General features: G+C 40.2%; 3 protein-coding genes across 3 annotated transcripts; 2 read left to right on the top strand and 1 right to left on the bottom strand.

The window, feature by feature from the left end:
* The first annotated feature begins 29,526 nt into the window (after positions 1–29,526).
* LOC126637339 (EOLA-like protein) lies at positions 29,527–33,287 on the top strand. The gene is made up of 3 exons (XM_050310517.1): positions 29,527–29,579; positions 29,791–30,076; positions 31,438–33,287. The coding sequence occupies exons 2-3, from the start codon at positions 29,824–29,826 to the stop codon at positions 31,653–31,655; spliced, it is 471 nt and encodes a 156-aa protein (XP_050166474.1). The 5' UTR covers positions 29,527–29,579; positions 29,791–29,823; the 3' UTR covers positions 31,656–33,287.
* A 406-nt stretch (positions 33,288–33,693) lies between these two features.
* On the bottom strand, positions 33,694–41,290 carry TMEM185A (transmembrane protein 185A). The gene is made up of 7 exons (XM_050310516.1): positions 41,134–41,290; positions 38,761–38,937; positions 38,332–38,539; positions 36,785–36,868; positions 35,787–35,963; positions 35,350–35,473; positions 33,694–34,792 (listed from the first exon to the last, which is right to left on the bottom strand). Exons 1-7 carry the CDS (start codon positions 41,169–41,171, stop codon positions 34,548–34,550), a joined length of 1,053 nt encoding a protein of 350 aa, XP_050166473.1. The 5' UTR covers positions 41,172–41,290; the 3' UTR covers positions 33,694–34,547.
* A 6,223-nt stretch (positions 41,291–47,513) lies between these two features.
* Positions 47,514–55,874, top strand: IDS (iduronate 2-sulfatase). The gene is made up of 9 exons (XM_050310764.1): positions 47,514–47,646; positions 48,383–48,519; positions 49,590–49,767; positions 50,672–50,760; positions 51,778–51,978; positions 52,586–52,756; positions 53,342–53,468; positions 54,734–54,907; positions 55,250–55,874. Exons 1-9 carry the CDS (start codon positions 47,556–47,558, stop codon positions 55,750–55,752), a joined length of 1,671 nt encoding a protein of 556 aa, XP_050166721.1. The 5' UTR covers positions 47,514–47,555; the 3' UTR covers positions 55,753–55,874.
* The last annotated feature ends 13,233 nt before the right edge of the window (positions 55,875–69,107 follow it).

A 69,107-nucleotide genomic window follows, 5' to 3' on the forward strand; every position in this document is an offset into this window, starting at 1 on the left:
AATGCAAGCTAAGAAACACAGAACTTTATATGATATATTGGCAACTTCTGTTTTTTGATTTGTTTGTAAGCAAGTTCGAGGTAAGGAAGAGGTCATCAAGACTCTTGGGCTGCCTTCCCATCTGCTGGTAACTTATTGTATCGTTCTAGGCAGATCACCAGCATGCCTGCATGAACATTGTTTTCATTAGAAATATGGAAACGCTGATATTAAAATTCCTTGTAAGGATGCCAACAATTTAGTAGTCCTTTAAGCATATGAAGAACTAAAAACATGCATAGCCATAAGAAAAAATTATTATTATAGAAATTTCCTGCGAAGAGGTGCAATGGCCAGTATTTATGCACAGAATAGCCACAACATAGGTAGAAACCTTCATTTGAATATTAAGAGGAGTTTACCACCACAACTGCCATTTAGTTATTAAAAAAAAAAAAAAAAAAAGAAGTAGTATTTAAAAGTCAAAGGCTCCATAACTTTAACATTCCATCAATTCCATTTGACAGTGTCAAAACATAGTTTAAATCTAAAAAAAAGGGTACTGAGCACAGGAAGAGGTTCCCTGGAGAGGCTTTGTAGTCCCTTGGAGATACTGAAAAGCCAACACGACTCAGCCCTGGACATCCTGCTGGAGCTGCCCTTGCTCTGAGCAGGGTTGGATTGGCTGCTCTCCAGAGGTGCCCACCTCAGCCATCCTGTGGGGCTGTGATTTCATCAGGTGTTTGTTGCTGCTTTTGAAATAAAACCCGAAACCTCAATGCAGAATTAAATTGTGTTGTCTCCAAATCTTGTGATTATCCTTTAAATCTTCTAGGATATAGGAAAGTTCCCTCTCCTATAAATATTTAGGATAATATCAGAGGCTAGACAGGGAGTGAACTACTGGAAAGGCTTAATACTGAATCTGGAACTAACTCAGTGGCTCCAGAGACAAACTAAACATGATGAAAATATTTCAAGTCACTGCAGTGGAATTTAGTCACAGCTGGAATAATCCATATTATACAGATTTTTTTAATCTGAGAAAATAGCCCTATGAATAAAACAGTAAAAATTTAGAGGCAGATCTATAACAGAATTCAACTGTTCTCACATACTGAAAATACATTTTTACAAGACTTATAAGAACAATTTTTGAAAAGAGTGGATAAAAGTACAAAATCTAGTGATACAGAAACAGACCCAATTAATGCACATACCCCAAACCTCCCATTTTTTTTATCCTTTTGAGAGACACATTGGAAAGATCTCCTCGCTACTGTTTCCTCCATACAGAATTTCACGTGTTCCACTTATGTACAACTAACCAGTCATTTTTATGACTCCTGCTGCCTTGGAGCCTGCTCCTATCACTAATGCAAAAGCATCTGCTGACTCAGTTATAATTTGGTTGTCCCCTTTCACAGTTACTGAGTGGAACTGTTGGGAAGTGCAGCTGATTCCAACTCACTCGAAGTAGCAGGATGTGTTTGGATACACAAACTTTGGCAAAGCCTAAAGCACCATGACAATGCATTTCTATGAGATCCCTCCGGTAAAACTGCATTCCAGGTACAATTTTGAGGTCTGTGCTTCAGGGATTCACCAACACATTTGTCTAGCTCATATCAAACCCAGATGGGAACAGGGAGCCACTGCTCCTCCTGTTCAATGCTTTGAACAGTTATGATGATCACAGTCCCTTGGACAGGAGTGTATACCACAACCTGCACAGACAGAGCAATCTAGCACAGGAGATAACCTGAAATATACTGCTATTAATTGCAAGAGCAGCTACATTATTCAAACATAAAACATTTTTAAAAACAAAACAAAACAAAAAATTATTTGGTATACCAGAAGTACCTATCCATGGGAAAACAAACAAACAAACATAAAATAATTAAATACTCAGTCACAGAATCATACATTGTGACTTTGCATTTATAGAATATATGTGGAGGTTCCAACTACAGATTCTTGCAATTGGAGTACGAAAGCCCTCTGGCAAAACTTAAATTTAAATGTAGACACAGTTCTTGTTTACAGGGATAGTTGTAAAAGCAAGAAACAGAAACAACAGCCTGAGGCAGTGACAACAAGTTCTTTCCAGCTGGAAACACCATGCACACAAGGTAAGCTGCTTTACAAGGTAAGCAGAGGGACATACTTACCACTGGTTGTACAAACATACAAAGAAAGATCACCATAGGATACATATGGGGAAATAAGTAATGAAAGTAAGTGCATAAATGTCTAAGTGTATTTTTTGTATAAAAGGAAATCAGAGCATTTGGCAATGCCTAGCATTGAAACTAGGGAAAAAGATTCACCATCTTTGTGCACAGAGAACAGAATTCAGATCCAGACCCAGTGGACTGCCTCTTGTCCAACAGAAATATTTGTGGAGTTGTAACCCTTATTCTAATTTTGAAATGTGAATTCAATGAAATTCTTCCTCTTCCTTTAATCCATCCCTCAAATGTGGTAGCAAAAAACCAGACCTTTCAACAAATAGCCCACTTTCATTTCTGTATAAATCAGGTTTAGTTGGCTGGACAGTCTTCATCCAGTGGTTGAATAACCTGGGTTTGTAAATATTCTCCACTCCACTCTTTCAGTTACAATCTCTGCTTTCCCCAGTTCTTTAAAATCATGTCACATCCTACTGAAGTGTTAAGTAGAGAGACAGAAAAATGCAAATTGCTGTTCACATTGAAAGGAAATGACAGTTTAGAGGGGTATTTGGAGTACATGATTCTGAGTACATCTTTGCTGCTCCCTCCTGACTCGCTAACTGGCTTTATGAAAAGCTGATTCAGCTGCTCAGTGTCCCAGTTCAGCAATCATGACAATGACCAAAACAGTATGTTCTTCACAAGCCTAGAGATACCGACACAACTGCAGACAAAATCCTTATTCTGAGACTACATGTGTGGAAGAAAACATTTTTATCGCTTACTTCAAAGCCAGCAGCTAAGTGAAAAGCTGTTTTGCATTACGTAACATCAACAATAATCTCCGTGGGCAGATATATAAGCACAAAAATTGTTTCTCTCACAAGGTAGCTAGACTTTGGTAGTATGAGAAAAACCATCAAGCCTTTTAATCACGCCTGGTTAGCACCCCTTGGTCAGAAAACAATCACTGACAATGGGTTTTTATGGAGCTCCTTGGAACTACAGGGATTCCCAGACTTAGTTTCCTCTGGTGCCACTGAGCCATGCTCTGGAACAATGCAGAGATCTGAAAACATTTTGTTCTTCCTCTCTTGTCAAAGACTTAAGCCAGTTGTTCTGGCGAGTCAGAAAGGAGGGATCTAATCAATCAATACCACGGCACCCTCAGGAGGTTCTGAGGACTGCACACGTCAGTACAGACAGAACAAAGGTCACAGGTTTGGTACTACCCAGCCCCAGTCCTTCCATCACAGTCAGTCCTCCCAAATGCCTGTACTCCTGGCTCAACAGCTTACCCTGAAACCAACACCTCTCTGGATCCATACAGCCTCCTGCATTTATCAGGTGCTCATGAACACGGATGAGCCAGGAGAGGGGTCCACAGCCACGCATCACGAAATGGTGACAAGCTCAGGTAACTGAGATTACAACAGTTCCTGCTTGACCATAGATTCTCAAAAGTAATGACAGCAGCAGTAGCAGCAACACTTCTGACTAGGCTCTGCAAAGCTGTCTGTGCAGTGCTTTGAAGGTCCTGGTACACTGTTACTGGTTTGTGTAGCACAGTTCAGAAACTCTACACTATTTTTCTGCTCACATGTATATCCTCTGCTCCAGGTAACTACAGTGCCACACAACCCCTCTCAGAAAAAACCTCAGTCATACTTTGTTACTTGAATTTTTTTTTTTTCTTAGCAGATTACTTCCACAAATTTCTTCCCGACATGTTCCTCTAATAGAGAATTTATTTCCCTTTCAATGTTTGGCCTTTTGTACTTTATACATACAAATGTTATATGATATTCTGTGGTTTTAAAATGTTTTGACCACTTCAACAGGGAAAAATGTTATTTTCTCCTTTGTATAAAAAGATGCTTTTCCAGTGAATGTCTGTGCAGATCACATAATCCTCCTAGAACAGAAGACACAGCAAGAACAACAGCTTCTCAGCAGCCACTGTCTGTTGTTTTGCATTACAGTAACCCTGCTGCTCACACTGTACACTTTCCCCAGAGTACTGTCTGTATTACCAGGACTGACTTCCCTTTTTCCTGCATGTGCTCTCTCCCCACAAAGCTCTCCAGATCACCACCTGCTCCCTGGTCTCATGAAAATGATGTTGTATAAGTAATTTTGTCCCTCTACATTCAGTATATTCTCCAGCTTACATTTGGCTGTGCTGTTTATCTCTATCATACAGACAGAACATCTTGTAATATAAAATGTAACTCAAAAGTACTTTATGTACGATTCTCTGTATTTTCTTGCTGTGATTATTTACCCTGAAACTGCTTGACTAAAGATCAGTTCAGACTGTGCATTCACTACTGACTGAAAACCTTTTCTCTGAATTTTCTTTCTAGGAAAGCAGGGATCAGAACAGCATTAAGGGTCTGACACTATACTTCAACAAACATGACTCTATCTGTTAGCATCAAACGTAGATGAATGGTTAGAAATTGATGCTGAACTGGAAGTATATATTATAGACCAGCTTTGAGTTATAAGAACCAGTCAACCATTTTCACTTACTAGTCTCTTTACAGCAGAACTGAGTTTTAGTTCAACTGCTTCAGATAGCCAGAGGCCCATACACATGCCAAACTCCAACCTTTTTGTTCCAGCTGGATGGCCTTGCAGGGGACTAAGCAGACATTGTCAGTGCCAGCACAGCTATGCTGCTCAGGAAACTTCATAGCACAAGCACTGCTTCTTCAGTCTTTGTATTTTGTCTCAGACTGGGCTAATTTAAGTGGATTTACCATGGGATAATACTACAATGAATACAACAAAGTTCAGTGGCCTATGAATAAAATATAAAATAAGGCACGAAGTGCATTCACTGCTTACCAATTTCAGGTTCTTAAGATTCATTTCTAGTGTCTGCTTTTCAGACAGTTGACATAATATTTAAGGAAGTGATTAGATGGAATTAAATAGTTTTAGAGTAGCTTTACGTTGTGTATCTAGAAGGAATATACAAAGTTTCATCTTAAAGTCTCATTAATGAAACAAAAACCTTGGGAGAAGGATTGTCATGTATTTGTAAATAAATCATCTGTTACTGATAGCTAATGCTTAAAAAGGCATTTCATAAGAGGGAAGAAAAAAGTACAAATTCCGAGAAGACCATACTTCTAGACCTTTTTTCAGTAGTGCCTCATGGCATACAAGGCACTTCTAACAAAACAGTGACTATATTTTAGTTTAATTTCCACAATTGTTAGCAGAATTCTAAATATGTGGAGACTCAGGGGAGGCCTCACTGCAGCTACAGTTTCCTCATGAGGGGCAGATCCTGATCTCTTCTCTGTGGTGACCAGTGACAGGACCTGAGGGGAGGTTTAGGTTGGATATTAGAAATAGGTTTTTCCCCTAGAGGGTGGTTGGGCACTGGAACAGACTCCCCAGGGCAGTGGTCCCAGCACCAAGGCTGACAGAGCTCAAGAAGCGTTTGGACAATATTCTCAGGCACATGGTGTGACTCTTGGGGTGTCCTGTGCAGGGCTAAGGGTTGGACTCGATGACCCTTACAGTTCCCTTCCAACTCAGCATATTCTGCGATAACCAGCACATGGGAGGGTAATCCATTTCTGTGAGCAGTCCAGAGCCTCCCTGAACAGGCAGCTCTCTCACCCTGCATTTTAACCACTTGGGAATGTATGAAGTAACCTGGATATATTACAATGGTGTCTGCTTAAGATGATTCCACACTTCACCTCTAAATTTCCCCACTAACTCTATTCTAGCATTATCAGCAAAGCTGAAGGGGGCAGATAAAGCAGGGGAGACAAGCATAAAGAAGGCCATACCATTAACTCAGTTATAATGAAAAGTCACTTATGGCACTTTAAACAGTTCTTAAAATTCATGAAAACTTTGGTTATGTGAAGTTCCACTCCTACACAGTCTTCTCTGAATTATACTTCAGTGGGATTTCTTCTGTGATCAGCAGCTCTAACAACCAGGCACCACAAAAAGGTTCCGCTCTACTTGTGCTGGGGTGGTCACGCAGACGCCTGACAGACTGTGTACAGATGAGAGGATATATGTAATACTGGAAAGGGGCAGGAGATTATTAATCTGTTTTCCATAACCTTTTTGTCCTCTTGGTCCCAATGGGACGATTTTGCAGTGGCATAACGCAGGGTTTGCACACCCCATTATACGAGTCTGGAAGGAGCTCATGGGTTGTTGGGTACCTAATCAGCTTCTCCCAGAGGCAAACAACAGACTTCAAAGGAGGAACAAAAAAGGAAGAGCCCTGCTTAATTAGTGCTCAGCTAAGAAGAGGAGCAGACTTGGGGGGAAGACACAAGGGTAACTGCTCCCTGTCAGGGTCCCCTGATAGAGAGGCAGGCCTGGCAAAAGCTGTTCCCTTCTTTGGCTGCCAAGGTGCAGCTTCAGCTTGCCTGAGTCATGGCAGCAAGGACACTTCTGTGTGATGCTTGTTCAGAGAGAGGAGCAAAGACTCTGCTGTGAATGCAACCCAGAAGCAAAACAAAAATGGAACTCTTCAGTGTGTTTAGGTCTAATTTTACATACACCAAAAGAAACAGGGGTTGCACACATCTTAAGCAGGGGGATACATCTGTTCAGTCTGTGGAGCAGGGGAATGATCAGGAGGGAACGCAGGCAGGGAGCAGGCTGCTGCCCACTGGGGCAGGGGAAGGAGGACACAGTCACAGGCACACTCACTCCCTGCCCAGCTTTAGGGAACAATGCAGGAGGCATTTTCATAAACTAAGTTGCACAGAGCTTTTAAACATTAACTTCATACAGCTTTTGTGCTTTTTACTATAAAAGGCATGAAAAGATTTGGTTTTGTCTTGACATGTTTTTAGGTTTTTTCCTTTCTTACTTTTTATCAAAGAAATGTCATAAACTAAATCTGATCTTCAGTGACTTTTGCCTGTGAGAGTGGTCAATAACTGAGAATACAACAATGTTCTAAGATAAATATATGTCCACAATGAGTTCATAAATAAATACTTAATAAAGGACAAACAAAGCCTGAATTTCTCTTACAGAATTCCTACTTCACGTAATTGTGAACCACAGATGGCTCTTTGCATGTTATCAATATATTATTCAAAACAATAAACTTAAAAAAATAATAATTTAGGAGTAATTAAAAAGATAGCCAAGATAAATTTTAATGGATTTTTATACCTGCGTCTTAGCTGTCTTTAGCAGAGATTACAAGAAAATATTGTTCAAAAAAAATGTTTTATAAACAATTTCACTATCACACTAGATAGATGTTTTCTGCTTAAATGTTTTATGTCTGCATGTGCATACATGAATATGTTTAAATAAAAAATCTTGTCCGTTTTTGGTTATGATTAATTTTAAATGTTGTTTCTCGATTTAATTTTTCCCTCTCCAACTGCATCTCGGATCAAAGTTGGGATAACTAGGTACATGGATATTAACTGAATACACCATTTGAGCATAGAGACCTCCAACATGAATATTTTCTCTTAGAAACCTTTTAATTTCTTGCTTGCATCTTGCTGTGTTGGCAACAAAGTAGATTGATTTCTCATAATACCCAGGAGAATACAAGGCATTGACAGCTGAGGAAAGGGACACAGAAGCTTTGGAGACATTAAAATAACAGAGACAAGAGCTTAAAAACAGCATCCATACAAACTGCTTCACATCCTGTATTATTAAACCTACTCACGTCTAGAGGATACCACTTTGTTTTCAAAGACCAAATGAAGTGCACAGTCAGATTTATTATATGCTTCCAAAAAAAAAAAAAAAAGAAAAAAAGAGAGAGATGGTCTCTGAATAAGGAATCCATGCTCTAATGCACAGCAAAACAAATGTACAATTTTCCTACTTCTCGTTCTTCATACTGAGTATCATAGAGGTGCACAAGCCTTTCCATGCAGGTTAATTCATGGATGGGAAAATAAAATTTGTGTTAATAACAGAAACCTGTAAAAGCTCAAGTCCTTGAAACAGAGGCTTTAAAACCAAGCAGAATTAAGAGTGGCTGTTCACCACAGGGTAACTGACTGAAAAAAATGTTAAGAATGGATAAACTGTGGTGACAGTGTCTGTTTGTTCTTTATCTTAAGACTAACCAAGTAGGGCATATCCAAAATATTATAAAGAAATAAAGAATGTGATAGTCAATTAATTCTTGAAGTGGAAAGATTAACTGCTAACTCACCTAATATTTACTATAAGCTCTTGACAATCGAGGACCTTCTGTAAAAATACCCAACTCCTGGGTTTTAAAACACAAATAAAAATTCTAATTTAGTAACACCCCATTTTTGTGTAAAAGAAACCCAAAGCTAACCAGAAAGTCAGTAGAAAAGCATCATAATCTAAAGAGGCTAAAGGAAGGACAGCATGAGGAAAGTATGTTAAAACTGAACAATTTACTATCTTTTCATTTAATGAAGATCTAAGTACAGTGTGGAGACTGCCACTAAAACATTGCCTAAAAGTAAGAGGGAAAGGCAGTCTATTATTCTACATTAACTTCAGCTGTTTCAAAGGATGGTGTATCTTTATCATGAAGATATTAACCAGTATCTATTTTCTATTATCTTTTCACCATAATCATTGTTTATATTACATATGTAGTAGAAAAAAATTAGTGATAATATAAAAAATAAAGATGTTAATATAACATCTCCTGAAACAGTCTTATGAATAAGCACATGCAATGCAAAGCTAAATTTAAATAAAGTATATTTAAATTAAATCAGAACATCCATTCAAAGGTTTGACATGCTAGATCTATAGTCTGCCTAACCATCATGAATAATTATTACAATGCAATAACAAATAAAACTCTTTATTGGTAAGGATTCTTATCATGCAGTTCATTTGATGCTATGGCCTGCTTATAAATAACAAAAGGTCCAGTCACTCTAATAGAACCCACCAGAAACACTGGCATTTCACAGCTTTCAACCCCAAATCCTGCCTTTGAAAATCTGGGACAATAAACATTGCAATATGCCTTTATAAAGAACAAATGCAGTCTCCAGTTCCAGAGCTCGGAATCTTCAGCCATGTCACAGCTCATACAAATCATTGCTGCCTAGGGAAATTAAATATTTCAGGTATTGAGTTCAAAATACTCAGAATATCTAATCCAAGGGCTCACCAGGTTACATTTCATTAGAACTTAGAGTTAACAAAGGGAACAAAAGGCATCCTTGGCCTCCTGTTGCTACATGAGTATAATCTTACATAACTAAATGCAACCCAGTAACAAACTGGCAGCCCCACAACTTTTTTTTTTCAAAGGAAATTATTATTCAGCTATTTCTTTTGGTTGCTTTCTCCATATAAGGAATATTTCTTCAGGCTTCTCTGGGTGGAAGTTCAATTAGCTCTCCTCTAAATCTCATTATCATTTATAGAACTGTTAATGTGTTAGTCAGGTTGGCTGTACTGAAGACACAGATATGAACAACAGTTTACTGGGGATATTTTGACACTTATCCTCTGATTTCTTTTGCTATTAATCTGTGGCTATGGATAGGGAGGGGCGTAAAAGTGGTTTTATGTTACTATCCAATTTGTAGATTTTGAGAATAGGTCTGTAACTGCTCAGTAGAATTCTGTGTGATTTCAGAGAGAAAAAGAAACAAACCACTCCAAAAAAATTTTCCTGACCCTTTCAAAGGAACAGCAGTGCCACTGGAGGTGACAGCACTAAGGCAGTACAAGGGGAATAACAAATGCCTGGTATCTACAGGAACAGACTCCTGTGCTATGGTTAGTACAGCACCTTCATCACCCATGAACTGATTGGGACGAAAAAAATACCAAGACTCCAGGCATTGCCATCTACTCACAAAATCATAATGTTACTCCCATGCTTGCCACTTCCCAGAGACAATAATCACGTAAATCCTCCATTACCAACCAGCAGGGGAAAGCCCTATGGGATTCATCAGCCCTGCAAAGCAGCACTGCAGGTGTCTGTCACAGATTGACAATATGGGATGGCTTCACAATTGGGTTTAGTGTGCAGGCTGGTATTGGGTTGAAGGTTGGACTTGATCCTGGAGGTCTTTTCCAACCTTAATGACTCTGTGCTTCCATAGAATTTATTTTTTTCACAGCAGCTGGTAAGGAACTGTGGTTTGGATCTGTGCTGAGAACAGTGCTGATAACTCAGGGCTGTTTTCATTATCACTGAGCAGCCCTTATCCAGAGCCAAGGCCTTCCCTGCTCCTCATCCCACCCCACCAGCAAGAGGTTGGGGGTGCAGCTGGAGAAGCTGGGAGGGGACACAGCCAGCACAGATGACCAAAGGGATATCCCAGACCATATGGCATCACTCTCAGCACACACAGGTGGGGAGAGGAGGAAGTGGGGATGTTTGGAGCGATGGTGTTTGCCTTCCCAAGTCACTGTTAGGTGGGATGGGGCCCTGCTGTCCCAGGGATGGCTGAACACCCACCTGCCCTTGGGAAGTGGGCAATGAATTCAGTGGTTTGCTTGTGCTTGTGTTTTTTGCTTTACCTATTACACTGCCTTTACCTCAACCCACAAGTTTTCTGACTTTTACCCTTCCAATTCTCTCCTCCAGTGAGCAGCTGCAGGGGCTGAGTTGCCAGCTGGGGTTAAACCACGACAACTCACAGACTTATCTGGCTTAGGGTCCTCAGAATTTAATGGTAAGTGATATTATTAGACAAGAGTAGTACAGACACTAGATGCATCACTCTGTGAAAGTTACAATTTACTTAAGAAGCACTCTATGGGACACATAGATCAATAAGCAAAGATGTGAAATATTATTATAATAATACTTCATTACATACCAGAAGACATCTCCCCTCCACATTCAAAATACCCCCTATTTCCCAAGGATAACTGTAATTCTTAATTATGAAATGATGACTTAGTGCAACTGCCTTTTAAGCATAAAATACCTCCTTTACAAAGTATGTGCCTCTTTTGTGATTTCAAAGAAACTGTAAATGTAGAAGAGTGTGAAGATCAACAGTCAGCAAACAGTCAAAAAGCTTTCTGATGATGAATAACCGCCTTTGAAGCACTCTACTTCAATATTGTTATTTCTGGAATTTCAAGCATGAGCTCTACAAGCAGCCAGACCACACATTTCTATTCAGTGGCAAGAAAAATCAGCTAATTTGGTACCAAGTACGACAGGATATTATTGTTTATGCATGGCCTTTATCTCATAGTTGAGGAGAAATCTGCCAAATTCCACAAGTTATTTCCTTATTAAAGGGAAGTTTAGAAATAGGGGGAGCCACAGTGTTAGTGTGCGGTTCTCTCATTTTTTTTTTTCCATTGACATGAAAATTTCATCCTTGGAAAATACACTTCAGTACTGAATGTATTTATTAGCCTTTTGTATTTGATCTTAATTTGATGACAAAGGCATTAAATGAATGTCATATTATAGTAAATGCAGTTTTGACAATGGGTTCACTCATCCATTGTAGTAAACAAGAAAAGGTCCTTGTATCAAAACGGCTTAAAATTTTCAAAGAATCATCTCAAGAGGTGATTAATGTACATATTAGCTTAAAAAAAAAGTCCTGTCATGTTAATTTTTTTCTTATTATTTTTTTCCTTACAAAGTAATCAAAACACATTTGCATGCTGCAACACCATTGGGTGGTCCCCCTGCAAAATCACAGTGCATAAATTACAAAGAAAGCTTTTTCACAGCAAACACAGAGTTGTGCACAAATTATAATAACATCCTCTTAATCCCTAAAGCAGAGGAGAGCTAAATGCATCTTTAATGTGTTCAAGAGCTGTTACTTTTTTTTTTTAACCATACTGCAGTGCTATGAGCTTCAGTTTCTCTCACTGCATTGCTCCAGGCAGTGATCTCTGAACATACGTGCTTTTATCCTGTGAATACAGGTGAGAGAATAAACCAATGCCTGTTTTCCAGTCTTCAACATAAAGGCATTTGTAGTTACACAAGAATTGTGAGATATCAAACAGGCTAATGAAACCTGACTGCTCTGAAAGGGACTGGCTGCGAGCTTGGCATTCGTTTGCTAAATAAACATCTGAAGTTGTTATCTACTGCAAATGCTTTCACTTGGGGTCCAACAGTAAGTTCCTTGTTGTAACACTAATATTTAAAGTAATGCCAGAATGCATTGTATGTTAGCTGAGTCATAGTATTTGTCTGTCATAACTTTATTAATAGTAATTTCAGAAACTTCTAGGCATGGAAAATAGAAGCTTCTATAAATCTGATAGAAAAATAGAGGTAAAATTCAATGCTTGAATAAAATTTCCTAATAGATGTTCCAATGTCCTACCATACACTCTAACTAGAAACTGAGAAATATCTTTCATCCCTTAATAAAATATCTTCCTGTGAAAATGGAGGTGGATTATAAAATGCTAAAATAATTTTTCAGCTGCATTTTTCTTAGGATATTGTCAGTGTCTAAGGAAAAAGTAAGGTAAAAACCTTGCTAGACAGAAGAGGGTTGTCTCCCATGGCACGGTTCAGAACACACAACTGAGGATGGACCAAGAGGCCTCTGTAACACTTTCTGTACAATTATTGGTTTCACTAATGCCAGGAAGGAAAGAAAGTTGAAATTTCATCTAAACTCCTGTCTCTCAAATATCCTTTCTCACTTTTGAGATACTAGAGGTTTCCAAGGTGGTATCCTCACTGTTACACCTCAGGCAACATAATAATGGAGAGCCACTTCTTTAGACATACTGGCACCTGACTAGGCTGGAAAAAGCCCCCAACACTCCTAACAGCATCAGCATGTGCATATAGCAAGAGTAAGGTCTCATGGTAGAATGGGATTTTGAAATTTTCTGGTTTGAACCCATACTTGAAAAGAACTAGAGAATGTGGAAGTCATCTGCACCTGGGCAACTAGACAGAATTTGAACAGCACACTTGTATGCACAGCCTGGGCAGAATTGCTGAGCATCAAGCAGATTCAAGTTTCTGCTTTGGGATTAAAGCCAAACAGCAAATACAAATAGCATGAGCACAGTCAAGAACAAGTGCTTTTTCCTGAATAATAGATTATAAATTTGTATTTATAAATCATATATTTATTTTTTCAGGTGTTTTCTGAGGCTCACATTGAGCCACATACCAACATGCATTCAAAGTTTAAAAAAACATCCTATTTTTACATATGATATGATATGCATAACAATTCCCAAGGAGAATGCCACAATGTAAGTGGAACACCCACATAACTTCTTTTTTTCCATGTATACAGAGACCTATGATTAAAGTCTGAGCTCCCATGGTTTTGATGCATACAAGTATGTGTGTTACACACACTGTCTCAGCAGGCACTCATTATGCAGTCACAGCAAAGAAACAGTAAATGCCTCACTGAACAAGAGGAAGGAGGAGATTTTCCACTAGTTCTGTCGAAAGGCAAGAACAACTTAGAGAAAAGAGCAGTAATTGCATACCCCCTTTTAATCCATTATTTGGGATAAAACTATTTACTGATAATAAATAGCTAAAACAGTACTTCAGCTAAAAATCATTTCTGGAAGCTGTAAGCCTCAAGAATTCCTTACCATTCAAAGAGTAATGACACAAGTATATAAGATTAACCAAGTAATGTAAAACCTGAGTAAATTATTAATTCAACTTTAGCCAGAAATAACAACCTGCCCTTTAATATTTTGGAGGTAAACGATATATGTTCAATTAGTCAGACGTACACTCACTGAAAGCTTGAGTTAATCCATGAGAGATGGTGTCATTCTTTATAGTATTTTTGTTCTATGGTGGATGCCAGTTCACCAATTGGTTTCGGATACATTAAATAATACGTATTATGTCAATATGCACACCTAAAAGAAGGTTACTTCTAAATTATGTCCTCAAGTCTTTCTCCAAAGACCACTACATACAATGTCTTAAAGACACTGTCCCAAAGTCATTGTCCCAGCTCTCTTGTAGCCCTTTTAGGTACCAGAAGGTGCTATAAGGTCTCCCTGGAGCCTTCACTTTAGGCTGAACAACCCCAACTCTCTCAGCCTGTCTCCTCAGGAGAGGTGCTCCAGCACCCTGAGCATCTTTATGGACTCTGGACTCAATTCAACAGGTCCACATCCTTCCTTTATTGGAGGCCCCAGAGCTGGATGCAGTGCTCCAGGAGGGGTGCCAGGAACATGGAGTAGAGGGTGAGGATCACCTCTCTCGACCTGCTCGTCACACATTCTTGTGATGCAGCCCAGGGCACGTTTGGCTTTCTGAAAGGCTGCAAGTGCACATGGCTGGCTCATGTCCAGCCTCTCATCCACCAACACACTCAGGTCCTTCCCCTCAGGGTTGCTCTCAATCCATTATCTCCCATACTTTTGCCTGGAATTGCTCAGACCCAGGTGCAGCTGCACATCAAGGACAGACTGAGGGTGCATTTTCAAAGAGCTGCCCTCTCTCATTTTTAACCAGAAATTTCAGACTTGACAAAAAAAGCCTCTTACCAGCCTACAGTGAGTTCTGGTTTGCAGAAATCTGGCCAATAAAATACCTGGAGTAGTTTTAAGGTGACACATTATGGTTAGGACTGTACATCATGCTTTGGTATCTACAGGCAAACCCTACTGACATAAGTGGATGTCATTTATCTATACCTGAGGGAAGAATTTATTTTTAAGAATGCAAACACAGGTTACATATTTAAATTAATGAAGCGTGTAATGTGGGTCAAAGACAAATTGGACAGAATTTTTTTAGTAGTTTTAATGCTATCTGTAGCAGTTTTCACACATACTTAAATTAGTCTGTAGGCATTTTGAAGGTTAACTTTGAGAACATAATCATGAAGTTCAATGTGAAGAACAACCTAAATCATATGCTGGATGGGTGGCATTTCAGTTTTGCCAGAGGCAAGGCAAAAAGCATAAAAACAACTGAGTTAAATGGAAACTTGTTACATAAAAATGCAGGTAAGAAAGAAATGCTGCCCAGCACCCCAGAAATGTCCTCTACAGTTGTTATTATACACTGATTGTTCCATAAGTTCTTCCATCTCAACACTAGTAGAGGCTTATAGGTGGTTGGAATTTGCCCACTTTGTTGCTAGCAGGGTTTGCACTGCTGCTGTTGAACCTAAAGTCTAAGGAAAACCCCCTCACCCATCAGAACTATGAGCTTTTTGCTGACTGCTGTTGATGGCTTAAATCTTCTGTTGAATAGAAAACACAAGTCTTCCTCTTATTAACAATATAATTGCAGAATTATTTCCTATTATCAGGAAGTTTTGACTCAACCTAGCAAAGACTATATGGCATGCACGTAGCCTTAAGTGCTTGAGTAACTTCACTGATCCTCATTTATTTAAATTAAGGACTTTACTAAATGTTTACTAAACATTTACTAAATGACCAGTCACAGTCACAGTTTCAGGATCAGTTTGGGCCACATCTGTATAACAACATGACATCAGACCTTTCTGTCACACTACACAACACCTAGAGTTGAATGTCAGTGTGTACACATATGAAGACAAGGAATATTCTTCAAAACAGGGATTTGTCCTACTAGTTCTTCAGTATTATGGATATGTAACAGATATTTATTTTATCACACAAATTTGATCATGAAATGTATATAGGTAGACATACAAAAGAAATTTAGTCAGCATTGGACTAAATACTATAGAGTTTGCTCACGTAGACTATTTGCAAGAATAAATCAGGGAAGACTTGGCTCATTATTTGTAAACATATTGAATACCTACAGTAGAGAAAGGCCAGAAATACTGAATATTCTAAAGTAAATCTATCCTAGCTCTGTAATGAAATTTTGAATTTCTAAGCAGTTAAGTCAAATGGAAAGAACATAATAAAATTATCAGTTTGTTTCAAGGTGATTAAATTTACATAAAGACTGTGGCTTTGATTAAATGCTAGGGGGAGGGAAGAATAGTACAAAATACAAAAAGACCTAAGTCTCATCTAACTTTGTCATTTTAGACTTCATCCTTACAGATTCAGTTATAGTAATAGTACAACCTAGGTGCTTTTCATCACTGAAATATGGAATAGCTGTAAATTAAATATATTTGGACTCTGACTGTGTACAAGTTAAATTCTGAAAATCCAATCATGAAAAAAATAAACAGAAATGGTAGCTTTAGAAGTGCATTTTTTTGTCTATTCTTCTGTAGGTGGCTTGGTCGAATAACATCAACACTACCAACAGACAAAATTCCCAGAACTGGAAGATTGCTTTCATGGTCCACATACTCTTCATTAATATGGCTGAAGCTTTCTTAAGAAGTATATTTCTGAAAGAATTCCAGTTTACAAATTGCAGGAGAACTCTAACATTAAGTGAGTAAAAAGAAGGGAGAGGAACACTAAGAAAAATACAATAATAATATGTAAAATATATAATACTATGAAATCACAAATTATTATCAAAATAAGGAACTGAGAATCTTGTTTTGATTAAACATAGCAGAAAACTTGTGAACTATTTGGCTCACTGAGGGGAAAAATGTTTAAAAGAACTTAAGTCCCTTAAAAAGTACTAATAAAACCCATTCTTACCACTTCGGAATGAAACTGGAAGCGAAGAGGATGCAACATCAGCATATTATCCACCCAGTCTAGGTTGCTTTATTCACTGCGTGCCATGTTTGAAAAAGAGTGTTTTACTCTATGTACTTATGCAAATATGTAGCCTAAGTCCCACCAAGTGCCTTGCATAGATTCCCACCGAAATATGAGCCCTGCTAATGCCCTGCAGGTTTTGCAAGGTAACATCACATCCATTCATCTCCCGAAGACACCCTTACTGCTCACTTTCCGACATTCCAAATTTACTGTGAGCCATTTACAGAGATCAAAGGTGGCTGCATCATGCCAAAAGAACTGCATTTTCACATTAAGGAAAATCTCTTACCAGAAACTGTGACTGGTATATAAATGATGTACTAAAAGTGCCTTATTAGTCAGCTATAAGCACTTGCCTACTTGCAATTCAGTAGCTACTTCAGGTAATTTATTAGGACAATACTGAATAGATTCTGTTTCTCTTCCCACTGAAACATCTAAACTTCTAATTTTGAATTTAAATGCTAAGACTTACCAACTCATGATCTTCAAATCATGACAGAGATGCTTCAAAACAGTTTTATTAAAACACATTTTACAAGATAGCCTGCTTTGATTTGTGAGATGAGTAACCTAAAAAGTGCTCTCTGTGTTTCCAAAGGATGTAATACAAGATGATCTTCATTCTTTGATGCTGTCACAAAGGACATAAAGAAAATGCCAGCAAGATACTATAATTAAACAAATATGAGCAAGTAAATCTCTACAGAGACTTGTACAAAACCAACAGTATTTCCTTTTTGCTGCAGTTTCAGCTTCTAGCAGGGCCACCATTCATCAGCTGAAGGTCTCTCCAACAAGAATCTCAGCTAACAAATTATTAAAACCCTGGACCTTGTTTTCATACAATATGAGGGTAATGAGAGCAGTATCAGTTATTTTTTCCTTTTTACCCTTACAGGCACAAACAGCATTAGAAGCACCACTCAGATTTAGACCACATGTTGGTTCCACAACTGCCACCAATAAATACTTGATTCTAAAACCCCTAATATTAACTTGCTGGTATGAGCAGCTCCAGACCTTCAACTGGGGGCCATATGTGCAGGATGTGTTAGTACTAAAAAAAACCTCAACATAGTCTGTTGAACCAGCAAGTTTTGATTACTATTACAGCTGGATCTTTACGTGCTAATTAGTTTCACAAACTCAACATTTGCACATTACAGCAGATTCCTACATAGAGCAAACAACAAAAGTCACAGGCAGAACAATTAGTTTTGGTTTTCTTGGCTCTTTACTGCTGGACTACTCACAATCTCTTTTTCTTGTTTTCAGATAAGTCTATTGTCTTTGAACAGATTATTTTTAAGAATTGGGTAAAACGTCGTAAGAGTTTGTTAAACTTCAATAATTTGATTTCTTGTGGTTAGTCACCAGGTTTTAGCCCCAAAACTGTTCTGCTGAGCACTGCTATCTACTTTTTTTGCTCTGTGTTCTAAAATAATCCACTTCAGCTCAGGTCCAGACTGCCACCATCAGCATTGCTACATCTCCCATTAGGAAGCTACAGCAATGATTTATTATTCAATGACAGCAATGTGGCAGAAGTGCTGGCGTTATGTTTCTTAATATCTATTAAGAGTTCAATAAAACAATCAGCTGAAGATCTTTTTGTTTCTCTGATGTACTCAGGCATTTTCTACAGATAACACAGCAGAACAGACAGTAGAAAGTATGAATCTCAGTAGGAAACTTGCACGCTTTATTTCAAATCTGTCAACATTTTTCATGTATCTCCAAAGAAACTATTCATTGTGGTTTCCTCCCTCAAATTCTCTAAGTTAAATATGCTTAATACAGAAAATACATTCTAAAGACTTGTAATGGAAAAAAAATGCAAGTATTAATAAAGTTAGAAAAGCATGTAAAGTTTGCCTACATAAAATTCACTCTGCATAAAATTGTGTGCTAAGCTAAGGACATAATTCCAGTGGAGGTACATAAACAATTTGCATTCTGTATGCAGCTCCTATACCTGTACATGGGCCTAGGAGGCCTCTACCCTCAGGACATATATATTCATAGTTTGCTGCAGCATAAAACACATTAATCTGGTACTACAGACATCATTCTCTGATCTAGAAGCCACAGAAGTACTCATGAGGAAATGCACGTTTCTGTCATCCAGCAGTAACTATGAAAGATGAAATTATCATTCAGCAGTAGGGAAATTCACGATCAGAGAACTTAGGACTTCACAGGAATAAGAGCTAGAGTTTTGAACTCAAAGCTGTCTGTCAGCTTTACTACAGTCAGAAAAAAAAAAGTAAGAAATACAAGAAAGCCAGTGAAAATAAAAAAAATTTAGCTCCAAATTCTTCTGGTTTTAGGTCCAGCTATAATTTTCATGCATCCCAATCAACCATATGAAAAGAACCCACAACAATCCCAGGAATGAGAATTTTTCTTTGAATATTCATCAGATGTTTGTCATCATAGCAAGCATCTGTGCTTTCTCATTAAAGGAACATCTTTTTACTTACAGATACATCTTCAAAATGAAAGGGAGTTTTCAGATACAAGTGACTTACAATATAATGCTGTTACCCTGTTTTGTGACTTGCAGAGTCACAGTTTTCTGTTCCTCAACTTTCCCATGTGTAAAATGAAACCAATAAAAGATATTCTGCCCAGATAGTAGAAGTGTTATTCTGTGAATAACCTGTAACTTAGAATTCTCAAATTCAGAATTCTCAACACAGCTTGAGCTCTGGGACAAGGACTGCAATAAAAGAGCACTATAATATGCTGATTTTTTAGCGATGACCAGCCAACCCACAAATATGATAGTTACAATGCAAGTTTTGTTCAAGAAATTAAGAGCAAAAATCCCCCTTCAAGTATGGGAGCATCATTAAGGACTACCAGCAGTTCATTGAGGGATCAGTCACAATGCAAGTCAGTTGTATCAACTGTTTCAATTTTTAACAAATCCACGAGATTTGTAGGGAATTAACCATAATAGTTCTTAATTATTTGGCTATTTTAACATAAGAATTTTTAGAACATTTTAGAAACGTGTTTCTCTGATTATTTATTCTGACTGCCCTAGCCCTCAGCTCATGCATCTCCAAAGAGGGCTATGCCCCAGTCGGTATTTATATTTTACACATTTAAGTGCACTGTGACAGCCCAAACTTGGTGGGAAATGAGAGATTCTCCCTTTCACACAGGCAAGAGGCTGGTGATCCCCAGAATCTTGCTTATGTGCAAGGCAGGAGCTCCAAGCAGGATCAGAGCTCAGCAGGAGCTGCAGCAGCTGCTTCTCACAGATGTCTCTTCCCAGAGGAGCCACAGCCCCAGCTCTGAGCTGCTGGCCCTCAGCCCGCTCTGCCCTGAGCCCCTCGCATGGCACCTGCTCACACAGCACCTCCCATACCTGGGTGGGAGGCTGTTCATCCCCGCTGTACTGCTCTGCAGTGTGAATTGTATTTTAAGCTTAATTTCCTTGTGATCAAGCAAGTCTAAAGACAAGCAGAGAACTCTTTCAGTCTAGGATTTAGCAACCCTGAAACCATCACAGCTCCCTCTCATGTGACCTTCTCTCCTCTTTCAATACAGCACTTCTAACTTAGTGATGAACCATCCAGAAGAAAACACTGCATTCTCTTCTTATTCCTAATAACCCAGTAACCACAATGCTTTTCTTTTTTTTTTTTCTTTCTTTTCCAAGTACCTACAGCTCTACAAGCAACACAAAAATCATTTCTGGAACTCAAACACCAGGAATTTTCAGCTAAGAGATCCTGGCTAAAGCACAGTTTGCCAACAGCTAAGCCATTTTTCTTCATTTGATCATCACTTTCACAGTAACATCTAATTTGTCACTAAACAAACAACCTACCCATGCACTGAGTTTTGCAGTGACAGAAGTGATGTTCTGAATCCAGAAATGGAGAGTACCTTGAACTGCAGTATTTTTTTCAGTTTAAATCCTTTTTAAAATTATTGTTTTGCACTTTGCTTGGCTACAGCTGCATGGGAATAGCTCAGTGCAGTAGCTGGTGTTTAGCTTAACACATTGATTTGGGATATTTCTCTTTCATATGTACATATATAACAAATGAAAAGATCCGAGAGTGATGATTGGGTGGGACAAAAATATTTGAAAAGGGCTCATAAATTTACTTTTTTCTTAATTTGCATTTACTTTCTAAGGGAACATAGCATACCAGGATTCTTAGAAAAATCATCCGATGTTGTTATACATTTTAGCAGATTCGTGATGTGAAATACAACTAAACAGTTCACACTAAAGCTGACTCAGATGGCTCAGACATACTGAGCACAGTATTTTACAAACAGTTTTACAGACTGTGATACACACACATGTAGATTATGCACAAGATGTGCTTTTAAAACCTTCTGTTGGTGGCTTTGTTTTAATGGTCATCAGGTTTCTCATTCGTTCCATTTGCAGTAGCAACACTTGAACTACCCAAGGCCAGTTATGTTGTGCCAGATAGCTACCCAGATGAGTATGAAAGCAAAATGACAACACTGCACAGAGAATATAAAAGGGAAGTTGCAATCATGAGGAATTAATAAGTATTTAAATTGCTGGAAATTTTGGCTCCTATATTCACAAAATATATAAGCAATCGAGATTTCTTAAGTTGGTTTTGTGTTTTTATTTTAATTTCTTTAGAAATCTTGAAATATTTTAACCAGTTTCTTCAGAGCTTTTGTCAGAAAATAAGCAGCACATAGAATGATCACTGCATAGAGTGATCCATAAACTTCCATCTTCAGCTTATGGAACAACTTCAATTCTGGTTGCAAGCATTACTAGAGAGCTTGATACATATTAATGAAAATGTTAAGACTCACTCAGATGAAGAACTGAAGAATCATCCCAGCCTAAAGAAAAAGAAACCTATACGATCCTACAACAGTGAAGTAAAAATTTTTTTCCAGTGATTCTGAAAAAAAAACTTACAAAGGTAAGAAGGGCTCATAATTAACAAGCTGAAGATTACTTATGGTTTGATGCTCTTCCAAATTGGCTAAAAATTGATGTGTTGCAGAATTAGTTTGGAGTGGGGAAACATCCACTCTGTGAAAACACACCAGTACTCAGCAGCTATTTGTTTATTCTCTTGTTTCTGAAGCTGCAGAAGAAATTACTACCTGTCTGTGGTAACTGGCAATTACAAGCAAAAAAACCCCTAATTAGTTAAAATAACCGTTACCTTACTAAAATGGAAGTAAGCATTTAACAAAACAAATAGAATAAACTACAGCAACAAGTTCCTCCCGATGCCCAGTTTCTTTATGCAGAGCACACTGTGTGGGTGACAATGTTTCTGGTAGCTTGTGATATACTGTACAACCATTTTAAAACAGCGATACAATATTTCACAGATGATAAATAAGTAAATACTGTGGTGGATTCACACAGTTCTGCTCTTTCTCATCAACATGATTCCATAGTTCCTGAGGTTAAAAACTGTTGCGGCTTTAGATTTTAAGCACTAGACATAGAAATAATTTATATGTGAAAATCAAGAGTTGCAAAACTTTGTTACAGTTCATTTGCCCTTTCCACAGGCACTAACAACGCTGGAGGCTCTACTGTCTTCAACACTGTCAAAACCGAGATAACAGACTTCAGGTAGGTTTAAATATTTATATCTAGAACTGCTATTTTAAGGCTTTGAACAGATTTAACTGCATTTAGTTTTAACTCTAGTGAATTCTACGCACACTTGGAATTCAAGTATGCCAGGTGTTTGAATGCCACAGAGGATTATTATTACTCATTTACTTATATATTCCTCATGTAAGCAGATGCTAACAAGAAAGTAAAGACACTTCCAGAGGGGGGCCACACAGTCCTGACTCCTTCTTTCTTTACAAATAACCTGTAGGACTGGGACAGCGGGTATCATGTTGCCTTGCAATTCAACCTCTACTCTCAATAAAACACTAACCTGCAAAAGATTCACAACTCCGCTTTATCCAGAACATCTGCTCCTAGTTTGCTGTCAGGTATCTCAGAGACATAAGGTTTCTTCTCCCTTTAAGGAAACCAGCTTTTCTCTTTTTTCCTCGATGATTAAATCTATATTGCCCTCTACTCCAAAGAAGAACTAGCATGCTTTCTTGATTTTGAAGAAAAAACAGATCACACAGTGTAGTCTTCCACATTGATTATGTGGCTCTTGAGACCATGTGGTTAAATTCTTTTTGCTTAATCTCAGCATGCTTGAGAAGCACGACTTAGTTACCCCCACAGGTGTTTGAGCTTATGGGCTAACGAAACAATGCAGGAGCTGCAGGAGAGTTGTAGTAATGGTAGCAAAGTGGGACTAGGATGGGAGCTGGGAGTTGGAAACCAAATTAGATCTAAATCAGGTGTGTAGTACCACGAAGCTCTAGAAAGACAACAGCAGTTCTTTGTTACCCAAATAAAGCACAACTGTGTCACAGATTATTGCACTGCACAATGTGTCAGCATCCCCCCCCGCCCATTTAACGTAAATAAATTCAGTTACCTACATGAGAGACTTCCAAGCTGATTTTACAAGTAAATGACAGTTCGTACTACTGACATAATCTGTTTTCCCTGTTCTAATCATCGCTATTTCTGACCTGGTATGGAAGCAACGCCGTCTCCGAGAAGCAGAGCAGGTGGTTAAAGGAGGGCCGAAGGAGGATGTTTGGAAAGCCGCAGTGTTGGTGTCAGCCCCGGGCTCGGGACCTGCCGGACTGTTCGGTGGGTCCGGGCGCCACCCAGGGACAGCCGGGACAGGCTACAGGCTAGTTCACAGTTTATTTGCAATGAAGGGGATATAAGCCCTCAGTTCACACCTGCTTTGATAATTAAGATATGCTCAGATTGGGCATAAAATCGGCCTAAATTTTATTTTTATTTCTGCTTGCTGATGGATTAGAAATAAAGCTCAGTGTTTACTAATGATTAAAACACTATGGAGTACTGCAGGGTACATTTAGATTAACACTGTAGAAATAACTGACAGCAGACTGCTTTCTCTTGGCAAGTATGCCTAAGGAAATGTAACCCCTCATCAAAGTAGGCATGTGATGAAAATATACTGTATTTGCTAATGGGGACAATAACAAAGTGGAAAATCAAGACACCTGACAATCAAGAGAGCATTTAAGTCCAATATATGCAAACAGTTCCTGAAAACAACCAATCAAAACAAAACAACAACAACAAACAAAACTCCAAAACAAACAAACAAAAATGAAGAAAGTATGAGATAATGTACGTCAAAATATACGGTGTGCCTAAAATTTCAATACATATATATATATAAGAAAAAAATATAAAACTAATAATAACAAACAGTTATTGCAGTGAAGCCCAGAAAAGTCACTCAAGTAGTATTAGGAATATTAGTATTATTAGGAAGAGCAAGCCAGAAGTTACCTATTTTTAAATCTTATGCAGAATGCCAAAGCCAGTTTTAATCACCACACATCAAACCAATCAGTTCTAGATTTGGCTTTTATACACTTCTCTAATCATCACAATCAGACATCTACTCTACACATCAACTCTACACAGACACCTATATGCACATCTAGTTCATAAGTCTCCATTTTATTTCAAATACTTTAGACAGTAAGAATAGAAAAACAACCTGTATCAGCTGAAGTGACACCTTTCCTAAATTCTTTAATAATATCCTTCCCAGTAATATAACAACCTATTTATTGGTACCTTCTCTAACACAGACTATACAGACACTAATAATCCAAACCCAACCAACCAAAGATGACCAAAAAAATCCCCCAAAACACAACTCAAAAAAACACTTCCCACTGAAAAGCCCCAACCAAAAAAGCCAAGAAGAAACAGAACTGAACTGACCCCTGATATGGAGACATTTCTCTCAGGGAAGATGTTCAGAGAGAAAAATAGTTCAGAGGAAAACAGCATTTGCTGTTTTCTATCAGTGTTTTATCTTTTATTAGAGTCAAAAAGTAATCTTTTAGTTATAAAAGAACATAAGGTCCAGTTAGAAAGTGCATTTGCTTCTGCACATGAATCCTTTTTTGTAGTTCTTGTCAGGAATATCTTTTGTGGTTAATTCAAAATGGTGAGGCAATTCACTTTCTCTTCTTCCTTTAAGTGTCTCCTGATTAGATGGAATGAAAAGGTACTTAGCCAAACACAGTAGAAATTGTTGAAGAATTCCTAAGCATTGTAACTGCCATATAAAGTAGATTTTTACTAAGGAAACTAAGGAAGTTGTTCATATTTTACTTCAGCAGTGCAAAATTTCCGTCTATTAGAAATAGCTCTAAATGATTTTTTTAAAACTTGCAGCAACACCTTGCATCTGAAAACAGATTAAAACCTGAGATAATTATAAAGCTGGACAGACAGCATCAATTAGATTAAGTAAGGAAACATACTCCCTTTATAGCAGGAGTGCAGATTAATTTAAAAGTAGTTTTCAGCATTTCAGAGGGCATGAACCCTGCTTGTGGACTCATGGCCATAAAAAGGTGTTGATCAGTCTTATCTTTAAAAATGTTTTATGCAGCCACATACTGCAGAGTTGCCTGTGGATTGGACATAATAATCAGCAGGGGAAGGAGAGCTCATTACTACAAGCTCTCCTTCCCCTGCAGATTACCTCAGCATGGAGCCACGTATCTCAATCAAAAAAGATTGCTGCAGAGAGCTACACAAGATGTTTCTAAATCAGCTAGCTTGGTGTTCAGACTAGAGCTACAACCTTCTTTTAACCTTCAGAAAAGCAGAAAGACCAGGATGGTCTCTGAATATAGCAATCTGTAAGTTTGGAAATAAATCACTAAGCAGACAAAACTCACCAACAGACCCGGCCTGTCCCACGCTCACACAACCCACATGCAGTTCAAATACATGGAAAATTCAGCAGCAAGATCCAGTGTAAAAGGGACAAGGCAGGACATAGCATGTGTTGGGAGTAATGAGGGTTTAGGGATGTCTAGCACATTGTGCAGTACCAAAAAGTGCACAGATTGTTTTCTTATCTACATATTTAGCTGCTTTAAATAACAGAGGAAAATAAGCATAGCTGCAGGAAGCAAAAACATTTGCCTATCAGAAAATTTTGGACTCTACTTACATAAGAGCTCCAAATCATAACATCAGTGTTTAGAAAAACTCTTTAATTGCAATGTAATATTCTGGAGAGAAACAACAAAGTTTGCTCCTTGTCCCCAACAAGTAAGAAAATCAGGCACTTGTGGCAATTTTAGAGGACTAAAGGTGCCATAAATGCAGAGACTGGAACGCAACATGAATATCACTGAAATAACGTTCTAAATACACAGACCCACCTGGGCATTACGTACGTCCTATTTATTTCTGAGATAAATTATCATAAATAAATTATTCAAAAAGCCCAGTAATTGGCAACGAAAGGGAAGACAAAAGCTCATCTACGATGGAAGCTCAGGAGTTCAGCTCCCGTGTTAATAAGATCCCAGTTGCTACTTTGCATCACATCCTGTCTGTCTGGGTGCCTGGGAATTGCTGACTCTTTATTCCACTGCACACCTGCAAAGCTGTACAGGCCATGTGTGCAGCTTCAGGTGCATCCTCAGTGGAATGTGACTCAACACCTGTCCCTTTACCAAAAATTCATACCTGTATGCTTCAAAAGAGTCAATATCTCCAAAAATTAGCAGCCCTTTCATTTGGGTATAAGAACAATATGAAGCTGGTTTTCCAGCATGTACTGAAGCTTCACAAACTATAATATTAGAATGAGAGACAGAGTAATATTAAAGCAAAGGGTGCAAAGCATAGATTGCTGGTAAAAGTCCTTAAGATGGAACTGCTGCCAAAAGAATAGTCACAGCATCACATTTCACATTGTTTGATGTTCTAATATGTAATAAAATGCAATGTATGTTCGTCTGTCAACACAGTCCAGATTCTTGTGAATGTCAACTATTAAACAGTGACCACTCACTACAAATAATCGTATTGAATTGTATTTCATGGGTTATTACCCCCTAGAATTTCAGTTTTGACCTCCATACCCTGGAACATCCTCCACCAAATCTGTCCCTGGGTCTGAAATGAACTGGAGCTGATCAACTCCCTTGACCTGATTTTGACCCAAGATATCCCAGCCCCTATTGCTGTGCACTGAGTCCTGTAAAATCAGCTGCTAAGAGGATGTGACAAACAACGCAGCAATGCTTGCCTATCTAGATGAGATCAGACCTGACTCCTGAAAAATGATGTACCAGGCATTGTTTTAGCTCCTCAGAAAGCAATAACACGTTCTGGAATGGGAACTATGCACTCTTTACTCTATCAAAATTAAACTTGGGGACGTGCTAAGAAGAGCTAATACAGAAACACTGAAATGAAGTATATGTTACAGGAGTACATACACAAGCTGCAGAATTTCCTGTTGCTGAGATTATAAACATGTGAGGTACTGCACCAAGAGTAGATAATTTAGGATTGGTGTTAGCATATGAAAGCCACAATAACCAAGAAACAATCAGGTGTATCTAAGATGTCAGGCATAAACTGATCATCCACTAAGATCAGAGTGAATTTTCTTCATCATAGTCAGTGGTGTGCACTTTAAATCATTATCTGCTATCCTGAGAAAACCCACTAAAGTCAGTTTACCACTCATCACACAAAAGGCTGAATGCAAACACAAAGACTGCTAATTTCAGGGCTCTATTTAGGTGCTGCTAGAAATTGTTTTTAAGTCTTCTAGTGAGTGTCACAATATGTGGGACAATGTTTCTACAAAACAAGTAAGATAGTTTTGTGACTGGAGATTTTGAGCATAACATTTATTCACCCTTGGCAGAAGCAAACAAGCCTTCTGCTATTTACATTTTATTTAGAACTCTCGGACTTGAGATTTTAAGTACTTTGGAGATTTTTCCTTAAATCAAGAAAAAAATCTATTTTATTTATGTGATAAAACACAATACAAAAATCCTGCTGTAAGTTACATGAGCGTAAAGCAAAGCTACTTTGTTTCATACAACATGAAAATATTTTGGCCTATGTTTTCCCCAAAATAAATAACCCTCACATAAACTAGAATTATATAGTGGAAAAATACCCAAAGCAAATACCAAAACCCCCATGAAAGCTCATGACTTACTTGCAACTCTAAACAGATTCAACAGGTTCTTCAACTAACCATGAAAATCTAGTAAGATGGAAATAGCTTAAAGCCAAAAAAACCATTTTAAATAGCCCTGTAAAAGCTACAGTGACTTCAAATTCACATCATCTATTATAATTTCTCTGCTTACTATGGTGTTATATAAAGGACTGGAATTACTCCATTTGGAACATTTTGAACAAGATATTGGAAATATTCAGGGGAAAAAAGGATAATGAAGCAGAAACTTCAGAAAACAGTAATAAGAAAAACTATGTCTCAACGGCTAAAGTCTATCAGCCACAAAACACTTCAGAACACAAAACATTCACTGAATGTACACTTGAAGTATACACCAAAACTGGCTCTCATAAAAGCTATGTGAAGGGCTTATCATCAGAAAAGAATCATCTAACTCTGCAGTTACAGAATGCTAAGGTTACAGGTAAAGTTTTACCGATAAATACCTGTTATTCATAAAGTCACAAACCTGGACAAAAAATACCATTAATCTTACCTTTTGCCATATGAAGTTCCTCTGCTCTTCTTAAGGGAACAGCCCATCTCTCTCCCAGAATTCCAGCACATTGCTTTTCTCTTTCCATCTCTGAGTTCCTGTTAAAATAATTTTGAGATTTCTCATGACTGAAAAACATGGTTCAACAAAGGAAAGGACATAACAAAAGTCATCACCATCTATCCCCTTTGCAAATATTACCATTTTTTCTTTTCTCTCTCTCCCAGTTTTCCTCCTTTGTTCTCTTGCCTGTCTCTCTAACTTCTACTGCAAACTTGCTCCTTTTGGTCAACGTTCTCTCCTCCCTGCTTTCTTACTTGCAGATGCTGCATGCACAGAAAAACTCCCCAAATACTTCTCACACAGCCCTCAGCTGATATATATGGCTCTCCAGGAAAGATGGCATCACCTGTGATTTCTATTTGGATACAGACACATCTGAGCTTTTTTTATCTTCTACACCTGCAGAAATTCAAGCAGGACTCAACTCTTCAACTAGCTGCATCTGTAGCCATTTTCAGTATTAGTGTCTGCCTTAATTACGTCATTTTATTTGTGTACACTGGAGGCTGACTTTGTAAACAAACACACGTTCACCGACATAAAACATATATTGGTTGCCCATTGAAACTGAACACACAGAGAATAGCATATCTATTCTAACCCCTTTACATCCAAACTATCCTTTACTGTAAGGTCTCTGATTTTTACTGTGCTCACTAGGCCTTCACACAGGGCCAGGGTCCGCAACGGGAGCGGCACACACAAAACCTGCTGCCAGTAAATAACCGCGTTGCTCAAAATGTTTGTATCGGAAAGGCGAAGCCTCGATGCCCAACACGCAACTGAACAGCAACAGGACACAGACGAGACGCTCCTCAAGCAGCAGGGCTGGATGAGAGCGCTTGGGAAGATTCTCTCCCAAACCCACGAGTGGAAGGCTGGAGAAGGAAGCGGGGAGGAGAGCGGCCGGCCCGTGACCCCCCCCGGCCCCGCGGACGGCCGAGAGCCCGCAGGGACCGGGAACACGGCGGTGACCCCGGAGGTACCCGCATCACAGCCGGGCCTGGGAACCCGCCCCGCGGCCGCCCCCGCCTCCCGCCCGCCCTGCCCGCAGCCGCCGCAGCCCCGCCCCGCCCCGGAGAGCGCAGCGGAGGCCGCGGAGCCGCTGCCCAGGTAAGAGGCGGCCCCGGGGCCTCCATGGCCGTGCTGGGGATGGCGGGGCCGGGGCGGTGCCCGGGGCCGTGCTCGGGTTCGGGGGCGCGGGCAGAGCGCGGCCCGCAATGCGGAGCCGCCCCCGGGGAGGCCGCGCAGCTCCGTGCCCGGAGCTCGTCACGGGCACCGTCCGCTTGCAGGGGCTCATCCCCGGCTGTCCGTGTGTTTACAGGAAATAAACACAGGCTCTGATGCGGGCAGCGCGATGAAATTCGGGTGCCTTTCCTTCCGGCAGCCCTACGCGGGGTTGCTCCTAAACCAGATCAAAACAGTGGAGACTCGCTGGCGTCCCTTGCTAGCGGGCTACAAGAACTGCACCATTGCTATTCATATCGCTGTCAAGGACTGGGAAGACGAATCATGGAGAGACATTCTTCTGAATCGGTTTGGTATGACAGCAAAACAACTGCAGGATTTGTTGGATGAAGGGGAAAAATTCGGTAGAGGAGTTATTGCAGGTAAGCAGCCTAAGGTTTTGTTTTCCAAGCAAGCTTTCAGTTTGTTAACATTCAATTACACACGTGCTTCACGTGGTTGTGCTCATTATGACATTTTTTTAGCACTCTGAAGGAGTGGAGCCTGAACTGTGAAGGGGGGGAGGTTCTATTTCAGTTCCTGTAGGCTGAGGGCAGCGAGGGAAGTTGTCAGTAAAATTTGTACTATTTCATTGTGTTGGAAATGTGAGGTATCTTTCACCTTTACGTTGAAGAATTTTAGTCAGGCCTCTGTCTTCTAAAAATACTCACTCTACTTAAAACTTCAGGCTACAACTCTGAAGTCTGTGTAAGAAATAAATGCATTTGTGCTAACTGGTCATGCAGTAAGATAACAGAGGTTGCACGCTATTTTGTTTCAAGATGATAAATGTCAATTCCACACTTTTTGCATTCTGAGCTGAGGAACTTGCAGTACTCATGATTAAGTGAAGTCATGATGCTTTGCGTGTCATTTTAGAGTATTACATAAGTAATTACATAAATCCTATTTCAGTTTCACTGAAACACAGTATTTGGGCAATGAAGAAGTTTGTTTCTGTAACACAGGATGGAGTGATGTTTCATTGTGTGCATCGTGGCATCCTGTGACATAGAGTAGATATTGCTGCAGTGTATACTTACAAAGTTTTTATCCAGCAGTCATTTTGAACCGTTTCTGTGTAGGTATATTTGTTTAACCATCTGTCTTCCATTGTCATTTGAATATTTGTAGCTATTCCGGCACAACAAATTACTTCTATCACACTGAAAAATTGTTGTGGTTCTTTGGTGCTGAAAACTGTAGGTCCTACATAATATGCAGATTTGGAGCCTTGGCATAAATTGCACACGCGATTGCAGAGTAGGTATCAAAGCTTCTTTAATCTTTATTTAACACTTTTAATCATTAAACAATATAGAAATTCCCTTTTGTGACATGAAAAGGTTTCCAGACAGCAGGAATTTCCATATAGTTTAATGATTTTAAAATGTTAATAGAATAGTGTCCTGAGAGGGGCAGAGAGAGTTTTATGCTTTAATGAATCTGTTTCAAGGCCAAATGTAGCTCAGGAGTTTGGGTAGTAGCTGTATCTCCTTAGATGCAGACTGCTTTTCACAGAGTATCGCTGAGTTCTGGTGATTATAAGTGGGTGCCTCTGTTCTCCACCCATTTGAGGTCAGTCACCTGGGCCATCTTCTGCAGCAAAAGGCACAGCCTGGAGGTGTGCACAGCTGGTAACAGTGGCTGTTCTGTGTGCCCTCAGGGAGGGTAACTTCTAGAAAACTTTTCTCTTGGAGATCAAACTGGCAACTAATTCTGTATTTTAATTTTTACAATACAGGATTAATTGACGTTGGAGAGACATCACTGTATCCAGAAAACCTGCCTCCTGAAGAGATTCTGGAGCTGGAAAACAAGGCTGTCCTCTGTAATCTAGAAGAAAAATACTTGACTGTTGTTTCAAATGCAAGATGGCTCCTGGAACCGATTCCTGCCAGAGGGAGAACAGGTGTGTGGCAGGTGGACATCCCTGAAGAACTGATCCCTTCAGAAGTGTAGGCGTTGCCCCTTACTACTGTTTTTCCTGCCTAAAAGCAAACTTGTAATTCACAAATCAACATCTTGAATACATCAGCATCTTGTTTAGGATTCCCTTCCAAAACTGTTTGAAATGGCAAATACATTTGAAGAACTCTTTTAAGGCAAAACAAGCCAGATGTGATTTTTACGACTATTACTGGAAGTTAGTAATGTTTTTTTCTAGATTTTTCTATATAAACAACTAAGTAAACACTCTTTTTTTAAAATACATAATTTTGTATTGTGTGCCAATTTAAAATGTGAGTAAATAAAACTATTATGTGATGCTTGCATCTCTGATTATGGGAAAATAGTGCTTAAAAGCAGGCTGCCATCATTACTAGGACATCTGTCTTACAGCCCTCTCCTAAGCCTACTTTAAGGACAGATTGTTTCCACTCCCAGGGAAGTACACAAGATGAACATATGAAGGATCCAGCTCTGTGACCTGACAGGTGTAGCAAGGCCATTATGAGAAAGAAGGTGCTTGTTAAGAATGAAATGAAGCAAGTATTACATTTCTTTCTCTCATTTATAATGAAAAATACCAGTAATCTTTCAAAACCATACAAACTGATCTAGAAAGCCAACCAGCCACTTCAGCAATGGAATGAACATGTAAGCAGCTGGGTGATGCTGACACATACCTTCTCATCCTTCAGCCAATGCCACAAGAAAACAGCACATCTGGTACAGCAAGACACATAGCAAATTAAAAAAAAAAATCCCACTGAGAATATCTTTGTTTTGTGTTTAAAGTACTTGGAAATAAGCAATGTATATTCTATCAGCATTTCTGTTACTCAGAAATGGTACTTCAGGAGAAACAAATGTCAGAAAGTTTACTGCCATCCTCATCTCCCATGTAGTAACGGCTTATTTCTTGGAACAGCAGTTTGTCCCATCAGAATATTCCGAGTTAGTTTTGGACAGAGGACCCAACGTACCTTCCTAGCTGTTCCTCCTGCTGGCAAATCATTGCACCACCGTTCCTTTGAACAACTCTTCATGAATCACTACACACTTTCCTTTGTCACCCCACCAAAGGGACTCAAACCAATTGCTCTCAACACCATCCCAGTGCTGCTTTGGAAAGCTGAAATATGTGGAGGCATTGCTTTGGCTAGAGCTCTCCTCAGATGGATTCAGATGATCTCTTCAGTATTGCTTGGATGGTTTGTAGAGACCTTCTTTCTATTGGAGATCCAAAGGCAGTGTCACTAACTGCTCTTTTGTCACATGCTGGATGAAGTCAAGCTTGACTCAACTCCATTGGCCAGAACAGAATCACATGAAGTTTCCGATGAGGAAAGCTCAATCCTAAATTCTTTTCTCTTGGTTTCAGCAAATTTTTCAGTTGAAGCCATTTACCTTAGCAGCCAGATGGCCCTGCAGACAGCCAGCTGAAAGGGAAGTGACCAACTGACTGAGAATCCCAAGGGAAAATTCTCAGTCATCACTAGGACACCCATGCTGTGCTGCCGTGACATCAGAGCAGCATCCAGTGTCCCAGTGACATGAAACAGCAGCAGCAAGTGTTAAATATCACTTGTTGGTTTTCATTTACAGATTTTTTTTTTTTAACTCGAGCCACAAAGCAAATAAAACTGCTAACAAAATATAAGGTGTAGGATAGGACAGTGCTGGGCTGGGTTTCAGCCAGTAGCTGCTCCACAGGCAGGATGAGGGAGCTCTGCAGCATCAAGAATGGAAGCACCACATCCAAGTTTTCCAGATGTGCACTTAGCACACATGCAGAAATGTCCATACACTCCCTGCTCTTATTGCCATGCTAACACTAAGGAAACATAACCTATGGTATTTAAACTACCAAAACTTGGGGTTACTTAAACACAGAGAGCAGCTGCAAGGATCTGGGAATATCAGACATGTTTTTGTAAGCTACAGGACTACAGATTTCATAGAGTCTGTTTCTCCAAAGCACCTGCAAGTCCAAGACACTGTCAAAGCAGGTCTTTCTTCAGAAAAGAAAATGCTATATAGCAACACCAATGAGTTCCTGTCTTGAAAAGTTTAATCATTTACACCAACCAACACAAAGTTGGTCACAAAGACCAAGCTATGATATTTATTCCTAACCAACAGCTGTGAGACCTAAAATAAACGTTTCTGGCACAGACTGCACACAATGCAATGGGGAACAGCTTATTAAACAGCCAGACTAATGGGAGAATGGTGTACATGCTGCTCAGGAAGAATCAAAATGTGAAACTGGAAAAACAGCAAAAGCAACATGTGACTCCCAAGCCAGTGCAAATGTTTAAATACTTACATGAAAATTTACATGGCTAATTCAAAAGCAACATGTAAGTTGCCATATATTCTACTTCTCCACCCCCAAAAAAAAGCTTTCCATTGTTGCCTGAGAAGAGCAACACTTGTGCCTCTGTAGTCGAGACCATGATTGTGGCTGAACAGAAAAAAGCAGTACAGAGGTACTATGCTAAGGCATCCCCAAAGCATTTAAAAGAGACACAAAAATCAAGTGTATATTTAGGACCTAAAAGACACCTGGAATAGCATAGGCATTTCATACAGGGTTTTTAAAAAAATACTTTTAGATAATACTTATACTGTACACAACAAGACTTTTAAACAATATATTACACTGCTAAAAATGTTCATATAAATACTATACAGGCAAGCGTGCAACCAACCCGTTAGGAAGGTTCACAAATTAGACAACCACAATTCTCTGGAAAAGCTCTCAGATTTTCTTCGAGATCTCTGATTTGTGTAATCCAAGCCACTGATTCAGCAATACCTACTTTAAAGGAATTGGGACAAGGCATGAGATGAAATACATTTGTCTGCTGATGACCAGTTCAAGTTTAATATGCTACTGTCATCTTAATCTGGCATATCAATGTTTAACTTGGGAGGTGGAATCACATATTTTCCAGGACTCTGTGTAATGACCACTCCAGTCTTTTTTCTAAACATGGGTGCAATTTTTGGTGGTTCAGGCAGTGGTGTTTCTTCTGTCTCCTCATTGTCTTCATGATGAAGATCATAAGAAATATTTCCATATTCTCGTAAGAATGGGAAAATTTCAAGCAGGAACTGGCAAAAGTCTTTGCGAATTCCAAACCACCCTAAAAGACAAGGGAAAATTATTTCATGTTATTGCAGAACAGAATGAACACATAATTAAGCACGCAGACTGTGAAATCTCATTTAAGTTCTCTTGATTGTTTGCATGTGAATAATATAAAATTTGTTAGTGCTGCTTTTGAGTATTCCTTAGCCCTATCACAACATCACAGTTCAGGTTATATACACATATATACATACAGAATATGGGCATACATTGGCACACACATGCCTGTGTGTATATCCATCTCTATAAATTACAGTTATACTGACACAGCAAGAATCCATTTCATTTCACACGTTACACAGTGTCAGGTCACATCAGCACAGAGAAAGAACACAAAGGACTTTGAATCTCAATCAAGGCAAAAAGTGCCACATGGGATGACACTGTAAGCACTGAAAACTTACTGCAATCACCTGAAAACAATAGTCTAACAAACACGTGAATTATTTTATGAGAATATACAAAGAAAAGCCCTCTTTGAAAATAAAAATCTTAATAAAATATATTTAGGCATTGATTTGCAATCTGTTTCAAGGATTTTGAAATACTTACAGTGATTTCCTCCTTTTTGTCCAAATGTTGTTGCCATTAATGTTATCAGTGAAAGCCAGAGAGGAACAAATATGGGTATGAAGGAAAAAGAATTATGCCCATCCAGTCTGTGTACTAGCAAGATCTAAATGGCAAAAAACCAAAATAGTGTCAGTTTAGTTGCTATACTCAATTTCAAACTGCTTAAAGAATAAGCTGATTTCAGATCTTTAACTTCACACTTCTGTGGGGAGGAAATGGTCTCCACAGAAGCATGTAGTTACAGTTCCAATGCAATGCAGATTTCACTCAAAAAAGCTCTAAAGAACACATTTGCTGTTAATATTTTATTCCAAAACAAAAAGCAGCATTCTCATTCCAGTAAGTTAAAATCCCCAGTATTAATCACTCCCTGAAAAGAAGAACAAGACACATCGAAGTCATTATGCTTTTCCAACCTCAAATGTGAGCAGTGGAACTACAATTGTCATCCAGCTGACAGCCATCGTGATGTGTGTCCTCCTCTGCTCAGCAATCACATCCATAGAGCGCAGGAACAGAACGGACCACACGATGTAATACAGCACTACCAGGCACAGGAAGGACATCAAGATCCACAGTGGAACACAAACAACCTGAGGGAGAGAGAGATTTCATTTGTTTCAGGTGGGTTTTTTTTTTTTAATAAAGCATGTCTACGTATTAAGTCTAAAGAAGAAAAAGAAATTTAAGTCTTTAACTAATGTAATCTCTAACAGAAGAGCATACAAATTCAAGCATGCTGTTATAAGCCATATCAGCTCTCCGAGCTTTCTAACCCCCATGAAGATGAAACAATTTAAAATAAGGTCAATGCAGTTCAACTTCAGTAAGACTTCATGATTTTACGTGGGCTCAAATTGTAGTTGAAATTGATTTTAGCAAGTATTTCCTACAGTGGACACCGTATTTGGAAGGGTTTCTATCCTTCCTCAAATTTTTTGGAAAAGAGAAAGGGCAGACATAACCATGCCAGATTATCAGTTTTATGGTAGTTTACAAAAATCCAGACACAGAAACAGCACTTCTGTATTCTAAAGGCATTTGGGACAGGACATCTCAGCAGTTTACAGTGACCATTTGCACAGTCAATGGTAACACAACAAATAAAACTAGTTATTTACCACACCGTATTTACCAACACGTTCTGTAACTCACCAATCATTTTCATGGGTAGTTTACTGTTCTCATTGGAAACTTTGGTTAGGATTTCTCTTTCAGCTACTGCTCAGAGATCAACTGCAGTTGGTGGCACATTCCTCTCCCTCTGAGGGTGAAATGCCCAATGAACAACCTCCAATTACCATGAGCACTGAATGTTATCATGGACTAATCACATATAACTGTTCCCTAGACTAAATATTTTTATGAAATTCAGCATTTAAACAAAGATAAGAAGAAAACACTTGTTACATACAAGCCATGGCCATCTGATGATCTCGTCTAGTCTGAGTGCAATAAATATGAACTGTAGAATATTGACTGAACACAAGATTTCCAGCTAGAAAAAGAAAAAACACCAGTTAACTCTTAGCACAATAAAGCTATTTCCAAGATAACCAAGGAGTCTGTCAAAGGATTTCCCTGACTCCATGTTCATCACTGCAATATGAAAATTACATTGCATTTACATTAGCTATTACTAAGCATCCCTGAATTTGTAAGGGTGTGATCCCAACCCAATAGCTGTAGTCAGCTGCTTCCAAGGAATGACCTTCCTGGTATTTAACATGTAGAGTGATTAGAGAAATAAGAAAAGCCTAACTAATCAGACTGAAAAAAGCAAAGCATCAGAAAACAACTATTTTCTTCATATAAGAAATAATGCTAGAATTAAGTAGTAAAAAGACCTTCAATTTAAAATTAGCAAAATTAATCTTTTAAGATATTGCTTAGTAGATTCAATAATGGACAGAACTACCAACAGTCCAGTTTAGAAGTACCAGCTTTGTCTGGAGGGAAAAAAGAAATACATACAATATTGAAAGATGATATTCAAATTCAATCATTTACTGTATAATTGAGGTATTTTAAATGACACTGAAGACATGGGGTTTGCAGCAATAGAGAAAAGCAATACTTCTCATTAAAATGTTGATGAAAGCTTTTTGTGAGTCCCACTTGCCACTATGAGAAACAACCTTTCATTATACTTTTTAAGACTATAAAAATAGTGTAACACATAAAGGAATACTTCTTCTGAGCCCACCATGAATACAGAGACAAAACCTCACCATTGCATCACCTAATCAGTTGCAGAACAGGAATGAGCAGACAATATTTCAGATTAAATACTTCTGAAAATAATAACAAATTAACAGCTACTTTGATTACTCATGTCAAAAATTAATGTCCTGGATTAAAGACAGGCCCCTCTTATGTTTCTAGCAAATCAAAGGGAAATAATGAAATCTTCACAGAATAAAAAGAAAAGAAAATAGAACAGCACTAACTGAAGATGATAAAAGATTAAAAAAAAGCCATTATAAGAATGAGTAGAGACAGCTGTTGCCTTTTATGGATTCCACTTTCTTCTGCCAGTACTTAGCAGCTGTGCAGTCATCTGTAAATCAATGGGCAATCAAGCATCCTCCAGTAGAAGGCAAGTACTTCTACATAAGTTTTACTTTTAGGAATGGTTAACTGTGAATAAAACCCTGCAAAATAAAGTTCTATAGGCAACTGTTTTAAAATGAGCAGTATCAGTTTACCAGCCATCGTAACAATCACTTACCATAAATGTTTCTCTCTCTAGTGATAAACTCACCCTAGGCTAATGTTAGAGAAATTATTCCTGATGTTAGAGAAATTATTCCTGATCATGATTTTCATGCACACTTGCAGGTGAGTGCAAACAATTAATTGGACTGATGCAGTCCTAAAATCACACTTTTTGAGAGTCAAACTGTCACAGAGCTGGTCCTGCACTGCCACAAGTTTTACACACCCCGGATGAAGCCTCACCTCCAGGGACCTGTCATGTCGGAATCCCCACACACAAGCGGCAACTGACACTGGAGACACAAAGAACAGTGGCATGAAGACCAGAAGCCAGAAATGGGTTCCTCTTTCGATCCTGTCGCACACCAGGACTTCAAACATCAGCAGTAGCAGGTGGATGCCTACTGCAATTAACATAGCTTTGAACTCCACACAGGTTTCTCCTTCTGCTCTGGAGAGAGGATAAGGAAGCATTCAATTTACTTGCCAAAGAGAAAGCACGCTATCCTGCAAACAAGACACTTGCTAAGTTGATGAGAATTACTTTAATAAAGTCGGAAACAAACGTTCTAGATGCTCTTATGCTGTTAAAAAACCCATTTATGAACTGAATTCAGTACAGAGCATACATGATTTTCCCCCTGTTCTGCCAAAGAAACACCCTCAACTTACCGGTACTGCGGGTTCCGAGCCCATACTCCTGTTCCCACCGAGGCACCGACGATCACCATCAACTTCCACAGCCATATTGGAGCAAACACGGCCCAGTAACTCCACTGAATTTTGTCATCCAGGCGTAGAGAGAGCAACACAGAGAAGAGCAGCAGGCAGGCATAAATAAGGAATTTGCTATTAAACAAACAAGCAAACAAAGAAAAAAACGGAGTCAGAAATCAAGGCAGACAACTTCCCATGAACATTGTACATAACAAAATCAGTCAGGGCTGAAATTTAACTGGGATACTTCCTAACAGAAAACCTGTGTCAAACTTCTTTGCAAGGAATCCAGGATTTCATTATAAATACAGCACATGCCACCTCTTTCACTTATATATATATATATATATCATTGCTTCAAGGGAATGCATCAAAAGCATTCTTGCACGACAATCTCAATGAATGGACAGCTATAAATAGTTCCCTCCCACGAGGATGCAGTAGGGAGCTGGATTATTAGAGGCTCAGAAATATACCAGCTGTATGCATTTGTAGACAGTGTGTTCTGTCCTACCAACCCAATAACACAGCTTTGAACACCAAAAACTAAATTATGTAATTTATGAAATTTTATCCTCACCGCTTTTAACTAGAGTTTATAAGCTACTACAAACTAATAGGGCAGACTCCAGATTTTTTTTTTTCTTAATATTTACATTCAGTTTGAAAAGCAACACCATAGAAAAAAAACTCAACAGGTTAAACTTTTAACAAAGTTATTGATTGTAAGCTGAAGTTTTTAACTGGAATACTGATGATTATGCTTATTAGTTTAAAATAGCTACATTGATATTTTTCATGATTTAGTCAATTTAAGAATGAATAAACGTATCTGGAACACTGGAGCAGCAGCACAGCAATTGATTTTACCACCAAGCATCAGACAAAACAATTACACAGTAGGCAACTTCCTCATCGGACAGGAAGGGAAAAGTAACCCACCCATTCACCAGAAGCTCACAGACTGCCTTATAAAAAACATAATTAGGCTTCAACACCACTTTAGTGAAGTAATTATATATATTTTAAAACACGGATAACCTAAGGAACAGAGCAAAGCAGCAACAGTCAGGAATACAACCCTGTCTCCACCAGCACAACTCCAACTACCCACTTCCATTCTCATCAAATAGCAAAGCATTCATCAGAACAGCACTGCTACCCTTAGATATCCATCTGTTTCGTCTCTGCTCAGAACAAGTGTCTCATCTGCCCCTTAATAAGGAAAAGTAGATTTATTGTGTCAGCATCTCCTCACATGCTTGATGAAGCCACCTCGGGATGGGATGATATAAACCAGTCCCTCTTCACAGCAACAAAGAGATGTCTCAGCTTCCTCAGCTGGTCATCCCCCTTTTAATATTCAATATTCGTGCAATTTGTACTTTTCCTGGCGCCTTAATAAATACAGCAGTAAAATGCCACGTGGTGAAGCACCACTGCCCTCCGAGAGTTCCAGCAGCATCAAAACATTCGAGATGGAGGTTTCTGCACAAGTACAACCTTCAGCTTGCTCGTTCATCTCTCAGCACCCAAACAAGCTGCAAGCACCGCTCTCGTAACAAAACTTCACAAAGCTCCTGGGACTTCTGCTCCTACTTTTCCATTCCTTCCAACCACACATATTTCAATTGTTTGGCTCAGCCTCTGCAACAATGCATTTCCCGGAGCGCTGGTTACCCTTTTGTTTGTCTGAACAACCGAACGAGCGCAGCTCGATGTAAGGCCTCTTTCACATCCAGGGCTTTCCCAGGACTCTCAGCATCTCAACCCACCTTACACGAGTTACTTGGAGGCCTCTATTCCGTGGTCTTAAAAATACCCAGCAAAAGATTCAACTCGTTCTCTCAGTTTAACAGTTTCATGTGTCAGTAGTTGCTTGGCGAGCCGGCAGAACCCCAGGCAGCAGTGGCCTGATGATTTTGGGAGAGCCGGGATGCGCCCCCCGGGATGCTCCCTGTCCATCCCAGCACTGCTCAACCTGCCAGCACCGAGACCCGGGCGGGGGCAACTCCGCACCCCAGAGCGCCACGGCGAGCGCTCAAACACCGCAACGAGCCTCGGAGAGAAAGTTACACAATAAATTAAAAAAAAAAAAGAAGGCTGGAATTCGGGCTGGGAACCAGGCGAGGAGCGCCGGGGGGCACACACCGAGCCCCGCGGCGCCGGGAAGGCCGGACTCCATCACCCCGGCTGACCCCGTGAGGGGAACCGGGTTCCCGGCGCCGCCCGAGGCCGCGCTCCGCTCGCACGCCGAGGGTCCCGCACCCCCCTGCCGGCGTAGAGGGCCGACCCTGCCGGCCGTGGCCGCGGCCGCGCCGCGCTCACCTGGGGTTGAAGTCCTGGAAGAAGCCGCGCAGGTTCATCGCGGCCGCTCTACCGGGCGCTCATGGCGCGGCCCCGCGGGCGCTTCGGGCCTGGCCGGGCCGGGCCTCGCCGCCTCCGCGCCTGCGCGGCACGGCACCGCGCGTGCGCGGGGCGGGGCTCCGAGGGGCGGGGCAATGCTATGATGGGTGTGGCTCTGGTGGGCGGGGCTCTGGTGGGCGTGGCTCTGGTGGGCGGGGCTCTTGCTCTTGCTTAATTGCCAAAAATAATAGCCATCCAAATTCTAAACGCAGCTCGCCAAAGTGCGCGTTTTCAGCCCTGCAGTAGTTCATGCTCTGACTAAAATTTACAAAACGGGGTTCTTAAAACAGCAGAGCATCACGTTTCTTCGCTATTTTTAAAAGTTTTTTTTTCATGCTTGTCATTAGCCGGAAGTATATCTGCGGCAGTAATGTCCTTATATAAGCAGAAAATCATAATTAATTTACATTAATTATTAAAAAGAGATTTCTGTCCATGAACCCTCTGGGCTTCTCTCAGAAGTCAAGCGAGATAGCACGAGACAAATGCTTAAATGCCACCAAATCAAATAACAGGTTTCAGATGTTGGACACGAGAAGTGAGTTCCATATGCCTTGCAGCAGTGAAATAATTTGCAGCAGTGCAGCACGTGGGTTACAATACTGGCACCCTGATGTACTAACACTGTGCAACATATACTTTAGCCAGTGATGCAGGACAGTGATAAATCAGGCTTCACCTTATCAGTAATTGGATATAACACAGCTCCTTTTGCAATGCATTCAAGGAAAAGAGTCAGGTTAAATGTCAATATGATTGTGGCGAATTTACATAGCTTTTACAGAGATAAAACACTTAACCAAATACCTGCTGCATTTTATTCTGTGACAAGGACCTACTTATATCTCACCATGCTGAAAAGGCACACAAAGACATCTAAAAATAATACAGCTCACTTAGGTCTCTGATGTTTCAGCCATGAAGTAAAAAAACAATTGTTAACAAAATTGGATGGGAGACAGGGAACAAAAGTGAAAAAGATCCAAGGAGATTAGCTTCTTTTTTTTTTTACCTTGGCTTCAGGACTGAGGTTTAGCAAGATGACATTTTGGAATCATCTAGGAGCTGTCAAAATTAAACATAAGAGAAAATCAGAAAGTTTAAGCTCAGTGGTCCAAGAGGAGTGTTGGATTACCAACTCCAAACTCACAAAGCATGACTCAGTAAGAGAAGAGTATGAGGTGATTTATCTTCTCTGAACTTTAAGCTTTTCCCTGGACTTATTACATAAGACAATTGGTTTTTAACTTGTATTGTAGTGAACATGTGTGTATCTTTCAAGAAAAAAACCACCAATATGTGTTAAAGTACCGGAATTCTCACACAGCCAAGCTGTGCAAAGCAACCTTCAATGACAGGGTCACATGCTGGTTTTCCCCATGTAATTCCTGTGGGAATCATGTAAGCTGGGGAAAATACTGCTCACTCAAGGCTGGAGTTTCTGCTGAGCATGTGCGAAGTGGTTTCTATTTATTTATTTTTAAAAGAAGGCTTATAATATTATCGTGTTCATGAAAGTTGACAGTAAGATCAATACTTATTTTTGGTTGCTCATGCTTATAAAGTTACAATTTATGTTCAGTTTCACCTTTTAAGACCTGCATGGGCTTTGTCTTTATTTTACTCCCCTCTTTTTCCATTTAATTTCTGATAGATGTTTGGAGTTTTCATATCCTGCTGCTCTCTGCTATCACTATGGCTACCTCCTCCCAGCAAATCTGTTTTCCAAAGCTTGTTGCCACTAGAGCATTTCACTGGAAGTCCTTTGCTTTAAAAGTGATCAGAGATATTATTTGACTTGAACCAACACATGCTAGGACACATTTGTGCCTGTGTGGTTTTTACCTGAACCTTTTGAACCGTAGAATACTATTGACAAATCATGGGAAAAAGGAAAAGGGCAAACAGCTCCTGCAAAACACTTCTGAGTCTCACTGACTCAAGGGAAAAGATGGTATCCAGAACAGATAAGTTACCTTGCTGAAGTGTCATGCTTAAAAGCACTGAGTGAGCTCAGCACGGGGCCTTTGGGATCCAGTACACTACAGCTATTGTAGGAGATCAAGGAGCACATTACACAGAAATAATCTTTGGGTTTCTCTGCTTTTAAACTGACAAAAACAGTGAAATGTAGAATAACTATTTCAGTAACCAGACACGAGCTATTCCATCCTGCAGTCTTACTCAGGGTAGTCCCAATTCCTGCATACATTGTGGATTGTATCTTAATCTGTTACATATTGAATTGGGAAAATGACTGTGGTGGAAATGTGCTTCTCAAGAAGCAGAAAACCTGCTGTGGAGCTTGCTGTGTACTGGGGTCATGCCTGGCAGGTGGATGGGATGCTCCTGGAGGTATCTTTCAGCACACGAACCAGTATTACTCGTGGGTAGCTGTAGATCACCTTGTATGGTCTTGTGAAGCAGAATTTGGAACCTACTGGCGTAGTAACAGAACCAGTCTCCTACACAGCAAACTCAGAGCAGCGCCAGAAATGTCTACAATGGCTTTGAGCAAAGATGCTCAGATGTAGTTCTGAATCTTTTACGTCAAGGATTAGTTCCCTAAGGTGAACTGTGAAGAAAGGAGATGGTAGAGAAAGAAGGAGTCTGATCTTCTCAAAAGACACTGTTACACACTATTACAATTGTTAGTGCTGTATCTCTTGGTCTTACTGCTGTTGTTTTACTGAAGCATGATATCACATGTCATTAAAAGAATCCTAAGGACTAGCAAGTCCTTGCTAATTTCTGAAAGACTTTATCCTAACCTTGAGCAATTTTTAATTCTACCTTCCTCTGCCTAATTACAGATCCCTGTTTATCCTCCCCCGTGCTTCCACCTTCATGACACTTCCTTTGTATCCCACAGTTTGCACATATATGAGAGGCAGGACCTGCCCCTTCGCAGGAATCACTCCTCTTATGCTTTGTAAGTAGAATTACAATACAGAAAACATCACCTTAGTCAGAGCAAAGTAGTCATGTACTTTGGTGTCCTTGTCAAATTACTAATTGCAAGGTTTTAATGTTTGAAATGGAGAGTTGCTTAACAGAAGGTGACCTTCCTGTTAGCAATACCTGAATACTGATGAGCTTATTCACTTCCCCTCTAAGGGAGCTGTAGAAAGGGGAAGTTTAGAGGGTCGTTTAGATTTCATTATTAACAATAAATGGGAGCCAGATTATTTTGGGGGTTTTAACAACTGTATGTTGTAACTACACTGTGAATACCATTCAAAAACCCTTCTAAAATCTGCAGCAACTATTAATCTCAAATAAAGACAAAACAGAATTTGTAGATGTTTAAATAATAGACCAGCCCTTGACAGCCATCCATATTAAAGAATTTAGTAGCCTTACATGACATTTGTTTACACTGGCTTTCCTGTTTGGAGGCCTTATCTCTTTATTGTACTCACCGTGTAACTTGAGAAATTGTCTGTGTCAATGCTCACATGCCTGGAAGTTACTTCTTAGGGGCATCATTGCCCTGTTCTTGTCTGCCCTCACTAAGCACTTGGAACAGTGTGATTTCTCTGAGCAGGGCCTCAGTTGTAGGCACATTTCCTAAAATGGGTGAAGGGAGGGTCAGGAAGAACTCCAGTTCCTCAATCCACCCATCTCGTTTCTGGCCAGCACATCAGAGATGGAGCTGCCTAATTTGCCGTGTTGATAGGCCAAACAGGAAATGGGAGAAACCATGGCTGAGGTGTGCCTTTGATTCATTGCTTTTGGTGGTGGTAACAGCACCTGCCTTTCCTATTGCCCAGTACTCTGAAGCCGGTCTAAATAGTGTCTTAGAAACAGCTCCCACGTGCGCTACACGTGCTTGGGAAAACTCATGGTGTGAGATCACTGACTTGGGGCTGGGGGAGAGAGAAAACGTGCTGCAGGTGAACAGATCTGTTTGACTCTCTTCGCCATGGATAAATGCCTGTATATGAAATGAAGGCTTATAATGAGTATTTCTGGATTAGGAATAATATTAACTAAGGTCCACAATGTGTTTTCTAGCGCACAGCTCTGCAGATCAGACTGCAAGGATGGACTACAATGGCATCATTTATCATAAGAATGTTAACAAACTGAAATTCTATGCACATGCCTCTGAATGATGTTTAGCTTACCCTTGAGTGCTAATGTTCACAGATGACTTAAAAGTATGATTGTTTTGATTCTGTACAAGTACAGCTTGAAATTCTTTAAAGATAAAAATGCTGTTTAGAGATTTATCAACAGTATTTTCCCAGGGGCTCATGTATGCTATAGGTATTTCACTCATCACCATATGTGCCATAGGAGGCTACAGATATTAATGCAGGTGTTAATATTTTTAACAGGTCTCTCTCATTTTCTTCATAGCATCTTGTACAGGAATAAATTTAATCCGTCCATAAAATAAAAAAGAAAACAGTCCTTTTTTGATATGATCTGTTTAAGGATAAATAAAATTGCCTGTCAGAAGCTTCCTGTAATGATTAGTCACTTTCTACAATGCATGAAAAATAAATGATAATTGATTCATTGAAAATTGCTCTGCTCTTTCTGAGTTTGAGTAAACTCATCACAGTGCCCAACTATTTGTTTGTGAAAACATGGTTTGTTAGAATTACTGAGTGATGCAGAAAAATTCCTTAGATTGGCTTTTGTGCCAAATGCAACTTCTGATGGAATGGCTGGAGGACATGTGCAAGGGCAGGTTACATATGTGAAGAGTCAAGACATCCATCCTTCGCAGGCAGAGCTCAACACCTGGGGTATTTTATACTGCCTGACCATATTCACTTAGTCTTAAAAGCACACTTTATCTTCCTTCTCAGAGGAAACTTTCTGGGAGAGCATACCCAGGCATGGAAATGCTACTTTATAAGATGGGTTTGATAGTACAGCCATTTCTTGCAGAGCCCTATGAATAGGATTTTTCCCACTAAAAATATTGCTGTGATGAATTTTTACCATACCCTAATGTGAGTCTGCCATAGAAAACAGTTGATTTTGAGATATTTAGCTGTTATGTTGGTGGCCTCAGCTACATTGCTAACACTTGTGCAAGCACTGCTGTGGACCCCCGAACCATCAATGTGTGCCTCAGCATATTGCTAAGCTATCAGACTGACAGATTTGGTACTCAGTCGTAGGTGTAGGAGGTTGACATTCATAGAGGCTGCTGGGACTTCTAGCACAGTGACTAAGGAGGAGTGTTGTACAAGGTATCACCAGTTCAACCAAGGTTTAGGTTTAACCTTTCCTGTGACACCTCTGACTCATCACATCGAATACAGCAGTGGTTTAGTCCAGGAGCTGAATGACAGGCTGCTCAAAGGCCCACAGACATCCGGGGTGGAGTGGATACTATTAGGGCTGTGATTTCAGTATCTGCAATCATTCACTGGAATCATCTCAACTGGCTTTTTTAGCTTCAGAATTTGTGTGCTGTTTGAAAAAGAACTTTTCTTGTTTAATTTGTTCTTGTAGTGGACTGAACTTAAGATGATTGCTATATACTCATGTTAGGCAAACCAGGAAATCCATATCAAGTACCACTTAATGCATCTGCATTTGAAAGAGGCAAGCATTATGGTAATTAAATGCATGTGCAAGAGCGAAAAATTCCTTGGCTTTTTGCATAAAAAGTCTCCAGATGAAGAGAAGTGTCACTTGGGGATGCAACGTTCAATACATTTCCAGCAGCTGATCCGTGGTAGGAGAGTTGCTGATACCTGAGAGATACACTGCTTATACACAACATTAACTCCAAAATATGCAGTCATCAAATACACTGAAGAGTATTCATGAGCTGCTTGCATGTCCTGTGTTCTGTAGTAACTGAACCCATAGTAACAGTGTTCTTGACTTGATTCAAGCTTTCCCAGCGTGTGCAGAAAGGAAGGACAAGACCCACATAAAAATAACTTCACTGTAATAGTTTAGAGGAACTACACGTGCTTGAATGTGTATGCACACACTGGCTAATACACAATGTACTTTTGAGCCACACATCCCACGGAACAGTAGGGTTGTGGCAGGCCATTTTAGCCAACATTCTTGGTAAGCTTACGGCGAGCGTATTCGAGGTCGCAGGTGTGACTGCTTACAGACCAGACAAGCAGATTATTTTCTACCCTATTCCCTTAAAGACTTAGCAAAGCAAACCACTCATGGGAAACTACGGCATCCTGTACCGCTTCCCAGGGAAAGCTGCGGGTGCTTTGCCGGCCGGGCCGATGCCGGGGCGTTCCCCGTCCGTGAGCCCGCCCGGTCGCACCGCCCGCCGGGTCCGGCGGGCGGTGCGACCGGGCGGGCTCACGGACGGGGAACGCCCCGGGAAGCCTCGCCGAGAGATGGAGGCGGCTTCCCGGCCTTTTCTCTGCCTGTTCCTCTCCCTGCTCCTGCCACAGGTGCCCCCAGGAGCCGCCCAGGCGGGGCCCGGAGGTGGGCGCGGCCCCGGGGTGGGGATGTTCTCGGGGGAGGGCAGAGGATGCTCCGGGGGAGTCGCGGATGCTCCGGGAGGGAGGGAGGGAGGGAGGAGAGAGGGGAGCGGCTGGTGGATGTTGTGAGATTTGTTGTGTCCCTTGCAGTTCGCCGCCTTGAGAGGGCGTTTTGAGAAATACGCATGTAATTAATTTAAGGAAAAAACCCTATTTTTATCTGTTTATATGTTTTATCTGTTCGGAGCAAGATTATACTTATAAGCATGAGACTGTTAATTGTAGAATTAACTGGGTTGGAAGAGACCTCCGAGATCATCAAGTCCAAGCCTTTGTTGTTTACCTGTGGCTTAACATCCCTCTCAAAGCTTGCAGGCTGTGGAATTCGGTAGTAGGGGTAAACCCCTAAAGTACCCCCTTTATTTTGCACCGCCTTTCTGTATAGCCAGCTGAAGAAAATAAAATGAAGAAGCTGGAGAAAATGGGAGTAAGCAGTGAAATGGGAAGGGAAATGAAACCCACTGTAGTTCTGTCTAGGCCAAGTAAGAATTCCTCCCTGTAGAAAAATTAATTGCATTGTTTACATTTCCTTACAAAGATATTGATTCTATGATATTCTTGCCTATCTTATTAATTTTATATTTTTTTCTTATGTGCACTTCAGGGTTTAAAACCATCATAAAGTAGCCTCTGCTTACTGCAGCTCAAGTTAATTTATTCCTAATTCTGTTTCTTCACAGATGGCATGAATATCCTGTTTATAGTTGTGGATGATCTCCGTCCTGTTTTGGGCTGTTATGGAGATAAGCTCGTTAAATCTCCCAACATTGATCAGCTTGCTTCTCGAAGTATTGTGTTCAGCAATGCATATGCCCAGGTGAGATAAATGACTTAAACGTGTTTTCTCTATGCAAAATAATTACTGGTTTTGTCACAGTAGGTGTTAGGCAGGCCAGTGGAAAAAGCAAGTGTTTATTAAGTATTTACAGTAGAAAATAAATGGTTAGGCTGAACTGTGGTATGTGAACCTATCTTTATTAAAGTGAGAAAAATGAAAACAGGGCATTTAAATTATGGTTGTTGTGTAGCCCTTGGAGGGGTGTAATGCCAACTAAAGCATTTTTGCTGTTAGCAGTCAAGTGTTACTTATAAATGCTGTTTTACTAAATTGGAATTTTTTTTTTCTACTACTTATAAAGAGTATATTTTACTTTTTAGTCTTTTCTTTTGAGGAAATTGATTCTATAGACTGCTATGGAGGGGCAGTTTGTGTGGTAAGCATGACTCTTAAATAGAGGACCCAAAATCTCACTAATTGCTTTTCACTTGGATACTGTGCATAGGATACCTACAGTACCAAGTTTCTCTCTGCTGAGAAATTAGAAGATTGAGTCCAATTCTGACTGGGGAATAGGACTTCAAAGCAATAACTCTTGGTCCTTGTCAGTCTGAAGCAGAATTGGTGAGGCCTTCGGATTGTAACCTAGACTTTTTGTGTTTATCGTTTCATTGTTCTTAAGGCAGCCCAGATCAACTAGACTTCTGGTTTTTATCAGCACAGTCCACCTGCCACTGCTGCTTAATTCTGTGTGATGTGAGTGACCAAATTTCAAAAGCATTGCCTTTATGGAACCTGACTTTTCTTTTTTTTTTTTCTTCTTTCTCTTTTGTGCTACTGGCTCCAAACCCAAAGTTTTTAGTGCTTAGGAATTGGCTATTTGATGAAAAATTATAGATAGGTAAGTGTCTATCTTGGCAATAACTTGCAGTTGGGAATTGATATGCTTAATAAGGATGCTGTTCATTCCAGCTTGAAGTGAGTCGAAACATTCCCCCTGCAGTTCTGGAGCCTTCAGATGTTCTGCCCAGCCAGGCCTCAGTCAGTTTGTACATGTGTTTTGCTTTCTGTTCCAAGCTGATCCTCTCTTTGGCTGCCTCTCTCCCCAGCAAGCCCTGTGTGCTCCCAGCAGGGTGTCGTTTCTCACTGGCCGCAGACCTGACACCACCCGGCTGTACGATTTCTACTCCTACTGGAGGGTCCATGCAGGAAACTATTCCACAATGCCCCAGTATTTCAAGGAAAACGGCTACGTGACCCTCTCTGTGGGGAAAGTTTTTCATCCTGGTATGGTTTGAGTTGTCATTTGCTTTACATACAAATGCTTATCGTGTGTAGCCTCACAAACAGACTTATGTGACTATCCATGTGTTGTTCCTGTCTATGACGAGAGCCTCAATCACAACCATGAGCCAGATTTTACAATGATTGGAGATTGACTTTAAATCCTAAGTCCTAAGGCATTAGAGATGAATGCATTAGATGACTTATCTAATGAATATTTTCACATCTTGTCTAGGAATTGTGGAAATAAATGCCTACATTCTAAAAATACATCTGGAAGTGAGGTATTTGCTGAACATGAAATTACTGAACAGCCTTATTGGCTTAGTTCTGCCTGCACGTGCTTCATTTTTTCTAATAGGTTGTAAGTGTGGATCAGGACATACAGAATGTGTGATAATGCTACAAGTTCAGTAGGAAATCAGTTCATTAGTTAAAAAGCAGTAATGCTACTGAGTTGAAAAATACTGTAATCCTGACCCTCTTTTTGGTAGTTCTTTATCCTAGAACTAAATTTTTGTAGCTGTATGAACTTTCAGTTGATAGTAAAGCTAATCAAGGATGTACATGAAGACTGTGATTAATCCTGGGGTTTTGGGGAGGGTTTTTTATTACTGTTCCCTGAAGTAATTTCCCTGAGGAATGACTCCCATTTATTAAGGCTCTTCAACAGGCTTGAGTCTTCCTCACCAGTAAAAAGTGTGTTCTGGAAAAAAAATGTCTGTCTTAAACTTTTTTACTTTTATTTCCTGGTTTTCTTTTTCTCTGTTCTCAAAGATTATTTGAAATGTTTCTTCATTTGCATATTTAAAAAAACCCCACAACTGAACACAAGTTAAACTTGTGTTTGAGCTCTTCCTGGTTCAGTGAACTATTAGAGCATTTCTAATATCTTTTTCCTTTTCAGGGGTTTCATCCAATCACAGTGATGACTATCCGTACAGTTGGTCCATTCCACCCTTTCATCCTTCAACTGAAAAGTATGAAAATGATAAGGTAAGGGTGATCTGTGGGACTCACAGGAGAGTTTTCAGGATATAACCATCCTGCAGATGTTTTAAGTATTTCTAAATTGGCATTTGGAAACTTAAGTTACTGAGCTATGAGCAAGAGTGATCTTAATTTATGTCTATGTCATGAATTCCTTTATCTGAAAAGTGCAGTTGTCAACTTGCACACTGACATGGCTTTCCTTAGTAAGTGAGAAATAGTCAATAGTCATAGTGAACTTAATGCAGTGAAGAGCCCAGGACTGAGTGGGGGTCATAATTAAAGTGATCTTTAAATAATCTGAAAGTTTATATATAATCTGATTCAGTTTTCTAGAATGTTGTTACTTTTAAATGTGACCCAAAACAACCTGGTTTATGTTTATGCAAACACTGTATTAGCATCATAAGTTGGAGTCTGTGCACGACTCCAGCAGGAGCTGCAGCCACAAGGGTACAGGGAGCCTCAGCAGTGCTTTGGTCCTGTGTTTATTGCAGGAAAAGACTGGTTTTAACAACAGCAGTATTTGCATCCATGACATAAAGAAAAGTATGTTCATTTAGTAACTCTCCCAAACACCCTGCTGAGGCCACCTTTCCCTGGCAACTGTTTAGTCCAGTTTATCTCTCTTCAGTGATAACACATCAGCCACTGCTGGCATTTGCTCAGAAACTAAGTCAGTAGCTTCCAGGCAGCTTTCTGTGAACTCTTGGGATCAGAAGGAGTTTAAATGCATGTGTATGGCATAACTGAATACTGCTGCATTGCCAATAAGTCAGAGATTCTATTCATCATAGAAGCTCTGGGTTTTTCCCTGTGTGACCATGTTTAATCTACCCAGCTTTAGAGAGGATTTCTGCTTTTCCATAGACATGAATGTTGCATTCTTTTGTTGGTAGAAGGATTGAGAAACAAATTGGTTTAAAAGTTATGGAACAGAGAATTTCATCTTTGCTTTTATGGAAGTTACTTATCTAATTTTATTTATTTATTTATTTATTTATTTATTTATTGTAAATAAAGACTTGTAGGGGAAAAGATGGAAAACTTTATGCGAACTTGGTGTGCCCGGTGGATGTGACGGAGATGCCCAAGGGTACTCTGCCTGATATTCAGAGCACTGAGGAGGCCATACGTTTACTGAACGTCATGAAAGCCAAGAAGCAAAAATTCTTCCTGGCTGTTGGTTACCACAAGCCACATATCCCACTGAGGTACCCCCAGGTGAGGAAATGGGAACCTGCAGGAAAAGGAACTTGGGCAGTCGTTGCTTTCGCTTTGCAGAGCTGTTTCCAGAAATGCTTTGCTGCTGTTGTTTCTGGGAAGTGAGCTGAGAACCGGCCTTGATTTGGGGTAACTTCAGGAGTCATCTGTGGTGCATTTCAGAATGTGTAATGAGAATGAATTGTGACTCCTCAGCCAAAAGCCAGGCTTCCACCACCATAACAGTGACTGCTACTGCATGGAGATGGGGCTCAGCTTGATGGAGTATGACATAATGAGGCCTTACAACATTTTGTATTCCATTCCCTGTTTGAGTTGGTGGCAAAATTCCTACTGGTTCAGTGAAAGTGCTGTTGGACCTTTTATTGCAGTGTTGTTTTGAGATACAGGAGGCTGGGTTTAGGTGCTTACTGACTCAGTATTTTTCAGGAATTGGTTGGAGATGACTAGTATTGCTACATTTTACACTCAGAGGGAAGGGGAATGAAGCCCTGTAAATTGTAACATTTAAGGGGCATGCAAGGGGAAATGGTTGCTGTTTTACAACACAGAGTTTGCAGTAAATCTGAGGTGAGGAGAGTCTTTATATGTGTTTTGTATTGTAAAGGAATTTCTCAAGTTGTACCCCTTGGAAAACATCCCATTAGCCCCAGATCCCTGGGTGCCTGAGAAACTGCCTTCTGTGGCGTACAACCCCTGGACAGATATCAGACGGAGGGATGATGTGGAAGCATTAAATGTTAGTTTCCCTTATGGACCACTTCCAGAGGAATTCCAGGTAAGCTGTCAACACAGTGCACTGAAGTCAAACTGCCTCCACTTGTTCAAGTGCAGGGGAGGAGCTGGCTGTTCTTAGATATTCCCAGTTATTCAGCAGTTGTCAATTTGCAAATATGATGAATTTATGCCTCGCACACTGTCACCTCTAGCTCTATAGACAAACCTTCACTGTCACTGCAGTTTGGTTGGCATATGAGGGGATGTCTGTAGCAGGTTTGCCAGTGTTGTGTTTGTGTTCATTTTCTTAGTCTTTTTATCTGTTTCAAGCAAGCACAAAAGGTATCTTTTGCAAGCCTTCCCCTTGCTTTCCAGTGCTTATGCCAAAATAAGGTGCACTGGCTGGATCAAGGAAATGGATTGGTTTGCAGTGTTTTGCTTGAAAGCACTTCTGGGAGATAGAATTTTCAGACTGCCCCCTCCCCATTTACCTTTTCTGGCGCATTAATCAGGCTACAGACACTCAAAAAAATAAAGCTTTAAAATCTCATAGTTCTTTTGCACAGCCACCTACTGGTTCTCCTGTGTGTGTGTGTCTGATGAAAAACTAATTTTTTTCCCTCTCTGCTGTTTCCTTGACTTGCAGCGGCAGATCCGTCAGAGTTATTATGCAGCAGTTTCGTACCTGGACGTGCAGGTTGGCCTGCTCCTGAGTGCTTTGGATAATGCAGGACTCTCAAATAACACAATGGTAGTTTTTACTGCTGACCATGGTAAACATTTAAACCTTTCTCCAGCTCATTTAATAACTTCATTGTGCAGCTCAAGGCTGGCACATTAATCCGGTGTGTGTTTCTGTGATGTCCAGCAGAGCTGCCGTACCTTGTGTCTCTGGTTGGTCTGTCTCTCATTGAAGGGACACTGGCTCTGGCTTGCTCAAGTGTGTTTTCTTGCCCTTGTCATTGCTGCTTGCAGAGCATCTAAACTGATAGTGATATGGTCCCCCTTCATAGCTGAGGTCTTGTTCACTCTGGATCCTGGTGGTAAAAAAATGAATTTGAACTGTGGGACAAATATATCAAGCATTTAATGCTTGTTTCATTCATTAAAATAACCCTCTCATGATCCTATTAATAGGGGAATGGCTTAGCTGACTTAAACCAGTTAGGATGTGACTTAACTGCATTGATTTATAGTCACGTATTTAGTTAATTTGGGTTGAGTTCTGTGGGCATGTTTGTATAAACAAACCCTCGTGAGTTGTAGAGCAATGGGATTAATATTTTGGTAATAAGTAACTCTAGATGTTCCTACTGACTTACCACTTTGACTTGGACTTTCCACTGTAAACTGAATTCCTCTTTCCCTTGTGTGGATAACTGTGAATAACTGGTTTTTCCAGTGCCATGGCTGGCAAAGTGATTCAAAAAATCAGGTGTTAACATAGCTGTCATAGAGTTCCTTTGTCTTCCCCCAGGTGAAGTTGGCAGTAAATCTGCCTGGAAGGAAGTCATGTTGGCATCTCTTTCAAGAGGAAGAGGAGAGCGAAAAAGTTTTATCTCTATTGCTTCCTCAGGAGTAACGTCCTGGTATGCCAGTCTGGCATGGATAGCAGCCTTGTCTCCAAGGGATGTTCAATTACAGTGTTAACAGGAGTGCTGGAGAGCTGGCAGGTGCCCAAAACTTAAATGAGTGCTTTGTGGCATTGATCTGGAGACTTGCAGGAGCTGTGACACATTCCAGTTCCTCTTTTCTGCTGTTCTAATGCTAATTGCCTAGTTCTAATCTGGAGTAGAGGAAATAAGGAAAGGTGTAATTATTTCCTTAATAAAGAGTATCAAGTTGCAAGACTGAGGTGGCTGTTGAAATAGCTTTCACATTAGTAAAAAATCTTCTTGTATCTAAGTACAGATTGTTATTTACCTTTTAATATAACTTTTATGCAGACTAGTGGCCCCAACAGAGTCAATTTACAATGAAAAATAAATGACTAGTAAATTACAGCCCAGTATCTGCTCTGAATTTTGTTTTCACCTAGGATGGTCCCTGGGAGAACATGGTGAATGGGCAAAGTACAGCAATTTTGATGTTGCTACCCGTGTGCCGCTGATGTTTTATGTACCAGGAATGACAGCTTCCTCTGTCAGCCGAGAAATGAGGGTCTTCCCCTACCTCGACCCTTTTAGCCATACTGCAGGCTCAGTACCTCAAGGTAAGTTTCCAGTGTTTATTTTTTCTTTGCAGTGGATGAGGTGGTGATATAATGATACTTTGCCTACGGGCACCTTGTGAATTTGCTTTGTCTTTCTGAAGAGTTCTTTTTCAAAGTGATGGATATTCTTGTCTTTAAGGATGCACATTTGAGAAACATAAGTGGAAAAATTTTCTTGTTTACAGTACATCATAAATGCATAGACTGGCATCTTCAGAGCTAACTGCCACCCTTTAATTGCCTTGATTTTGGTACCCCACAAATCCCTGTTTCTAGTGCGTTCTACCAGTGTCGTCAAACCATCACGTTCCCTGACTTGCATTTTGGTGTTTTTTCTTCTAGGGCAAAGCAAAAAAGTGGTGGAGCTGGTGTCTCTGTTTCCAACACTTGCTGAACTCGCTGGCCTGCAGGTTCCTCCTGCGTGCCCCGAGATGTCGTTCCATGTTGCTCTGTGCACTGAGGGGACGAGCATCGTCCGCTACTTTAATGCCTCTGAGGAGAAGGAGCAGGAAGAGCAGGAGGGCTGTGGTGACACTGCCAGGTGTTTTAATGGAGAACCTGCTGCTCTCAGCCAATATCCCCGGCCTGCAGACACTCCCCAGTGGAACTCTGACAAGCCGAAGCTGAAAGACATCAGGATCATGGGCTATTCCGTGCGTACCATTGACTACAGGTACACGGTGTGGGTTCAGTTTGATCCTAAGAACTTCAGCGCTAACTTTGAGGATGTCCATGCAGGAGAGTTGTACGTGATGGAGACTGACCCAAACCAGGATTACAACATCTATAACAACACCTCACATGGTTGGTTTTTCAAAAAGATTCTTGGCTTTCTGAAGCACTAGGGTTTGGGAATGTCTCTGTGCCTGTTCTTGCAACTGAATTAATGCTTCCCTCTTTTGTACAGAACCTTTCTGTTGTACAGAAAACACTTGGATTGAATTAAAATCCTGTCTGTATCAAAACACTAGCTATTGCTTTTTTCTTGTTAGAGCCCTCACTGCACTGAAGGTAGTCAGAGGGAATTTCTGCAATTATGTTTTCAAACACAAGCTCCCAACACTTCTGAAAAGGCCACACAGAGTATGCAGGCCCATACCGTGATACATCTCTGTGATCTTCAGTAGCAAGTGAAGAATTAAATTTCATTATCTGTGCTGAAACTGTTGATATGAAAGGTGGAAAACCAGAAACTTCTGTGTTTGAAAGGCTGTGCAGAGAGTGTTTGTCCGTACACAGGTCCTGTCCCATTTACTTAGGAGTCTTGGGGTTGGAGTGGTCAAGGAGACATTTGGTAGTGGGGAAGGGCCAGGCTGTCTGCTGTCATCAGCCTTACCTCTGTCTAGAGCTGAAAGAGAAACTTCATGAGTTTCATTCAATATATAATTATTTTAAATAAAAGCTTTAATTTGGAAATTCATACTTCTTATCATACAGAAGGAGAATCTGAACTTTTGATTAATGTGTGTGAAATGAGTGCTTTCATCACTGAAAGGCTAAATAAGGCTGGGGGGGTTAAGATAACTCCAGTATGCTTTTCTGGGTATTTTCCTGAGGATTGGTCTAATTGTTCTCCACAGGTGAAAGGAGATGGAAACCTTTAGCTCCTGTAGCTTGCTGGTTGTTGAACTGCTCAGTGCACTTGAGGGTTGTCATGTCCTGTGACAGAGACCTGGATGTTTGCATTCTTAGGTGCTAACTGGAGCTTGGCAGTCTCTGTTTTGGATGGACTAGGTTAGCTAAAAGCCTCCCATTTAGTTTTAAGTTTTTAGTGTGGCATTTATCAACACAGGATGTGGAGCATTAGTTGTCCCAAGCTATGCTCTAAGTAGCTTCCAGATGGCCAAATGCATTAAGGTAAATATGTTTGGGAGCTTGTATCTGAGAAAAATGGGTTTGCTGAGTATTTTATTTAAGTACTGTCTGTACCATGTGCTCAGAGCCACAAGGTACACAGTGCTTTAGTGTGAGGGCAGTAATTTGTGTTGTGTTCTACCAGCCTGCTGGATTTCTGCAGTTCCGTCTTGGTAATCGAGGGTCTCGGAATTTGGACCTTAGCAGATTAAGGGCTTGCTCAGGTGGTGTTAACTCCTGCTACCTTCCTTAATGAAGTCCTCCAGTTCCTACAAAAAGCCAGCCATTACTTGTCTTCCTCAGATAAATTGACTTTAATATCCTGGAGAAGCCACAGACATAACTTTATGTCATTAAAATCTACATAACAGTCTTATTCCTAATTAATGTGGAGATACCCACCATGAATCTGTTTCTCTCTTAGAAGACAGCTATTATTTAGTGCCTTAAACTCAATTAGAAGAATATATTTCTTACGAACTTGTCATTTGTTTTACTCAGCCCAAGATCCTGTGTGTTCTGCAGCACTATTATTCCAGGTGAAAACATATTTTTCCCTTATTTATGCGTGTATACTTAGATCCTCAGCTGGTGTGAAGTGCTTCAATTGCAGGTAGCAGATTCAATGTAGCTGTACCAATTTCACACTGGCTGAAGGTGTGTTTCACTGAGAGCAGTGCCAGGCAGAGTTTTGGAGTCTGCAGCTAGGGCTAATTATATCTCTGACACACTTTCCTTCAGAGGAAAATCAAATATTGGGGAAGTTATTTTGGGGCATGTATTGAAGCGTTAAGGATTATTCTAAATCTCTTGGAATGCTGGGTCAGTAATACAATGTACATTTAAAATTGATCTGGCAAATGGGTATTATCTGAGACTTGGCTACGTGAGCTTTGTGTTTTGTTCTCCTAAGACACCTGTAAAATAACCAAACAAACCCCACTTTTTTGGGGGATGTAAAATTAAAGCGTGTAGATAAATTATTAAGGAATTTATTTGCATGAAAACATTCCAGTGCATACTGTGCCCTAAGCCTCCCATCACTGATGGCAATTTAATTTTTCAAGTGGAGATAGAAGTCCTGGTGGTAGGTGATGAGTATTTTTTTCCTCAAGTCATTCTCTTTATACTGAATGGGAAAAGCTGCCCTTGACCTTTCTTGATCAAAATCCAGTAATCTTCTGGGGAGACATGAAACAGAATTGTCTCTGACAGCCAGTGAATCAAGATGTATCCGTGAGCTGAGGGCAAGGACGTTCTTGAGTAATTGCAGAAGTCCCTGGGCAGGGCTCTGCAGTCCACCTGGAGAGCTGGGCCCTGAGCTGGGGTCTGCTGCTGAGTTGGACCATAGCGTTTTGAGGGGCGAGTGAGGCACAGAGGTGAAAAAAACCTCTGCTCTTACAAGTGCCAGGTGATAGTTTGTTATTGAATAGGTTGAGTGAAACGTAAATCCAGCAGAGACAAAGGGAGAAGGCCTGTTTTTTCAAAAAAACCAAAACTCTGCTTCTGCTGGAGAGCCTGAACTGCGGGTCTTGCTGGGCTGAGCAGCCTCCACTGAAGAACAAAAGAGCTTAACAGGAGCAATAAAACTAAAGTGCTCTTGCGAGCAGTGCTGTCTCTGGAGGGAAGAGGATGCAAGCCAAGCATCAGGAAATAAATGAGATGCCAGTGTTGACCCTATTTCTCAGGATGGCACCAGAACAGCTGGAAGAACAGCATGATGCTGCCTCAGCAGGAATTGTTACCTGTGGTACATGTATGGAGAGACTCCACTGGGGACCCCGGAGTAGCCGCCGTAAGCACTTGGCACAGAGCGGGGTCAATAAACAGAGCTCTGTTAATAAGCTAATGTACAGGAGTGATTAAGCAAGGGAGTTAAGATTTTGGTCCCTAAACAGCTGTTTAGACATCAGTCAGTCATAACTCTTGATGTCATTTCAAGTGTATAGATGTACAACACCCTAAAATCTAAGTTTTTGAAGCGAAGTAAAAAATTCACTATTTACAAAGTAGAAGCAATAGGAATCTTAAAAGGATGGAGGTGGCTGTGTATTTGGGTGTTCTTAGCAGCACTACATGAATGTTTACAGCATGCTGTTTGCAAAGAAAAGATTTGGATTTAATTTCAGGCATGCTGTGCACACTGGAGTATGTGCAAATGCTGTAGCTACACACTGTGCTGTGCAACAGATTGGAATCCACCCTTTGGCCTGTGCTTGCTGGGGGAAATGGGGTATGTTTTGGATTAATGTGAGAGTTGCAAATGTGTTTCTGTGGTGAGGCAGGCAAAGGCAGCTCAGTGCCCCAGCTATTGGTCAGATGTTACCTAATTAATCACCACTGCATGTTAATTACGTATTAGTGACTTGCTGCTGTGTTGTATTGGTCAAGTGGAGTCCCCTGCTGGAACGAGTGTTCCACAGCATGAAAGATGGGATATGGACATGATGGTTCAATATCAGGGAGGTTTCTTAATTCCTGGTGCTAATGTGTATTTTCTCTGATAAGCAGCAATATCACCAGTGGCAGAAGGGCCATAACGTCATGGTCAGCACCCAGGATTGCAGGGCACTCTGCACAGTTTATGTTTCAAACTATATTTGGGAAGTGCCTGGTAGTTGCAGCTGAGATCCTTTGTTGAATGTGTAATTCTCCTTTTTATTTTTTTTTCCTCCAGTGGTTACTTAGCATTCAAATGTGAAACGCTACATAAAGAATGAAATTGCCCTCTTGGTAACTAGGTTTTCTGGTGCTTCACAGTTTTCTAGGCTATAGAACTTCTTGCTTTTCACATCAGAAACTCCCAGCCAAGTTAAGATGACTCTGTGTCAAAACTTTTTATGTCTCTTTGTTTGACTTCCCAGCTAATGAAAATTGTCTTCAGATCTGCATGGGTGGATCTCGACTCCAATGTTCTTCTCTACCTAAATGTGCAGGTCTCCTTTTAAAGTCTGTGGGAGTTCTGCTTATGAAAGAAGATAGACTACCAGTGTCAAGATCCACCATTTGAAGCAGCAAAAAGAGCTTTTTGCCCTCTGTCTTTAACACTTGGCTCGGTACTGAGTAGCAGAAGAACATTTCTATCCAACAGCGTGTGAAGGCCCCAACTATAATGGAGCTTTGACGAAGCAAGAGGAAATGGCAAAGTTTGAGATATTTCTGTAGGTACAGTTGGACATGGAGTGGGGATAATAGACTGAAGCAGCAGAGAGGAAAGGAACAGTAAGATGTAATGAACAGTGAAATCAGATGTAAAGTCGTGATCTGAAAGATTAGGATCCAGCAAGAAAGTAGAAATCTAAAGAGAGCAAGATTGGAAAGGGAAATGTTTTATATCTCTGGTTTTAGGCTCTGCACACATCTAGGGGCACTCAGATCTTCCTTCAGATGTTTCTACTCTGGTTTTTTTCCATGTTTAGGTATAAAATCTGTAAGCTTTGCCCATGTTGTGATTGTACAAGCTCTTTGAATTTATCTCAGAAGCACTTCTGAAAATCTACCTCTGGATGTTTTGGGTTTGGTCCCAAGTATACTCAATGTGGCATCATCCAGGTATTCAAAACCTTTGCTCTTTTCTTTTGGTCCCAATGCTGTAGTAGAATCAAAGTTCTATAATTTCTAGTGTGTTTTACACCTGTGCTGAAGTTCCCATGTTTGCTGTGCAACTGAAGAGCAGTTACCTGTGGGTTACGCTCCCCTAATGGTCTGACTTGCTCTGTGGCCAACCTGCACTAAAGGTCTGGCAGACCTTGGGGATGGATTCCACTGAGGCTGCTTGGTGAGGTGGGGATGAGTGACATCAGTCTGGTTGTGCTTCGGTGCTGTGTTGGGCTGCAAAAAGTCCTGAAAAAAGTCTTGATTGTGCATCTTTTGTAGACATTATAAGAGCTGGCTTATTATAAGAGCTGAGTATCATCTGACTGCAGCCTTTTTTATTTTATTTTATTTTATTTTATTTTTTGTCAGGAAAGAATTTATTTGATTAAATCAAACTGTCTTATGTAGAGATATTGCTTTGGTGACAGTTATATTGAAAAGTTTTGCTTTGATAAGATATGGGACCTTCGCTTCAATTTTACTTCAATTTTTCATTTATATTGCATAATTTTGACATAATATAAAAGGGTATTATAACAAATGAGAATGCAATTACTTTGTGGAAATAATAAAGTCAAAACCAAAAATGTTGATCTCAGAAGGAGAGTGTTCACCTCTGTGAAAATGAAGCAGCTCACTTTATAAGTGTCAATTTGAGTTTTTGAACTGAATTTTTTGTAATTTTTGTCTTGTGGGAAAACTTTGAAATGTTGGCAGCAAGAAAGTGATGGAAAATCCCAGTTCTTGCAGCTCCTTATGGTACTGAAATGCCAATTCTAACCTGGCTTCACAAATAATTGTTCACATTAGTGTTGAGGGATGGATTTGGGTTTAGGCTGTTTCTGTTTGCAGTGCTCTTGAAAGAGTGGACCAGGAGTTGGACTGGATGGTTCTTGTGGATCCCTTCCAACTCAGGATTCTAATTCTTGTCTGAAAATTGGACCAAAGAAATGCTTCCCCTGGCCAGAGAGCTGCAGTGAATTTTAAGCAGGGCTTTTTTTTTTTTTTTTTTTTTTTTTCTCTCCCCTCAACAAATTGCCTAATAAGAGGGCAAATATTAATCACATGTCTGGAAAAAGTTTGTTTTGATCTCTGTGCCTGCTATTCCAGCTCTAAAGAACAGAGCCTTTTCTGAAATGTTTTCCTGGTAATGGAGTTAGGATGTAATTCCTAGAAGACAAATCTTGGCAGGTATGAAGTGTGTAATACCTATCCTTGACTGAACCTACAGCCTAGCCTAATACTTCCCACATTTTCCTGGTTTCAAAGGGAGTTTGATCTTGTGCTGAAGGAAATCATTCTCTTTACTTGAGGCCTCTCAAATATTTCACAGTAAGAAGGAGGTGATCCATTACTTCAGGAGCCCTCATTATGTGCAGCTGTGGGATACTCATCTTTTTCCTTTATCTTCTCTGCTGGAAAACTTGGATACCTTGTTTTACTAAACAAAATCAAGATCAGGGGCATTAAAAATAGATTGACTTATTGGACTTGATAGTATAATAATTTTCTTGTTGCCAGCTTTAGCTTTTCTTCACTGAAATAAGATTAGCAGAGATTAAAGCTATTTATTTTGGAGGTATTCTGGACAAGAAAGCTGTGATGGGTTTGCCTTAAAAGGGTTTTCATATTTTAAGAGTTTGCAAACCCTCTTTTGAGGTTTATTTGTTTCTGTACTGCTACTCTTGCCTGCAGTTACTCTTTTCCAGGAATGCACTTGGTGGAAACATCTCGAGCATCCTCCGTATTTGTTCCATGTTGCTCAACTAAAGCCATGACATTCTTTCTAATATAAAGGCATGCAAATGAGATGCAAATTTTTCACTGCCTTTTTAAGGTATGGTTTGTCTAAGGACTCTTCTAATACTCGCTTTCTGAAAGAAACAGATGCTAACCTTCATTTACCCTTATCAAATCCAGTGAGGCCCTGCCCTAGTAAAGCACTAAGCCATGCACTTAAATACCTTCCTAGTCAGTAAGAAACTTAAGTGTGTTGGCTGAGAATGTGTTTAAAATGCTCTGCTGAACCAGGCCCAGGAGTGTGTGGCACAACCACCCCAGTGCCAGCAAAGGAGCCAGTGGGCTGGAGAGACCTGCCTGAGTGGGAACAGAGTATTAATTAGTAGGATTATATTTCTGCTGGAAAAGAAAGTATCTTGGTGCTCTGTGTTTTAAGGTCAGTTTCACTTTTCAGGAATGTGTTGGGTGGACGTGGCAAGGTTTTGGTAGCGCAGGATGGAATTTCTCTGCTCACTGGGCTTCAGAAGGCTCCCACATCTATCTTGCATCTCTCCTTCTCTCTCTTTAATTTATTAGTTTGAAACAGCAGCCAGGTCTGGCTTCCTCAAAATGTCTTGCACCCTTGATTGCAGATCAATGGCATTTCACTTGGGTTGAGAGGTTTAAATGAGTCACAAGACATTAAAGCTAAAAACTAGGAAGTGCAAACATGCAATGGTCCTACGTAAAATCTCACACACAGCCTTCCCTCTGCTTTACAGACAGTTCTTCTTGGCTATGCTGTGCATATTCCTCGAGACCACAGCTGGGAAGAGACAAGAGTCCTCCAGCTTTGCCCTGCTTTCTTAGGATTTAGAACTGCTACAGATGCCATCCACAAATGTGGGAGCGGACTCTGCTCTGCAGTTCCAGAGCTCCTCGACTAGAGGTCAGTAACACATCAAAGAACAGCAGCCGGGAAACCAGAAACTGAGGGATATTAGCTGCCACTAGACCTTTCATTTCGCATTTGAAATGAAGACTTCTGATCTGGTTAATCATCAGCAGCTACAAGTCCTATTTGTCACGTCCTTACAACTTCATAGAGTGTAGAATAGACCAGTCGCTATTTAATAAAGAGTAATTTTAGGAATGCTTAAAGGTAAAATAAGAGATATGATTGTTTGTTTCAATTTCCCTGTAAAATAATGCTTACTGTTCTGTAATCATTCCATTCTATTCTTTTTTTCCCTGATGAACTGTTCCTGTTCTGTGATAGATGAATTGGTCATCTGGACAATTAAAAAGCAATCTATGGAGCATCTCTTTCTATTTCAGATGCATTTCTTTCTGCCATTTTAGTAGCAAGTTGGTCAAATTCATGCTCTGAATCATTTCTTCATAGAAGCAGGCACAAAAGGTTCTGTTTGTATTCCTTGAATATGCTCTATCCAGAAAATACTCATTTTCTTTATCATGACTAATGCCATTACTGAGTGGTTTTGCTGAGACATTTGGTTCAGTTGTGTTCATGACTGTGATTAGTGCATTTGTCTCCAGCTAAAATGCTGATTCTTATTAGAATGCAGCACTCCTAAGAGCTGTGCTCTAAGTCTTTATGAAGGAGAAATTGCTGTTTCCCAGCATTTTTGTGTCAGCTAAGTTGATTTTTTTTTTTCCCCTTGCAGAAAGAAAGAGAGGCCAAGGCATTTTGATAGTCTTGTTACTCAAGTCCTGTTTCCTGCCCTCATGCCACTTTTACACTTGCCAGCTACATTGTGATTTATGCCTGTTAGTGAGAGTGGAACCAAACCTAGTTTTGGTAAAATATTAGCAACAATTATAATGACTGGTGTAATTCTAATCAACAATATCAAGATGAGAGATGGAAGCCTTTCTCAATGTAATGGCAACCAAGAGTGACAGACCTGCCATCAATCCAGACCCTCAGGACTTCACCAAGCTCATTGCACTCAAAAAATCCCTTACTGAAATGAGTAAAGGTGCTTATGGTATCTAACACAGGTTTATTAAGTCTTTGGCTCAGTTTTGAGCCAAAGACTTGTGTCCAAGATGTGTCTTCTCGGTGTAGTTGGTGACTGTTGGTACAGACAAGTTCATAGGAACCTGTGGAATAGGGGTAATGTGCAGTCATGTTTGCATTAAAAAAGTCTCAGTGTGTCTTGAACTGAAAATTTAAAGAACTGCAAAAACATGTACCTCTTGTGCTGGAGCAGTAAAATGTTTAAGTCTAAAAGTGTCTGGTTTTAAGAAATGATTATGCCTTGGAAATGTTACGGGCAGGACATGGAGATGAGTTTGAGGGTTGATACTTAGTTCTGTAAAGATGTTATTAACAATAGATAAACTTAGAGGAGGGATCAGGCTGTAAAGCTGTGTCCTTTTCATCAGTTCTCTTCTCCAGGGCAGCCTTCAGGCTGCACAGCAGCTTCACTCCTGTGGCCAGCCTGCTCTTTCATGATTTCTACCTCATGGTCAGTTCGGTGCAATACCAGCACCTCCCTCTTTAACATCAGCAAGGCAAAAAACTCTTCACAGCCAGCAGTCACTGCCTGGGGATTGAACAGTATAAATACTTTTAAAAGCCCCGTGCAGTCATCTCTTCGGATCTGGCATCTCTTTTCTTGAGCCTGTACGTTGGCAGAGCTCTCCACTCCAGCCTGCCAGCTCCAGAAGTGAACGGTGACAGGCCATCATCGTCTGTTACAGCCTGTCATTCAGGCAGCTTTAAAATGGAAACCCGAGCTTGGGGGGGCAGAATTGAGCACTCTCATGCGTTTGATCACTGAATGAGTAGGGGAAATGAAATGTAATGGGAACTCTGCTTTTTTTTTTTAGCCTCTTTCATAAAGTAAATCAAGTTCTCTGCTGGTGTGACTGCATGGAAGCCACTGGGATTAGCAAATTTGCATTGTTTCACTCGAATGACAAAGGTGCATTTCTAGTTATAGTGGTGTTGTATTTTTTTTTTTTCCCTAGAAAATGTTCAGTGTTTCAAATCTCCTGTTCTTAGTGATAGACACCTTGCAAACCATCGTGGGGGGAGGTCTGAGCTGTGGCTGAGCTGTCTGCCAGCAACAGGGACAGTCCCACCTCCGAGCTGCTGTTCACAGCTGGCAGGCTCTGCCCTCACCCTTCTGTTGGTGCTTGTCTGGTTCCCTGGAAACTGGTTCAGATTGATAACCCGACAAAAAACACTGGTTTTTTCCCCTCCTGTTGATTTAGCTCACCAAGAAGTCAGAGAAAGGCCAAAGCAGGAAGAAATACATGACCTAAGACACAGCTCCCGCCTTGCAGAACTTGGCACCTATGTGAAAAAGCTGGATGAAAGCAATGTGATTGCCATTCCCTTTCCTACTAATGTGTCTGAACTTTCCCAGTGGCTTTGCAAGGGGTGTGGTGGTTGTGGGGAGGCAGCAGTGCAATTAGGGGATGTGTTTTTTTATGTTGTTGCAAGGGTGAAGGTGGTAGCCTGGCCAAATTCCAGAAGGGGATGAGCACCAGGTGGGAAACTGGGTAAGTTCATCTTGTGAACAGCAGTTTAATGAATAATAAAACTGGGGGGATCTGGTACTACCATCTTCCAAAGTGGGCAGTCCCAAGATCCTGAAACAGCCTTTTTTGTCTGGTACAAAGATCCTTTAAACACAATGTTTGCTTTAGGGTGAATGAGTTGTTCCAACTCCAACTGAAGTGGGTAAGCTGGAATTTAGCAGATTTCTTCTCCTTTTCCCTGAAACTTTCCAGTCTGCTGTTACAGTCCATTGTCTTGGACTAGTGAAAAAGGTCTTTTAGCTCTGTGATAGGACACTGTCTCAGAAAACCCAGCTTTAGTTCTATTATCATTTTATCTCCATAGACAATTTTGTTATTGTTTATAGCTTTTGAAAATGGGCTTGTTGCCACTGTGAAAGCGAAGAGGGAAACTCTGTGACAGTTTTCATACATCTGGTATCATGATAAATATTTTATATTATTAATAATAAATAGCAGTTTTATAGAAATGGTTCCTTTTTATGGGCAATGGTAGGACAGCTGTCTAGTTTGTAATTTGTCCTACTGGCAATTCTGTGCTTATGGCATATTGACTTCGATAGGGAATTCTGCTTAAAACCTGATGGCACAACAGATCATTCTCTATTTCCATGAAGGCAGGTGGAGGCATTTGTGTTTCCACTGCCAGTCCCTAGGTGCCTGTTTGGAGGAAGAAATCAGTGAGCTTTCCAGATGTGTCCTGCATGTGAAAGGTTGAACTTACTGAGGAACAATGACAATGATCCATGGTGTGAGTTGGAAAGTCACCTGCTCTCCCCTTAAGAATTGTTCTCGTCTCCTCAGAACAGACTGGGGCTTTGTCATCAGGAGCAGGATCACAACTTGGACAAATGTTACTGAAATTGCAGAAACACCTCAAAAGTTTATCCAGAAAAGAAGCCACATCATCCTGATGCTGTGCAAGTACAGAGGCCTCTTTTTAGTTTTTCTGATGTGTGCTCAAAGATATGTCTAATCCCATCAGCAGTCCTTGTGTTTTAGTGGGATTTACTGTGGGGTAGAGATTATTGCCTCTATCTGAAGAATATCCTGACTCATTTAAGGGACAGTAGAGCAGCTACTTCCCCTTAGAATGGCTGATTGTCCTTAGCAGAGCTCTCCAGTTCGTGTGACTTGAGCTAAGCTGCTGTCTTGCAGGTGAATCAAAAAGCTTGAAAGCAGTTAAGGATCTGGAAGAGTTGCTGCCTTCCCCTAACAATACCCTGACTGGCAAGTTGGGTTTAATGCTTCTCACATTAATAGCAAAACCACTGCAATCTGCAGACTAGTTCTCAGACACAAACCAGATACCAGGGATCCAGTATACAAAGTCTTAATCCCCCAAGGCTATTGGGCCATTTTTTCACTCTTTCAAATAACCTTGCCTCTCATAAATCTGTTGCTCATTTAAAGCAAACTTTCTGCTTGCATCAGAAATTACTTCCAGCGCTGGATATGAAGCATTCTTCAATATGTTATAAAGTGAGGGCTGGATTCAGTGCTTAAATAAAGAAAGCCAGTTTGCTTCAAACGGATCATTTATTGCTACCTTCATGCTGTATATTTATTGTGAGGATATTGTCACATTTCTTTCAGTTTTGAAAATGTAAGTTGGATTTTCTCTTTCAGGTTGCCATCTGGTGTATTGCGAACAGTCTCAGAGAGTAAGAGGCCATCTGTTAATACTTTTCCAGGAAGCTTTTTATAGAGCAGTGAAGTGGCAAATCTCAAAAACACGTTGTAATGACTTACAAGATCTTGGGTATGTGTACAAGTAAAGGCTGATATTTTATTCCTATCAACAATATAGTTATCAAGCTGGGGAGGAAAGGAAGAGAAGAAAGAGAACTTGCACACAAATGCACATGCATTTTAATGGCTCTGTTGCATATATTACTTTTTCTATTTTTACATAAAATGTAAAGTGAGTTTCTGAAGCTCTGATTCAGTTTATGCTTATGTACTTTAGGAAGACTGATTGCCTCTTTGAGAAGCTGTTTCCTTCTTTAACCATTAATAGAGATCAAATTAGCCAGGATTTTGCCTGATAATACTAAGAATGTAGTTTGTGTTCCTGTAGCATGTGATTTTCCATCTCTAGTGGCGGGTACCAAAATGCTGATTTGTGTCCCACAGAGCGTGTCTCCTGGTTTCTGCCCATGGCTGCCCTGTGCAGTGGGAAGGAGCAGGTAAATCCTTGTAAGGTGCCACGATGCTGGTGATGGTTTAAAACCAAAATTTGTGATGATGATTGGCACTATCATTTTACATTAAGATAACTTGAAGACCTGAGGAAGAGAAGAGATGACCTTTTGAGGTTATCCATGAGGTCTTCGGTACAACCTGGAGTAGGTTCTGGGTTTCTTGAGAGCCTCTCTGTGGCTGGATATGTTGAGCCATATTTTTTCCCACTTGCATCGACTTCCTCATGATTTTGTGGTACAGCAGAAGCAAATAGAGCTACATTATGTACCTGCTGGCGTTTACCTCTACTCTCTTCTGGCCTCTCTGAGAGAAGACACTTGCTGCTTTCAGGATCAGATGCTTTGAAAGCACTCAGACAAGCATCAGATGACTGATTTCTTTGTAAGCCTGACATGCAGAAGAAAAAGGGCAAGTGCTGATTATCTGGGCAGGTGACTGGAGTTTTGCTACCATAGAGAGATTTGATCAGGTGTTTTTTTGGGTGCTCGTATAAATTCTCTTTGAATGTTGTGTTCCACTTCCACCTGTGCATCATCTGAAGCATCCCAGTCAAGCACATTTTTCTGTATTTTAATGCTGTAGTAATTTTCTGTGCTTTGTGTTCTGCAGTAACAAGACTCTGTGGTGATGTTCTTGGCCATCCCTTTGTGAAACCAATCCTACTTCAATTAAGAGCAATAGTTAGATCTCCTCCTCTTCAGTGATTCCAAATTTGATAGTGGGACATCAAAGATATCATCCAGGTATCACTGGTATTAAATGTCAGTGCTGCTGCTTGTCAAGGTCATGTAAACCTGTAGCAAGGGATTGTTCAGACTGGCATTGTGCTTAAACACTCTCATCATTTAAACAAAATTAGGCAGCTCTAGAAGCAAAGGCAGCGTGAATATCACCATAAAATTAAGCCCACTAGCCAGTGGTGAGAGAATCTGAGACCTGTATGTTGGAAGAGTTTTAAAAGCAATACAGGTTGGTTTTTTTTAGTGCTAACAACCCTTAGAAATAGAGAAATAAGTGACCCCAGCTGTGTTCAATGTAATGCAAGTCAATTCTGCATAATGGTATCTAGCAGTGGTCAGAGTATCTGCTAAAAGTTTTATTTATGAAAAAGGTCTTTTCTTCCAAATTATTTTTAGAGGCATTCTCTTTTATTGAATGGAGAAAAACTAACCTTTGTCTTGTTCCTATGTTTTTAATGTAAAAGCAGTATAAAGAGTGAAAGCTAAAAATTGGGGACAGGCTTTTTTGTAGTCCAAAAAGGTACAGTATC

Source organism: Myiozetetes cayanensis, unplaced genomic scaffold, assembly GCF_022539395.1.
Source record: "Myiozetetes cayanensis isolate MyiCay16 unplaced genomic scaffold, myiCay2020 scf15, whole genome shotgun sequence".
NCBI lineage: Eukaryota > Metazoa > Chordata > Aves > Passeriformes > Tyrannidae > Myiozetetes > Myiozetetes cayanensis.

Coding starts and splice junctions, on each gene's coding strand:
- LOC126637339 (XM_050310517.1), top strand. CDS start 29,824: ATGAAATTCGGGTGCCTTTCCTTCCGGCAGCCCTACGCGGGGTTGCTC. Junction 30,077..31,437: donor CGGTAGAGGAGTTATTGCAG/GTAAGCAGCCTA, acceptor TTTACAATACAG/GATTAATTGACGTTGGAGAG.
- TMEM185A (XM_050310516.1), bottom strand. CDS start 41,171: ATGAACCTGCGCGGCTTCTTCCAGGACTTCAACCCCAG. Junction 38,540..38,760: donor GCTCGGAACCCGCAGTACCG/GTAAGTTGAGGG, acceptor TCCTCTCTCCAG/AGCAGAAGGAGAAACCTGTG. Junction 34,793..35,349: donor ACAAAAAGGAGGAAATCACT/GTAAGTATTTCA, acceptor CTTGTCTTTTAG/GGTGGTTTGGAATTCGCAAA.
- IDS (XM_050310764.1), top strand. CDS start 47,556: ATGGAGGCGGCTTCCCGGCCTTTTCTCTGCCTGTTCCTCTCCCTGCTC. Junction 48,520..49,589: donor TCAGCAATGCATATGCCCAG/GTGAGATAAATG, acceptor CTCTCTCCCCAG/CAAGCCCTGTGTGCTCCCAG. Junction 54,908..55,249: donor TGCAGGCTCAGTACCTCAAG/GTAAGTTTCCAG, acceptor TTTTTCTTCTAG/GGCAAAGCAAAAAAGTGGTG.